The 63434-nt window shown below is 24.6% G+C and overlaps 6 protein-coding genes across 6 annotated transcripts; 3 read left to right on the top strand and 3 right to left on the bottom strand.

The window, feature by feature from the left end:
- Positions 1–16420: 16420 nt before the first annotated feature.
- Positions 16421–28294, bottom strand: LOC122512896 (non-lysosomal glucosylceramidase). Its single transcript, XM_043629030.1, has 14 exons — positions 27881–28294; positions 26641–26729; positions 24426–24606; positions 23898–24178; positions 23505–23747; positions 21177–21306; positions 20846–21091; positions 20499–20743; positions 18585–18739; positions 18390–18493; positions 18158–18300; positions 17797–17903; positions 17531–17722; positions 16421–17441 (listed from the first exon to the last, which is right to left on the bottom strand). Exons 1-14 carry the CDS (start codon positions 28036–28038, stop codon positions 17256–17258), a joined length of 2460 nt encoding a protein of 819 aa, XP_043484965.1. The 5' UTR covers positions 28039–28294; the 3' UTR covers positions 16421–17255.
- Positions 28295–28681: 387 nt separating this feature from the next.
- Positions 28682–32104, top strand: LOC122512898 (puff-specific protein Bx42). Its single transcript, XM_043629033.1, has 8 exons — positions 28682–28805; positions 29160–29313; positions 29457–29624; positions 29839–30146; positions 30286–30421; positions 30724–30982; positions 31103–31481; positions 31576–32104. Exons 1-8 carry the CDS (start codon positions 28792–28794, stop codon positions 31787–31789), a joined length of 1632 nt encoding a protein of 543 aa, XP_043484968.1. The 5' UTR covers positions 28682–28791; the 3' UTR covers positions 31790–32104.
- A 2139-nt stretch (positions 32105–34243) lies between these two features.
- LOC122512919 (protein IMPACT-like) lies at positions 34244–36146 on the top strand. Its single transcript, XM_043629064.1, has 5 exons — positions 34244–34414; positions 34644–34876; positions 34981–35250; positions 35350–35503; positions 35608–36146. Exons 1-5 carry the CDS (start codon positions 34394–34396, stop codon positions 35758–35760), a joined length of 831 nt encoding a protein of 276 aa, XP_043484999.1. The 5' UTR covers positions 34244–34393; the 3' UTR covers positions 35761–36146.
- A 62-nt stretch (positions 36147–36208) lies between these two features.
- Positions 36209–39548, bottom strand: LOC122512918 (coatomer subunit delta). Its single transcript, XM_043629063.1, has 8 exons — positions 39071–39548; positions 38949–38988; positions 38322–38545; positions 37817–38205; positions 37555–37725; positions 37152–37465; positions 36698–37014; positions 36209–36588 (listed from the first exon to the last, which is right to left on the bottom strand). Exons 1-8 carry the CDS (start codon positions 39071–39073, stop codon positions 36499–36501), a joined length of 1548 nt encoding a protein of 515 aa, XP_043484998.1. The 5' UTR covers positions 39074–39548; the 3' UTR covers positions 36209–36498.
- A 1406-nt stretch (positions 39549–40954) lies between these two features.
- On the bottom strand, positions 40955–47187 carry LOC122512917 (thioredoxin domain-containing protein 11). The gene is made up of 10 exons (XM_043629062.1): positions 46819–47187; positions 46170–46380; positions 45858–46088; positions 45580–45786; positions 45321–45518; positions 44671–45104; positions 44222–44507; positions 43902–44132; positions 42869–43062; positions 40955–42782 (listed from the first exon to the last, which is right to left on the bottom strand). The coding sequence occupies exons 1-10, from the start codon at positions 46995–46997 to the stop codon at positions 42311–42313; spliced, it is 2643 nt and encodes an 880-aa protein (XP_043484997.1). The 5' UTR covers positions 46998–47187; the 3' UTR covers positions 40955–42310.
- A 163-nt stretch (positions 47188–47350) lies between these two features.
- Positions 47351–55243, top strand: LOC122512892 (WD repeat-containing protein 44). The gene is made up of 6 exons (XM_043629026.1): positions 47351–47876; positions 48407–48581; positions 48664–49296; positions 51334–51471; positions 51753–52043; positions 52214–55243. The coding sequence occupies exons 1-6, from the start codon at positions 47809–47811 to the stop codon at positions 53945–53947; spliced, it is 3039 nt and encodes a 1012-aa protein (XP_043484961.1). The 5' UTR covers positions 47351–47808; the 3' UTR covers positions 53948–55243.
- Positions 55244–63434: the final 8191 nt, after the last annotated feature.

Here is a 63434-nt window from a genome sequence, read left to right on the forward strand (position 1 = left end):
CCTTTTCGAAATTCATGAAAAAATCTTTTTTATTTAATTTCAAAATGTATAAAATTTTTTTTTAACCCAAAAACAATTCAACATTAGGTTAGAAAACAATCTTAGGTTATAAGTCAAATGGAAAACACTTTAATACCTTTTTTTACACTAAAATTAACTCCGAATAAATTTTTCTTTTGAGAAAACGTCAATGAATATGTGATAAAGAAAAAAATTCAAAAAAAATAAAATTTCGAAATTCACGATTCAATTAAAAAAAAGTACCACCCACACAGCAACGAAACTTTCCTAAAAATTTATTAAAGATTTAGTTGCAAACTTCGAAAAATTTACTTGCAAAGTTTAGTGAAAATTGTGTAAAGATTTAAAAGTTTCAAATTCAAACCTTTTTTTAAATTAAACAACTTATAATAATTAAAGATGAGCAAAGTAATAAAATCATTATTTTATATTATAAGAATATTGCTACTGTAACTTCATGAAAATTATTTTCATCATTTTAATTCAATTATTATTTTCTATAATTTTAAATTATTTTTTATAAAAATAATTGAATTCCTTCAAAAAATTTTATTATTTATGAAAATAATTGAATTCCTGTAAAATTTTTATTATTTATGAAAATAATTAAATGTTTGCATACAATTTTATTAATATTTTTTTTTAAATAATTGAATTCTTTTTGGGAAATTTTATTAAAAATAGTAGATATTGAAAATCATTGAAATTAGAAAAATTTTTGAAAATAATTGAAATTAGGACAAGAATTTTTTTGACATTTATTGAAAATAATTGAACTTTGGAGAAGAATTTTGTTATTTATAAAGATAATTGGGATTTTTACGAGAATTTTTTTCAAACTTTGAACATAGATAAATTTTATAAGAATTTTTTTTTTAAATAATTTAATTTCTGCAATTATTTGTAATTTCTCAAAAATTGAATTTTTTTAGTGTTTTAACCAAGAATTTAAATTAGAAAATTTTTAAATTCTATTATTTTTAAAATTGTTAATTTTATTTAAAAAAGACAGCAAGAAGTTAAAATTGTTTTTAAATAATTGAATTCTTTTGGGAATTTCTATTAAAATAATTGATATACAAACTATTGAACTAAGAAAAATTTTTGAAAATATTTGAAATTTTGCTATGAATTTTAACTGATTTAGATTTAGGAAGCGTATAAATTTGAAATCTGAAAATCTGAAAAATCAGTAAATTTTTACTGATTTAAAAGTCAGTTACTGATTCAAATAGTGAATATTTATTAAATTATTTCAAACTCTTTAAATTTGAATTAGCAAAAATGTTTGCTAATTTGAATTGGACTTATTGCTTTAGAATTAGTAAATTTCACAAATAAATTAGTAAAAATTACTATTTATTAGTAAAATTTATTAATCAAAAGCAAAACGTCAATCACTAATTCAAATTTGAAAACATTTTTAATAATTCAAATTTAGAGATAACAGGTCAGATTTCAAACTGATTAAACCAGTCAAAATTTGAACCGATATAAATCAGTGACAGGACTTTTTGCTTTCAAAAGAGTTAAAATTTATTAAATAATAAATAAAAATAAGAAATCATTATTTAATAGTAAATTAATAATTAAAATAGCATTTTTAATGACAATGTTTTTTTAAATGAATATATATAATAATAATAATTAAACCACTATTAAACAGCAAAGTAATTTTTAAAAAAATAAAAAAAAATAAATGCTTTCAGTAAAGTGTAATAAATTACAAAATATACCCAAATTTTCATTAACCAAAATGAATGAGATTTCGAATAATAAATATATTATTCGCGCAAATGTGCATTGCATCACAATTGTACATGAATTTACCAATTCTGAAATGGTCTCTGACAACTGTAGTGAGATTACACTCACGAGGACGTCCTATGCACATAATCACCTGAATTTCGCTAGAGGAATATTGAACGACGTGGCAAATCGAGCATTTACGAAATTGCTCTAATAAAATCATCTCATTTCCATTTTTGTCAAAGAAAACTGCTATTTTATTCCATATATTATGTAAAATTTTTATTATCATTGCCCAAGAAATGTTATATACGATTCTAAAATATTATCTTCATTTAAACAAATTTATTCAAGAAGAACAAAAAAAAAAAGAACTTTCATCACTATCATAAATACCGTTAACCGGAACCAAAGATTTCATTTCAAGAAAAGTTATAAAAATTTATGCATATTTTTTTTTAGAATAATATTTATAGAAAAATGAATGAAATAAATCTATAGAAAATAATAATGATCCACTAGTTTCAATGTTTAAATAAAATTTTTTGTTTATATCGAGTCTTGGGCCGAATTTAGAAACAAACAATAATATCAAGTGAAAATTAAATGTTCGTAAAAGTTGCAAATAGTCGCACAATATTTATATACAAATATTTAATATTTTTTATATTATTAATATTATTTATTATTTAATATCCACTTAAGAATACCTAAATCTAAGAGAATGGAAAAATATAAGACTAAAGAATTAAGAACAAAAAATATGCATAAAAAATTGAAAATGGATTTAAAAAAAAAATTGTAGGGATGAAGTTGAGAAATTGAAAGCTAGGGGTGCGGGGAAAATACAGAAGTAAAAAAAACTGTTGAGCTTTGTTGAGAAAAATGGCAAATCAATCATTGAAGGGCAAACGGTAGAAGAATCACCCCTTTAAGAAAATCCCCCGAGAGATCAATAGATTTAATGGAGCGTGTTACGATTTCCGCTAAAGCAATGGAAGAAGACCAAAGTCTGTGGTTTCCGATTTCCGCAGACGAGATGAAAATCGGACAAGGAACAAGGAAGTTCGAATCGATTGTGAAAATAGATATTTTCTTAAAGATTTCTTCTGCAGGGCTCGAACCAGTGAAAGTATTTAAAAATACGGACTTTACGGACCAAAAATGAAAAATTACGGACCATTTACGGACCAACTACTGGCAAAAATATATAAGAGAACATTTTACTTAAAACTATAAATTAGATTTTTTCATAACTAATAAACATGAAGATATCGATAACTCCGAGTCTTCGACTCGGAGCGATCGATTACTTCATGTTTTATAATAAATTAAAGATAGAGTGATAAAATCATTATCATTTCAATTATTATTTTCAAGAATTTTTAACTAAAATTCTTCTTAAAATCGATTATTTTTAATAATTTTCGAAAATGTTTTTTGACAATTTTCAAATCCATTTCTTTACAATATTCAATTTTACGAATTTTCAATTATTTGTAAATTCTTCAATTAAATATGTATTAGAAAATAAAAACTTCAAATAATATAAAAAAAAATTCGCAATTAAAATTTCTCAAAAAAATTAATTCCACAGAATTGTTACTCAGTTAAAAATATGAAAAATTCAAATTTTCAAAGATTTGAATCTGAAACCTTTTCAAAATTTAATTATTTCTAAAACTTTACGCTCTAATACTTTTAATATTCAATTATAATCTAAAATTTTAACGGAAATCCATTTTTAAATCAATTTTTATGAGAAAATTCTACGAGAATTTCATTATTTAAAAACAAAAAAAAACAATTTATTGAATAATTACATATGAATTATTACATTGAATTCTTTTAAAAAATTGTATCAATCAATTTTAAAATAATTTGAATTCTTTTGCAAAATTTTATTAAAATAGATATTAAAAATAATTAAATTAGGCAAAACTTTTGAAAATAATTGAAATTTTGCCAAGAATTTTATTAAAAGTTTTTTGAAAATAATTGAATTTTGAAGAAGAATTTTATTATTTATAAAGAAAATTGATAATTTACGCAAAGAATTGCATTAAAAATTTTGAATGCAATAATTTTATTCTTTAAAGAAATTTAATTAAAAATTTATTAAAAATAATATTTAAATTCTAATAAATAAATTGAATTAGAGGTTATTAAAATAATGAAATTTCTTTGATAAATTTTAATAAAATTTTTAAGAATAATTACATTTTTCGAGGAATTCGATTAAAATTGTATTAAAAATAATTGAAATTCTGCAATTAGCTTTATTATTTATCAAAATAATTGAATTCCTAATAAGAATTTTATTATTTGCCAAAAAAATTAAATACCTGTAAAAATTTTATTATTTATGAAAATAATTGAATATTGCGAAGAAATTTATTAAAAAATTTGTAATTAATGAATTTCCTGTAAAATTTTTATTATTTTTTGAAAATAATTAAAAGTTTGTGTAGAATTTTATTAATTTTTTTTAAATAATTGAATTCTTTTGGAAAATTTTACTAGAATAGTATAGATACCTATTAAAAATAATTGAATTGAGGAAAAATTTTGAAAATAATTGAAATTTTTCCAAGAATTTTATTAAAATTTTTGAAAATAATTGATATTTTGGAGAAGAATTTAATTACTTCTAAAGATAATTGAAATTTTGACGAGAATTTTTAAAAAATTTTAAACATAATTGAATTTTTGCGAAGAATTTTATTGCTTTTGAAAATAATTAAATTCCTTCAATCATTTGTAATTTCTCTAAAATTATCCAAATTATATCGTATAATTTACGTACTTTACGGACCTTTTTCAATCAAATTACGGACTTTACGGACCTTTTTTCAAAAAAACGGACTTTTACGGACTTCAAGCAAAGTTACGGACTTTTACGGGATTTACGGACTTAGTTCGAGCCCTGCTTCTGGAAAATGTGGTGAAGTTCGATTTCACTCTGTAAAGGAAATTTAGCCTGCGTTCACTTTATTTATAACTACTCGAAAATTCCTCTCAATTCCTTTAAATTCGTCTCAATTCCTCTGAATTTTTCTCACTTTCTCTAAACTTCTCTGAATTACCCTAAATTTCTCTAAAGTTCTCTAAAGTTCTCTAAATACCTCTAAACTTCTGTAAATTTTTTAATGTTCTCTAAATTTTCCTAAAACTTCTCTAAATTATTAATTTCTCTACACTACATTTTTCTAAACTTTTTTAAATTTTTATACAGTTCTGTAAATATTCTTCTAAACTTCTCTTAATTTTTCTAATCAACTCTACACAATTATTTTTTATATTTATACACGTAGGGGAATGTAGTCAAGGTTGGCCTACTGTCTAGGTAGGCCACTCGCGTTTTTTTGTCAAGTTCACTAGCGCCACCTACGCGCATTTTTGTCGAAGCTTGTCTTAGTGAAACCTAACTTTTTGTTCAATTACATTTTCGGAAAATCGAAAATTGTGTTTTCTGTGACGTCGGTACAAAAAAAGCTCAAAAAAAGTTTTGTGCATAATGTGAAAAACCATTAATAAAAGATAAAAAACAAATTGAATCGTCAAGGCAAGTATGCAGAAAATTTGTGGGACTCATGGTTGAAAGGAAAACAAAGTAAAAAATCGAATCCCGAAACGTATTTCTTTATGGTTACAACAATTCGGTAATGTTACTTACTGTCAAGGTCGGCCACTATGTGTTTAAAATGCGCAAAGTTGAGGACGAGCTACTTCATTTGCAAAAACTGCAATTCTGTATAACTCATAATATAATTGATCATCTTATTAATATTTTTATTTAATTTTATTAATATTTTAGTGCAAAACTTTTTTTTATTTATATTTATTTTTTTATATTGTTTATTGTTATTATTTTGTTATTTCATTAAGTTACAAACTGTAAACAATAAAGAATCAATTTTCCGTAACTCCAAACATGTTATTTTATTTTTTAACGATTAATGCCCTTTGAATTTTAAACATGGCCGACCTTGACTGTAATGGCCAACCTGGACTACAAATTTTTTTTTTTTTAAATCTTTATAACTTTTTCATTTTTAAACCTGTCAATTTACTTTGTACAGAAAAAATGTTCCTATTAAACAGGACTTTCCAACCATATACTTCAATTGTCCAAATTCATTTTTAAAAAAAAGTTATAAACAAAAGTCAAAAAGGTGGCCGACCTAGACTATGTTCCCCTATTAATTAATTATATATTTTTAAATTAATTTTATTACTAAATAAATTTTTTTTCCTGACCCTAAATATAATATTCTGATTCACTCTTAAAATTATTAGACACTCAAAAAAATGTTCTATTACATTTATTTACGAATTTCTTTAATTAGAAAATTATTCGAAAAACATCAATAACTTCATTTTTAAATAAATATTTAATCATTATTAATTTTCCATGGGAACTAAGATTTTCAAAAATTCAAATTTAAACCTTTTTGAAATTCAAAAACATACAAGAATATTTGATATAAAAATAAAAAATTTTTTAAATTATTTTCATCATTTCAATTCAATTATTATTTTCTAGAATTTTTAACTAAAATTCTTCTTTAAATTAAATATTTTTAATAATTTTCGAAAAAGTTCATTGACAATTTTCAAATCCATTTGTTTACAATATTCAATTTTACAAAATTTGAATTATTCTTCAACTATCTCAAATTTTAACTGAAATTAATTTTTAAATCAATTTTTATTAGAAAATTCTACTAGAATTCAATTATTTAAAAAGTAAATAATTTATTGAATAATTGAATGTTTCTTAAAATTAAATTCTCATAAAGAATTTTATCAAGAACTTTTTAAATAATTGAATTCTTTTAAAATTTTATTAAAAATAATAATTAAAATTCTGCAATGAGTTATTATTTATAAAGATATTTTAATTCTTAAAAAGAGTTTTATTGTTTACGAAAATAATTGAATTATTGCGAAGAAATTTATAAAAAAAAAATTGTAAATAATTGAATTCCTGCGAAATTTTTATTATTTTAAGAAAATAATTAATTATTTGCGTAGAATTTTATTAAAACTTTTTTAAATAATTAAATTCTTTTGGAAAATTTTATTAGAATATGTAGTACATATTAAAAATCATTAAATTGAGGAAAATTTTTTAAAATAATTGAAATTTTTCCAAGAAGTTTATTAAAAATTTTGGAAAATAATAGAATTTCGGAGAAGAATTTTATTATTTCTAAAGAACTTGAAATAATTTAAAAATATTTCGATTAAGCTTTTTGAAAAAAATTAGTTCTATATAATTTTTAATGAAATGTATAAAAAATTAAGATTTTCAAAGATTTTAATTTGAAACCTTTACAGAATTCAATTATTTCTAAAAATTGCAAATAATTAGAAATTTCTCCAAAATTTAATTATTGTCTGCAACTATAACTGAAATTAATTTTTAAATCAATTTTTATTAGAAAATTCTACGAGAATTCAATTATTTAAATACAAACAAAGATAATTTATTGAATAATTGAATGTTTCCTAAAATTGAATTTTCATACGTATAATTTTATTAACAAATTTTGAAATAATTAAATTCTTTCGACAAACTTTAATAGAATTTTAAAGAATAATTATATTTTTCGAGGAATTCGATTAAAATTTGTATTACAAATAATTGAAATTCTGCAATGAATTTTATTATTTATGAAAATAATTGAATTATTGCGAAGAATTTTTGTAAAAATGTTTCAAATAGATTTTTTTTGAAAAAATTTATGCAAAATAATTGATATAAAAATTATTGAATTAAGAAAAATTTTTGAAAATAATTGAAATTTTGCTATAAATTTTATTAAAATTTTTAAAAATAATGGAATTTTATTACTTTTGAAAATAATTGAATTACTGCGAAGAATTTAATGCCAAATTTTAAAACAATTGATTTTTTTTAGCAAAAATTTATGCAAATTCTATTCTAAATAATTGAATTCATGTAAAAAAAATTTTTTTGAAAATAATTGAATGTTTGTGTAGAATTTTATAAAAACTTTTGTTTAATAATGCAATTCTTTTGGGAAATTTTATTAAAATAGTAGAATATTGAAAACCATTGAAGTAAGAAAAATTTTTGGAAATAATTGAAATTTTGCCATGACTTTTATTAAAATTTTTGAAAATATTTAAATTCTTGTAATGAATACTACTATTTATGAAAATAATTGAATTTTTCTATTTATTTTTAAAGATAATTGAAATTTTGACCACAATTTTTTTTAGATTTTTCTTAAACCTAATTGAATTTCCGCAAAGAATTTTAATTATTACGAATTGAAAAATGAAACCAGTCTTTTGAAAATGAATTAGCATCAATAATGTCACCGTTAAACACTATTAACGTCCTTTTTATAACGTAATTTACTTTAGTGGATAAAGTGCCATATCACTCTCTATTGGTTAGAAGAAAAACAACTAACCACGTCCTATAAATGATCGATAGCTTTAATTCATTACTTGTATGAGGCAACGTGATAGCAAATAATCGATCATAAAGTACACATCAAGGATAAAAAGAAAATCTATCAAAAAAAAATGAAAAAGAAGCAAACTTTTTCCAGCTCTATATTCCAATAAAGAAATAAAGTCATTGATATCTTTGATGAATCAAAATAATACTCTTTTTTAATCATTAAAAATTTGATAATAGGAAAATAGCAGGTTCCTAAAATTCTGAATGTTCACGAACGATATTTATTTCTCCGTCAAATTCAAATTTTATTATAATAATTTTGGGTCAAACAAATTAATTATAGTTTCTAAATATTAAATTCGAGTTTTTAGTTTTTACTGCAATTTTTATTTTTTGAATGTTTAATGAAAAATATATCGTAAGTTTGAATGTTTAAAACTTGTGAAATTTACTACACGGAAATAGTGAAAAACGCCAAAAAGCAAAAATGCGCTGAAAAAGCAGTAAAATTTTGGTTTTACTTTGCATATAAAAAGTTACTCTCTCTACATTTTTGTAAATATTTTAGCAGCTCCTTATTTCCAAAGAAAAATAAAGAAGTTGTAAAATATTTATGCGCAATAAAATAAGAAAACATTTTCCAAACGACAAAAAAAGAATTACTTTTCTTTTAAAGTAAATTTTTGAAAAAAAACAAACATACTTTCCCTAGAACAAAAAGAAAGAGTCTTTTATTCAATAGAGACATAGTAAAATTTTACACATGCCAGGGTATAGAAAAAGAGGCTGAAAATTGTATGAACTTGCATTGTTGATTTAAAAACGTTGAGGGTACGTTTTTGCTGACCTAAAGAGAGAGAAGAATTTTTTTTTTGCTCGCTCTCTCTCTTTCTCTCTCCTCTCTTTTTATTGGGCAATGTTTTGAAATTCACGAGTCCACTTTTGCAACCATATAGTGGAGATTAGAGAATTCTTTGTTAGACTTTCAATGGTTTGGAACAGCACACGTTTTTATAGTGCTCGATATTTCATCTCTCAATGGGACGAATTTTTGCTCCACTTTCAACCTACTCTACAATATCGGATGAGAAAACACAAAAAAAAAAAAAAAAATAGAAAAAAGTGCGAATGAACCTGGACCTTTCACAAATTTGAACGTGATATTGACCTATGAAAGATTCTCTCGACAAGATACTTCTCTTCTTTAATCAAGGACCTCAGTTCAAAATTTTGTATCAAAATGAAAAAAAAAATAATGAGTAACATGAGAAAATATATATAATATAGAGGAAAATTTTGAAACAAGTTTTTTGGGATAAATTTCAAAAAAGGATTTTTTTTTAATAAAGTCGTGCAAATTCTTGTTTTAGAAATTAGAAGTGATGATTGAAAATTAAAAAACAATTTGAAAAATTGGAAAACAGTTTTTTACAATTGAGAAATCATTTTTCAAAATTGGGAAGCCTTTTTTGACTTTTTAAAAATTATTTTCTAATTCCGCAGGAGATTTCCCGATTGATTTCTATTTTTATAAAATGATTTTTGAATTTTTAATAATCAAATTAATATTTGCTAAAAATGTGTCGCTTCCAATTGATTTTCCAATTTTAAAATTTGTTTTGATTTTTATAAAGAGATTCCCGATTTTCAACAATAATTATTCAATTATTCAAAATTTTTTCTTTGTAAAAAATTTTGAATAATTGAAAATCATTGTTGAAAATCGGGAATCCCTTTATAAAAATCAAAACAAATTTTAAAATTGGAAAATCCATTGGAAGCGACACATTTTTAGGAAATACAAAATTGATTTTAAAAATTCAAAAATTAGTTTATAAAAATAGAAATCAATTTGATAAATAGAAAAATCATTCCTAAAATTTAGAAATCATTTTTAAAAATAAGACAAACATTTTAAAAATTTGAAAACAATTTTTAATAATTGGAAAATTATTTTTAGAAATTAGATTTTAGATTTTAGATAATTAGAAAATAATATTAAAAATTTATGTGGTCCATAATGTAGTTAATAATTTTTAAGCATCAAAAATCTGGTTTATAAGTTATTAAATCATAAAAATTAGAAATTCATTTTTAAACATTCAAATATCATTTTTGATAAATAGAAATTCAATTTTTAAAGTTTGAAAATCATTTTAAATTACTAAAAATTATTTTTAAAAATTAGAAAACAATTTTTAAAATTGAAAAGCAACTTTTAATAATTCTTATTAAAATTATTAATTAGAATCCTAATTAAAATTATTAATTAGAATTCTAATTAAAATTATTACCCAATTTTTTAAAATTCTCATTCCAATTCATTTTTATAAATTCTAATTCTAAATTTTTTCGAAAATAACAATAACTTCTTTTTTAAATAAATATTAAATCATTATTATTTTTTAGGATTATTACCTAAAATTTTTCTTTAAATAAATTATTTTTAATAATTTTCAAATCCATTTGTTTACAATTCAATTTTACACAAGATTTCGTTTATTCGAAAATTCTTCAATGAATTATATATTACATTAGAAAAAAAAAGCACAAAATAATTTTTTTTTAAATTCAGTTAAACTTTTTAAAAAAAATTAATTCTGCAGAATTGTTACTTAAAAGTATGAAAAATTTAAATTTTCAAAGATTTTTATTTAAAACCTTTTTAAAATTAAATTATTTATAAAAATTTACGCTGTAATGCTTTTAATGTTGAATTATTATCAAAAATTTTAGCTGAAATCCATTTTTTAATCAATATTTATTAGAAAATTTTACGAGAATTCAATTATTTCTTTATTTTTCAATCAATTAAATACAAAAAAAAATAATTTATTGAATAATTGAATGTTTCTCAAAATTGAATTCTTATAAAGAATTTTACCAATAAATTTTTAAATCATTCAATTCTTTTGACGAATTTTAATAATATTTTTAAGAATAATTACATTTTTTCGAGGAATCCGATTAAAATTGAATTAAAAATAATTAAAATTCAGCTATGAGTTTTATTATTTATGATTTATTTATTGAAAATCATGAAATTGAGGAAAATTTTTGGAAAATAATTGAAATTTTGCCAAGAAATTTATTATGTTTTTTGAAAATAATTGAATTTCGGAGAACAATTTTATTATTTATAAAGATAATTGAAATTTTGCCGAGAACTTTTTCCAACTTTTGAACGTAATTGAATTTTTACAAATATTTGTAACTTCTCCAAAATTCAGTTTTTTTAAAAATTTTTTTAACTAAAATTCTTCTATAAATCCATTATTTTTAAAAATTAATTAAATGTATATTAAAAAATTTAACTAATTTCAGAAGAATTTGAATTATTTACATTTTTGCAAAAGACGAAGTTCTTTAAAATTTCTAATTAAATTAATTCAAAATTGAAGTTTTATAAAATTTCAAATTAATACCTTTTGAAGTTCATCTATTTACGAATAAAGTTATTTAATTAGAAATTATTGTCAAAAATTGAAAAAATTGAAGGTTTCTTGTCAATTTTATAGTTTATCGAGGCAAACAAAAATAACACAAAAATTCCGAATTTTCTTATGAATTCTAAAAATTTAATTTTTTCCAGTACAAATTTCAAATTTTAATTCATTTTAATTTGCGATATTTTTGTGTTTTACTTTATTTCAATTTTTATTTTCTGAAAAAATTATTTCCGAATTCAAGACCAATTTTTACCTTCGCATATAGTAAAATTTACCGGTAATTTTCTAAAAATGTTAAAAATTGTCAGAAGGTAAAAAAGCAGAGAAATTATTTACATTATACTCCGCGTAAATAGTAAAAGTAACTTTATTCATTTCTTCCTCGCTGGGAAATTAAAAAAAAAACCTGTTTGATTTTAATTTAGAGAAAAATTAACATCGTGAATCGTTGCCATAAATTTTTTTTTTCCTTTCAAACTATTTAATTACTTTTCTCTCGTAATGGTCTAACTTGATTGGGTATAAAACTCAATAAAATTTTCTCTCCCCTTATAAAAGCATCCTCTCTCCCCGAGATCTTTTTCCAATAAACGCAACGCGGCATAATACTTTAGGTTTTTGCGATCAAACCATCTCTCTATATACAGACTCTTTCTTTTCCAACGACGACGATGACGACGGGGGTCGCTCATAAAATCCGAGATCGCTCATCCTAAACCCAAAAGCATAAAAAAGAAAAAAGAAGAGAATAAGTCTTTCCACACATGATCTTGGATCGTTTTTGCCTAACATTCAATGTTACTTTCTCTGTATACCCGACAGTCCCCAACAAAAAAAAAAAAAATTTTTTTTTTACCCTCATCTCTCCATAGATGTCCGCGCGCGTTTATATTTCCCAATATACCAATTTGTCGATCGATACACTTTATTTTCTGTCTCTCGTTCCATTTCACTATTTAAGGGGGGGATGAGGGGGGAGTCGCTTAAAACCTCCATACGAATTTTTTTTTTTACCCCTAAAACTATTTTATTTATATCGACTGGAAAAGTCGTCCAATTTCCAATCCTATATAATTTGCAACTAAAGAAAAACGTGCATTTAACGTGAACTGTTTTTTAGCTGCACGGAGGGAGGGGACATTAATTTTGTCCCCCGGTGTCCGGCGTGATTCTAAAATCAAGACTATATATGTATATATACTAAGCTTACAGTTATTGGAAATCGTGCACCGACTGTAAAGACGTTAGGAATGACATTTTCAACTCTCTAAAAACATTTCCGGAATCCCTTTACCAAACAGGTATATATATATATCGAAATAGCGAACGGAAGTATAAATAGAGAACTTTTTAAATCTCTTCTAAAATCGTTTAAATTGTTAAGAGAGAAACCACGATGCGAATCAAAACTTGATCGTGACATTTATTACCCCGTGAGATTGGGGCAACAAAATCCCTGCTCATTATGAAAAAAAAAAAAAAAAGAAAAAGTAGTAGAAGAAGAAGAAAAAGATTGGTTATATTGAAAAAGTTTTCATGCAACTCTATAATACTAACTTCATAATTGCGAGTCTAGATAAAAACTTATTGTTTTCTTCTATAAAATGAAAAATGAACGAAATCTATAATATTGAAATAAAAGTGTGTTAGAAATAATTTCTTTACGAAAATTGCATTTTTATTTTACTTTTATGTATTCGTAAAAATTTTAACAAAAAAAAAAACATAAAGTTCGCTCAAAAAATAATTTTTCATCTTCTGCTGATGCAGTAACAAATTGTAATCAGAATTTAGCAAGTTCGAAAAAGTTTGTCCTCTAAGAAGAAGTTTAAAAAGTATGTAAAAATTGAAGTTGAATTAACTTGAAAAGAAATTCTTTCTAATTTTTCGTTTTTGTACCGACTATTTTTACAGCTTCGTTGTGTTTAATCTAGGATGAGAATTGAATGTTATTGGAAAAGAAATTTTGAAAGTAGAATTTTTATGTGTTGTAATAATTTTTTTCTCGTTCGGAATTCAAAATCCCTTTTTTTTTTTTTTTATTGAAAATGCCCTATACGCGTTGGTTGTTTTTTCAACTATACTGTAAAAACAATAAATTATGAATGAACTAGAGAGAAAGATGAAAATTGTATTATGGATTTTGCATTTTACGAACTGTATAGTGGATATAATGTTTGTTTTAGCGAGGCTATTTTATTCACTATATCTATAGTACAGTATATCCTACTATGCATTATTCATCGGCAACCGTATTATCATTACATATTTCATTCATTCCACTAATATATAATGCACAGGAAATTCTGCAAAAATTAAGGATAAAATATCGACAGATGGATATGATCGTTTATATGCATCGTATTCCTCAAATGTTTTTGAATTATAGGCAAAGTATTAAATCAAAAGTTGAAAAAAATTGCGACTGTCGTTTATACGGAAACAGCTTGCAAGTTTAGAGCGCGCAGTTTCAGCATTTCAGAATACCTATTATTTTAAGTTGAGAATTTTGTTTCATTACAGAGCGAGGAATGTATATGTATTATTTTCTTTTTCTCTTTCTCTTCTTGTCAAAAGAAAGAGTTGTCATTTTATAAAATTCTCCCTCAATTTAAATTATTATTACGTTTAATATCCAAAAATATATTTTATAATTAAATCATAAAAAAAGAAGAAATATTTCCTTATTTTTAATAATGAATTTTTAAAAAGTCCAAAAAGTTATACTATCCGAGATCTTTAACTATTTCAAATTATTTATAATTAAATGTTGAATATAATTATAAAAAAAGTTGAAGTTCAGAATGTTGCAAAAAAAAAACATTGACAATAAGTATATTACTCGAAGAAATCGCAACAACATTGTCACAAAAATAAATTAAAAAACAAGATTTTTATTTATATTTCAACAAAAACTGTTGTATATTTTTTAAAAGTAATATTTAAATTCCTTTAAAAAAATTTTTCGTTAATCAACATTATGGACTTTAAACTTTGTAATTATATAAACATTATGTGTGTATAAAAAAATAATTTGAACATATATCACAATTAGGTAATAAAACATTTTAACGAGTTGTACACGTCACTAGAAATTGCTCTTTTGAAATCGTCATTCATTCGGAATATTTGCATCCTACCTCTGATTTGTGCACCCCACAAGTGATTGGCGGAAAATGACAATAGATTACCAGCGAGTATGCATTGTAAAATTGTCGAATGAATTCAACGCGATCAATTGCGTGAACAGAAGCAGAAACAACGATAATATCGGACCATAAAATCTCCTCTGATGTCACATGTTCCACATTTTTCTGACTAACGAAATGTTTATTCTAAAAAAAAACACAACAAAATATAAAAAATAAAAACCTTCCTTCTATACACTATTTTTGCGCGAAATTAATGAAATGAATCGGCCTTTCATCTTTTTTCTCTCCAAAGGCAATCAAGTCAGTACTGTCCATCAGTATCAAAATTCTAGAAATAAAAATTAGGCAAAAAAAGATTACCCACTCAAATTGAACAATTTCGAATATAAATTACACTTCTCAATTTCCTCCTCACTTGTCTCTGAATTTTTCAAAGAATTAAAGTAAAAAAAAAACAATTTTTCTAATATAAGGACAATGCGCATGAAATAAAAAAAAAACGTTTGAATAAGTCAAGAATATCTGAATTCAATTGATCAATTGTTACGTAAAATTGTAACCGCAATGAAAATTGCCATCAATTTAAATCGTTTTTTAAACGTGCAACTAAAAAGTTCCACAATGGAAAATAATTAAAGGGTTGAAAGTCGGATGGATTTAAATACACTGTCATTATTTGAGAGAAAAAAAATTAATTTTCTTGTTAAATTATTTCCTTGCAATTTAGCAGAATATCAATTTGAAAATTTTCTCCCAACAGTATTTTATTGTCACCAGAGAAGAATTTTATACACAAGTGTCATTAAAATTGTAACACAAAAATAAAAAATTAAGGTTAAAAATCTAAAAATTTAATTTAGAAATGAATATAAAATCGATTTATTAAGAAATTGAAATTAAAAATTAAATTTTAAATATTATTACTTATGCGCGCTTAAATTTTTTTTAAAAATATAGCGAATGAAGATAAAGGTTATTGTTGAAAAAAGCTGAGCTTTATCTTTCAACTTTTTCATTATTTTTTTATTACATTATCACAATTCAAACTAAATAGATATACAAATTCTACGAATATAGACATTATAAAAAGTTAGATTAAAATATCATTAAAAATAAGAACATTTATATTATTTCTTTGATAGGCTTTCTTGATATTTGTAAGATTGTCATAGAAAATCGTATTTTTTAAACAAAATGGTAAGTCGTTATTAATATTCATATATATAATTATGTATAAGAATTATATTGTTACTGTTTTGTTGTTATTATTATTCCTGAATATTGTAATTATTACTGTTATTAATATTATTATTATTACTATTATTATTATATATTACTTTTATTATCATTAAAACTAATATTAATATATTAATATTATTTAATAATATATTAAGAATTTATAAATAATATTTACGATACAACGTCCTTAAAGTTCACATCATTTATAATCAACAATTGAAAGAAAAAAAATGATTCAAAAGTTCAGATGATTGGAAGTTTTTGTTAAATTAAATATTTTTAAACATTACTAACTATAAAAGAGGCAAAAAACAAATAAAATAAAAAATAATTTAAATTTAAAAAAAAGTTTATAAACTTTTCTTTTTTAAGTGATTTTTCTAAAAAGTATACAAAACAGTTTAAAATAAAATTTATGAAAATTTTATGTACCAGGAAAAAATATTTTTTCTTCTAAATCATTGATTATAAACTTGAACATTAGCAACGTTACTATACAATAAGAAACAGACAGTAAAAATGTAAAAATTACAAAAGAAGGTGAAATATATAGTAAAAAATCTAACAACTTATAAAATTGTAAAAATTATAGTTTCAATTGTTAAAAACAGTAACAACATTTCGATGCCTTTAGTCCAATTTTATTGTCTATTTCTTGAGAATTAAGTTTCTTTCCTGACTGCCTATCAGTGGTAGAAAAAAATTCAAACCACTTTATTTTTAATTAGAAAAAAAATAATAGGATACATTAATGCTTACCGATTATTTTCTTTTGTTCGTTAGAGAAAGAACAATGAGATAGAATTAAATCTCACGAATTTTCATAAAATCAGTATTTATTAAGTAGCAAGAAAATTAAAACCTAATTTTTAAAAGATTTTAAAAATATTTTTAAAAAATTTTTTAAAAAATGTTTTAAAAATATTTTTAAAAGATTCCATATAAAACATTTTTTTTAAATGGCATATCGGATTAATGTATCCTACTATTTATTGAGAAAAGTTGATTAAAAAATCACAGTTGTAAATATATTGTATAAAAATGGAACATATTTGAAGAAATTCAACTTGAACACTGAAATTGAAACTAAAATTGTTAACGAACAGACATTAATATTGTACAACATTTACGCAAGTGTTAAAAAACGTTACCTGTCCATCTACTCTTATTATGTATACTTTTTTAGACAAAGGCAACAAATTATCACTTTCTTTTCCTCGAAGTCCAGGCAAGATGAATTGCCCAAATTGACAAAGGTCTCATATAACCTATTGCTCTATAAAATTTATTCTCGTAAAGTGCCTCCGGTGTTTCGAAACCCATTCCAATTTTCTCATAAACAGTTCGATAAACACCTTCCGCTGTTTTAAATCCCTCCCTAATCATTCCCTGAAACGAATTTTTATCATTTTTATTAACTAGTTTGTAGAAAAACCAAAAATTGGAAATCAAAATTTTTTCAAAGAATAGAAACGAACTTCGTGAATCATTAAAGCTGCTAGACCGTAAGTAACACCTGTCCACATTTCCTCACTCTGCGGCGTCACCATATCAATTCCTAACGAAGGAACATATCCATTTACTGCTCCTTGCTCTCCATTTTTATACTTCATAACATTATTATTAAAAATCGTTTCCAATGAAGATTTCACCTTATCCTCAGGAAAAACCTAGAGCATAAATTATATCCAGTTCAACTTATCGAAAATTGATCGAAAAAAAACTATGTATTCAAAAAACGAACCTCATGCTTAAAACCAGATGCTCGCAAAAACCATTGTCCACAAAGTTGATCACTCATTATACACATTTTGTGTTCTGATTTACCACTATCAAAATTGTAATATTCACCTAAGGGAGAAAAAAAACAAAAATTCAAATAATGAAAAAAAATACTAGCAAATAGAGAACAAAAATAATTTTCCAATTCACGAAAGAGAAAACCACTTTAAAATGTGCAAAATAAGCAGTGCAAAATAAAACTTGTCTTATATGCAACAAACACCAAAAAAAAAGAAAGAAAGAAAGAAAGAAAGAAATTGTGAGAAAAGTGGAATAAGTAAGAAAAGTGTGGCAAAGATATCTTGAGAAAGTTTGAGACTTGCCATTCCAGAGTTTCTCGTGAAAAGATGCTTTTCCCTTCTCTAATATTTCCTGATACCTTTTCGCATCATCATCTTCCCCCAAAAGAATGGCCATTTTCGAGGCGCAATAAAGCGAAGCGAGCCATAAACTTCCGCAATAAGCACTATATAAAGAATCAACTATACAATTAATCAAATGAATCCATAATTTAATTAGTTTTTCAGAGAAAAAAAAATATATATACCACCATACCTAGGACCTTTCATCACCCAAGTGTCAAAAGTTTGATCAGGAAAACCACCGTTTTCAATTAATCCATCATTATCCGTATCCCATAATAAACAATGATTAACAACCTGCCAAAGCCGTTAAATTATTAGCAAACTATCAATACTATCTACTATACCACAATTTTCGAAAAATAATTTTTTAAACACAAAATCTCACATTTCTAATTGTCGGCCAAAAGTCCACAAGTTGTTGGAAATTTTTACTCAAACTGTAATCTCGAAAGCAGGTTAAAACAAATTTTGGATTCAAATCTTTCCAATCTGACACATCGTGAATATTGTAAGCATTAAGTAATTTAAACGGTTCCTCATCTATTTATAAAGAAAAAATATTTTATATTTTCAGCCCTCGGAATGACTTTAAGGCGCAATAAAAGTCGAAAAAGTCGTTTATTTATGTCACAAAAATTATATTTTTTTCTAACCCTTCACTGATTCAAAGCATCAATAATTTTGTTAATTGTTAAATAAATATTTAAATACTTTCTATTTGTTTAACTAAAATTAGTTTAAATTATTTTAAATTAATTTAAAAAATTTCAATTCAAAACCTTTTGAAATTTAAAGATTTCTAAAAACTACAACTTCCAAACTTCAATTATTTTCTGAAATTATTAACTAAAGTTTATCTCTAAACCAATTATTTTTAATAATTTTGCTAAAATTCTTCGAGAATTCAATTATTTAATTACAAAAATTCAATTTTTTATAATAATTATAACTGCAACTATAAGGCATTTTTTTAATTTAAAGTTATTAAGGTGTATTTTCAAAAAATTATAATAAATAAATTCTTAAAATTGATTTTTAAATAATTTTTGAAAGATAATAGTTTTTCAATTATATACAATCGGAAAATTTCCAAACAATTAAAATATGGTAAAATATTTTATAAATAATTGAAATTTGGTAGAATCTTTCAGAATTAATTGAATTTTCGAAAAATATAAAAGAAATAATCAAATTTCTGAAAAATTTTAATTATAAATAAGAACATTTCTCCAAAATTTTAATAGGAGTAAAAAATTAAATTTCAACCAATTTTAATTTACTTTATTCGAAGGTAAATTTAAATTTTTAAAAATTAGGATAAAACAATTCTGAAAATTAGTTTATTAAAAATATAATGTATTTTTTCGAAAATAATTTAATTTCCTTAAAGAATTTTTTGTATAATTTAAAAAAACTAATTAATTTCTTGAAGAATTTTAATTAAAAATTTTTAACATGATTGTTTTTTCCATAATTAAAAATAATTAAAAATAATTCTCCATATTAAAAATAATTATAAAAAATTGTAATATTATTATTTTATGTATTTGAATTTTTGGAAACATTGAATTGAAAATATTGTAAATAATTGAATTTTAATAAAAATAAGAATGAAAAAATTCTAAGAATTATTTTTCCCAAAAAATATTTTAATATAATTTTTATAAACTAATTTAATATTAGTTATTTAATTTCAATATTAGTATTTGAATTTTTGGAAACATTTAATTGAAAATATTAAAAATAATTGAATTTCAATAAAAATTAGAATGAAAAAATTCTGAGAATTATTTTATGCAAAAATATTTTAATATAATTTTTAGAAACTAATTTTCATTAATAATTTTAATTTTTAAATTTACACTTGAAGATTTTTTATTAAAATTTTTGAGAATTCAATTACTTTCAAAATTTGCCATTGAAATTCTTCAAAAGTTGATTTTTAAATATTGTAATAAAATACTTGCAAGAAATCAATTATTTTCAATTACATTTTACAAAATTTATATCATTCAAAAAATTCTTAATAATAGGTATATTTTAAAAATTTAATTATCTTTCAAAAATTATTCAAAAATAATATTTGAAAGATTTGTCTAAATTTATTGTTCACGCTATAAAAATCGAAATAGGTTTCATTTTATACTAAAAATATGGTATTTTATTGCAATATTTTGAAGAAAAATCGAAAAAGTCGCAATTTTTAAAAATACGTCGAAAAAATTGGAAAAATTCGAGGCCTGTATTTTGTTTAAAAAGAAAAAACCAGTTTAAATCTTTAAATTGGAAATTTCCTTACCAGGATCGCCCATATCATGAGGAACCGTATCTTTTCTTTTTCTCGGTTGTCTTATTCCATCGTATAATGTATTCCAAACTGTAGGATCCTCCATATGAACATTATCCCTACATTCATATTGAATACACGCTTGTAGATTAGGCCACAGTTGAGCCAAAGCAAATGCAGCATAAAAATGCACATCATAAGTATTGTACATTCTATATTCGTGACCCTCAAGATAAGCGAATCGACCATATTCAATTCTGAACAGAGAAAAAGAAAAAAAAAGATAATATTCTCCCTACCAGCATTGAAAAATTGAATTTTCAAATAATATCAAAAGAAAATATGGAAAAAAATCTAACCGTGGATCTGTTGGCTCAAAATTATCGCTCTCATCAGTTCTCAACCAAATTGTCCCTCCATCCGAAATATAGTATAATTCATTAAATAAAGCTGATTTATACCAATCGGGTAAATTAACATCTTCTAAAATACTTTGTTGCCAACGATAAATATCCCTTTCCCATAATTTATAATGCGATAGTGCATAGCGAGCAATTTCCGGTGCTGACGATCTATCCGGCTCGTAAAAGAACTTCGTGTAATATCTACATCAGTGGAAAAAATTTATTATTTAATCAATACGAATTCAAATATTAGAATGAGTCGTAAATTTTTCACTTCATCTCCCACCTTAAATATTCTCGCATTTTACAATGGAAATTAATTTTTGGCATGTCCCAAACAAGACTGAATTCAATTTCACTTTTATCGTTGGATTTCACGAAAATACGACTACAAACTGCAGCGCCAATTGCCTGCTCTAAAAGAGAAGAAATATTTTTTAAAAATGTACACATAAAAATCAGTGAAAATAAAAGAAGTATTTCAAATATCCAAATTGCAAATAATTACGAATTTCAAATTTCTATTTCCATTTTCAATAGATCGCAAAAGAAGTTTAAATGTTTTTTTTCTCGTCCTACAATCAGACCTCAGATCGAGTTTAAAATACAAAAAACCATTTTAATTGATTCAAAATACAAAAAAAATTGAAAAATTCGTTTCTTTATTGTCACAAAATTGATTTTCTATTTTTCTGACTTTTCCCTAATTTCCAGAAAAATTTTAACTTTTTCCTTTATCTCAATAAGAACTTTAATTTTAATTGTTTGTAATATTCGATTATTTTTAAATAATCCTAATATTTTAAAGATTTTTCTTCAAAAAACACGATTACTTCTAAAAAATGTAATAAAATTTTTTTTAAATTTTTTCTACAAATTCCAACTGTAATTCTTCTGAAATTCAATTATTTTCTAGAAAATTTAACTAAATTAATTCAAAAGTTTAATAATTTTTGTAAAATATGTTCCTAAAGTTCAAAACGTTCAAATGAATGAAATTTATTTATTTCTTCTTCGAACTAAAATATCTTTACAATAGTTTTTCGTCACGTATCAAAAAAATTAATTTTACAAAGTTCACTTAAAATTTGTCTAAATATCAATTGTTTTCAATTCAATATAACGAAATTTGGATGATTCGAGAGTTTTTTAATTAAATAATAATACATATTAAAAACACAAATAATTTTTTAAAAATTTGCACTAAAATTTCTTTTCAAATATTTTCAATTTTAAAATTAATGTTTTGAAAATCATCGAATTGTTGCAAAGAATTTTATCAAAAAACTTGATAATAATAGAATTCCTTCAAAGAATTTTATTATTTAAGAAAATAACTGAATTCTCGCAAAGAATTTTATTGCAATTTTTAAAAATCCTAATTAAATTCTTTTGAAAAATTTCTTTGCATTTTTTTTTAAACTAATCGGGTTTTTTGTTAATAATTTTAATTGAAAATTTTGAAAGCAATTGAATTTTATTAAAATTGAATTGAAAATAATTGAATTCTTGCGAAGAATTTTACAATTTATAAAAATAGTTGAATTGTTTCGAATAATTTATTAAAATTTTAGGAAATAATTGAAATTTATGGAAAGATTTAAAAATATTTGAATTCATCCGAGGAATTCAATTAAAATTGTTTTGAAAATAATTGAATTTCTGCAATGAATTTTACTATTTATAAAATTAATTGAATTCTTGCGAAGAATTTTACTATTTATAAAAATAATTGAATTTTTTCGAAGGATTTATTAAAATTTTAGAAAAAAATTGAATTTGTTCGAAATGTGTTAAATTTTTTTTTTAAAATTGAACTCTTCCTTGGAATTCAATTAAAATTGTTTTTATAATCATTGAATCTTTGTAAAGATTTTACTATTTAAAAAAATAATTGAATTGTTTAGAAGGATTTATTAAAATTTTAGAAAATAATTGAATTTTCTTATGAAATTTTATTAAATTTTTTAAAAATATGAACAGTAATAATTAATTTTGTACTTAATAAGTGAATTTTTCAAATTTTAATTGTGAAATTATTTTAAAAATTTATATTTGAAAATAAAAAATTTTGTAATTTGCATAACAATAATAAATTGAATATCCACAGGATGTAATACTCTCAAAGTTTTCAACGTTCAAATGAATGAAATAATTGTTATTAAAAATATTTTCAAAAATTACTGATTGCAATGAAGATCAAAAATTTAAATTTTACATTTAAAAACTTTATAATTAATTGTTTTTGACAGTAACGCACAATTATTGTAAAAAATATTTAATTTGAACAAAAAATAAATAAATATTGTTCATGTGAACGTTTAAAACTTTAGGATCATTCTTATTATTTATGGATGGTTATCTTCTTATCATTATTTTATGTTAAGATTTGAAAAAAAAATTATAAATACATAATACAAATAGTTAAATTTACATTTTCAATTTTTATTGCAGTTAGTAATTTGTGAAAAAAAATATTTTATTCATTTGAACGTTCAGTATTTTTGGAGCATAATATGTGAAAAAAAATTCGAAAAAGTCTCATTATGCGATTAGTTTGAAATTCATAATTATTTGGAGTTTCAAAAAAGGAATTCTAAAAAGAATGCACTACTTGTCTTTGGTGAAGTCGACGTCGCATCTTCTTTTAGAGAACCTTCCTCCTCAAGATCATCCCATACACTTGCGCCATTACCTTGAGGATCGAAAGCTAATTTTCTAGTTACATTTACACCTTTTTTTGACCTCGAACCGATTCCATATGTACACGGCATTCCTCGAATTTGTTGATGGATCATCACACCATAAATATCATCATCAATATCAGCAATCTCAAAACGCTCGCTCCATTTGTCTCCTAAAAAATTTAATTAACCACTAACACCTATTCCTATTGACGAATATGTCCAAAAAGAAAATAATTATAACAGAGATCACAGTATAATTTCTCTTTGAAGAAGGTGAAATTATTTTCTAAATATAAGACAGATTTCTATAATTAAATTACCTCGATTATCCTTCACGTCACCTGTTCCACTTTGAAAAGTAAATGTTATACTGACATTCAAATCTTGCGAAGAATTATTCTCAACGCTCCATATAAAAACAGCACAAGGCAAAGAACTATCATAATAATTATGAGGAATCACTGGCGAAATTTGACGACAAACTAATTTTACTGCTGGATCCTCAATATTGTACTCGGTCCATGAACGAGGATATAACGCCGTATATGTTGCATTTTCACCTTTAAATTCCCATTTCCACTGCTTTAAATGCTTACAAGGCCTGTCATATTAAAAAGAAAATTAAAATCCAAAAGAATAATTCCTATTCTTCAATAACGAGATATTCGACAATGAAAAAGAGAGAATAGAAAATACTAATTAATATCAATCAATTAAAAGATTAAGTTTTCAAAAGCATTTACCTACAGCTCGCTTTCAATACTCGAATGAAAATGACAAATTACGGAATTTATCCATTAATTAGAGAAACTAGTTAATAAATTGCAACAATGATACATTTCTCTTACTTGTGTGTAGATAGAACCTGATTATAAACAACATTTCCATCGGTATCACTAATGGTGACAATAAATTGATTAGCAAGAATCGTGTTATATTTATACATTCCTGGCTGGAGTGCATATCGACAAAATTCGCCTTTGAAACCGCGACCAATTGTACCACCTCCAATTCCACCGATTGGTGCACCTAGCGCATACACTAATATTTAATAAAGCGTATACGTGAAGTCAATTTTACTAAGGGGCAATCCACTTTGGGTTTCTGAATTCGTTTATATACATTATGGATTTAAAAAAAAAGAAAAGAAATAAACTATAAACGAGAGTTGAAATTATCTCCCAATTTATGTACTCAGGGCTCGAACCAGTGCAAGTAAAAATACGGACTTTACGGACCAAACATAGAAAATTACGGACCAATTATTGACAAAAATATAACCAGTTTGAGTCAAATAAAAGAAGATTTTACTTTAAACTAAAATTAAATTTTTTCATAACTATAAAACATGAAGATAGCCCAGTGATAAAATCATTATTTTATATTCTAAGAATATTGTTACTGTAACTTCTTCAAAATTATTTAGAATTTTATTAAAACTTTTTCAAATAATTGAATCCCTGCGAAAAAGTTTATTATTTCTACAAATAATTGAATTTTTGCAAAATCTTTAAAAAATAAGTGAATTTTTTAAGAAAATTTTATTCAAATTGTATTTAAAATAATTGAATTCCTGTGAAAAATGTAATATTTATTGATATAATTGAATTATTTTGAAGAATTTTAAAAAAATGTTTAAAAATAATTTAATTTTCTCTGGAATTCATTAAAAATTTTATTGAAAATAAGTGAAATTCTGATAAGAATTTTATTATTTATATAAAAATAATCGAATTTTTTACGAAGATTTTTATTATTTATAAATTGACCTTTTTGCAAAGAATTTTATTACAATTATTGAAAATAATTGAATTCTAAAGAAAATTAAAAAAAAAATGTATAAAAGCAATTTAATTTTCCTTGGAATTCAATTAAAATTGTATTTAAAATAATTGAATTCCAGCAAAAAATTTTATTATTTATAAAAATAATGAAATTCTTGACTTAAAAACAATTCAATTATTTTAAAGAATTTTAATAAATAACTAGCCAAAAATAAAATTATTTTCAATACCATTTTAATTACATTTTCTCGAAAGAATTCAATTATTAAAAAAAAGTGTTGATAAAATTCTTGAAATTAATTCAATTATTTTCAAATTCTTCTATAAATACTTTACAAGAATTAAATTATTTTTAGTACATTAATTTTAAAATTTTAAATATATTTAAAAAGAAAAATGATTTAAAAAGTTAGAAAACAAAAGGCAAATAGCAACTAACTTTAAACTGCGAACAGATTACCGGAATACAACGATTATTAATATAGATTTTTAACTAAAATTCTTCTTTAAATCAATTATTTTTAATAATTTTCGAAAAATTTCTTTGACAATTTACAAATTTATTAATTACAATATTTAATTTTACGAATTTTCAATTATTCGTAAATTCTTCAATTAGATATATATTAGAAAATAAAAACTTCAAACAATATTTAAAAAATTCAATTAAACTTTTCAAAATTAAATTATTTCTAAAAATTCATTTTTAATATTTAATTATTATCTCAAATTTTAACTAAAATTAATTTTTAAATCAATTTTTATTAGAAAATTCTACTAGAATTCAATTATTTAAATACATAAGTAAATAATTTATTGAGTAATTGAATGTTTCTTAAAATTGAATTCTCATAAAGAATTTCATCAACAAATTTTTAAATAAATGAATTCTTTTGATTGAATTGAGGTAAATTTTTGAAAATAATTGAAATTTTGCAAAGAATTTTATTAAAATTTTTGAAAATAATAAAATTTTGGAGAAGAATTTAATTACTTTTGAATATAATTGAATTTTGGCAATCATTTGTAATTTCCCTAAAATTCTCTAAATTATATCGTAGAATTTACGAACTTTTCGTCCTTTTTCAGTCAAATTACGGATTTTACGAACCTCTTTTTTTTTAAAAAAAACTGACTATTACGGACTTCAAGCAAATTTATGGATCTAGTTCGAGTCCTGATGTACTTTTCGGTTGATAATTATTTGGAAAAATCTATTATTAATTTAAGATATTTTGAAAGATAATAGTACCACTTTTATATAGATAACTTATCTTACCATACATTTGTAAACCTGTTTTTGTATTAATATAATCCATCATAGGTACACGACCTTTCCTCTTTATTTGACGATAATACATCATATATCTGTAATTCATCAGGATAACAATATTAATCTCTCATTCGCCTACAAAAGCTAAGAAATATTTATTTGAAAAAGAATTTTTTCCAATTTTCCCTTTCATTTGGCTTTTTATTTATAAACAAAAAATTTACCCATTATAAAGTAAATTTAGATTTACAGAAATCAATCTCCTGAAAATTCTTAATGTTCAAGTCAACGAAATTTATTATGTTCCTAAAGTTTTGAAAGTTCAAAAAAATTATAATAAAATATGATCCTAAAGTTCTGAACGTATTAATGAACGAGATTTATTTTTTTTCTTTTTCAAATTAAATTTTTATTACAATATTTTCACTATGATTAAAATTAATTATAAAGTTTTTCAATTATAAAATTAAAGTTTTTAATTTTTATTGCAATCAGCAATTTATAAAAATATTTGAAAAATATTTACAGTTTAATGTTAAAAAAAATATAAAATTTCTTTATAATTAAAATTTTTGCTTTTAATTGCAGTTAGAAATTTTTGAAAATATTTTATTGGCAAAAAATTCAGAACTTATATGGAACAAAATAATAAAAAAAATTACAAAACTTTTATTTATTATCAAACTAAACCTAAATAAATAAGTAAATATTTAAAAAAAAAAATTATTAATTTAAATAAATAAATTATATTTTCTGGTCTAATTTGAAAAAATATGTACTCACAATAATTAAAAAACTCTTTTTATATAAAAAAAGAATACCTTCATTTGAATTTGAAAATAAAATTTTAAAAATTTGTTTAATTTTAAATTTGAAAGAAATAAATATTAAAATATTACTTTATTATCAGACATAAATAAATAAAAATGAATCACATGAAAAGAAAACAAAAAAAAGAAACATTTCAAAACATAACCTTTAAAATCTCCGGTCAATCAAAAGCGAAAGGAAATACAAATAATGAAGTTAGATATTATATAAATAATAAACAAATTGAGAAAAAAAATCTTGATTAAAGTCCATTTTCTTTCAAGGAAAAATTGGAAAAATTTACATTTTTATGTTTACAAAAACATAACCTCTCGTCTTGTATCTGTCAAAACACCTTGAGATTAAAATCATTTACAATTTTATAATAATTTTAAAAAAAAAGTTATCATGAAAAACTATAATTAAATAATCATACCTCCATCCTAATGATATAAATTGTGGAATTTGTTTAATTCTTGGTTTTACAGCTTGAGACCATTTCTCAGGAAATTTATGATTTAATTTCACTTTAAATCCATATTTTGGAATTTCTGTCATATTATTTTTTGTATTCTTCTGATCTGATTTCTCCATTTTTTAATATTTTTATATGAGCAATATTAACAATTAATTAGAATTAATATGGCCATTGTGAAACTATAGTAAACACAATGAAACGTCGTTTCCTTTTGATGATAAATTAATTCAAACAACTTTATAAATATGCAATCACACTATTACATTAGTCATAATATAATTCTAATGATAATAAACAATAACAAACACCGATAAAAATTCGATATTAAAAATAATAGTAATAAAATAATACTAACAGTAATAAAACAATAACAATAGTAATAATTATAACAACAATACTAATAAAACAATATTAATAAATTAATAATAACTACAGTTTTACTATATAAATCCACTTCAAATGTAAACAATGATATAAATTCCGACTTGTCGTCTGCTCTTTTTATATATCTGTCTGTCATCAGATAAAATGATTCTTGAAATGTAATTACATTTCAAAAAACGTATACTTAGTCATTAAGAGATGGAAATTTTATATTTATGTAATAAAATTTTATTTAGACAAATTTTCAAAACATAGTTTGTTGTCTCTAAACGCAAAAATTAAAAAAAAAATATTCCAAAACATTTATGTTTTCAAATTTTTCCGCTCAAGTTTACATCTTTCTACGCATGATCGATCAATATTTCACGCCCTCTAGTGTGATTTCGTGTAAACTTTCAGCAACGTCAATGACGTCAATGTCCAATGTCGTCGTGTTTAGAGAAATAAAGTGTAAAAATTTTGGTTAATATTTTTATTTGACCAAAATGTCCTTAGCCAGGTAAACATTATTAAAACGTTAATAATCTGGATCTTATCTCTTACTTTCTTTCTCTTTACTCATTTTTACTTTATTCCCTGAACTAACAGTTGATTGTATATTTAGGTTAGAAATCTATGTCCCTTATTTTTATTGATATTTTAATAATTTAACAAACATTAAAACTCGAAAATGAGAATAACTTTAGATGTTTTAAATAATAAATAAGTTTTGCAAGTATTTCGAATTTTTCTTTTTAATTTTTTGTCTATACAATTAACCTCAAATATTTTTTTGCGTGAAAAGACTAATTATTTAAATTCATAAATATTCGTGTTTGTTTATTCACTAAGTAAGTTTTGATTTTTTTTACAGTTTACTGCCTACTCCTAGTCAAGTTGTTTGGGATCGAGAAGATGAAGCTCGAGAACAAAAACTTCGACAACGACCTGTATCAGCTTTGGTGAAAGCTGTTGTCACTGCTCCTCCTTATGGCCAACGAAAAGGATGGATTCCCCGATGCGAAGAAGTAAGTGACAAGTTTCTGTATTGTTTATAGTATTTAGTATTTAGAAATTTATTTCTAAATTATATTTAGAAACTTTTATAGTATTTAGAAAAAACGGGACTTTTTTGTAAATAAATGTCTGATAGGAGAAATTTACTTTTTAGGATTATGGAGATGGTGGAGCTTTTCCGGAAATCCAAGTGGCCCAATATCCACTTGGAATGGGAATGAAGGGTAAAGAATCAACGAGCAATGCTCTTGCTGTTCAACTAGATGCTCAAGGAAAAGTTAAATACGACCTTATAGCCAGACAAGGACACTCGAAGGACAAAGTAAGTCTTTTGTTAAAGAGCAATTTTTTTATTTTTTTAAACCCCTATTGATCCAACTTTTAGTTAACTTTAACTTAAGAAAGTTAACTTCGACTTTAATAAGAAATAATTTGCAATAAACTTATTAGACACTTATCGGGAACTTAATAAAGATTGATTGAATAAGAAGATTAAAATTCATTTTCTAATTACTGCAAATTCACTTCTCTTCTAGATTGTCTACAGCAAACTCAGTGATCTTCTACCATCAGAAATAACAAATGAAAATGACATTTCCATGCAATTGCCTACCGATGAGACTTCAGATGAACTTAGTCAAAAGACTGCAAAGGCTTTGCAAAATATTATAAGTTCTAAGGTAGCAGCGGCTATGCCTGTGAGATGTGCAGAAAAACAAGCACCTGCTCAATATATTCGCTACACACCCTCTCAACAAGGACAATCTTTTAATTCCGGCGCAAAGCAAAGAGTTATTCGTATGGTCGAAGCTCAAGTTGATCCTCTCGAACCTCCTAAATTCAAGTTAGTTGACTTATTAACTTGAAATTTAAATTTAAATCAATTTGTTTGTCGAGTCAAAACTGTATATTCGAATATATTCAATACTCATAATTGTATTTCAAGTCTAAAGTGAAATTTGAAATGAACTAATTTTTTTCAGAATCAATAAGAAAATTCCAAGAGGACCACCATCTCCACCAGCTCCGGTACTTCATTCGCCAACTAGAAAAGTTACTGTCAAAGAACAAAAGGAATGGAAAATTCCGCCCTGCATTAGTAACTGGAAAAACGCTAAGGTTAGAAAAAAATGGAAAAACTTTTTTAGGAGTTTTCCCTGATTTCTAGACAAATTTTTAACTTTTTGAAAATAATTAAATTTCTGCAATCATTTGTAACGAAATTTATTTTTTTCATCTTCAAATTAAATTTTTATTACAATATTTTGTGTCACTGAATAAAATTATTTATAAATGTTCTGAATATAAAATTTAAGTTTTTAATTTTTTATTGTAATCAGTAACTTATGAAAATATTTTTAATAAATCCTGTTTTTATTACAGTATTGTGAATTAAAATTATTACAAATGGTTCTTTACAGGGATACACAATTCCGCTTGACAAGCGTTTGGCAGCCGATGGACGAGGATTACAACAGAACCATTTGAATGAAAATTTTGCGAAATTATCCGACGCATTGTACATTGCAGATAGAAAAGCTCGAGAAGCTGTAGAAATGCGTGCTCAACTCGAGAAGAAATTGGCGCAAAAGGAGAAGGAGAAGAAGGAAGATCATCTTCGACAACTCGCTCAAAAAGCACGTGATGAACGTGCAGGAATAAAAACAGCAGCTGTTTTAGGTAGAGCGATAAATCTTTCACTTTTTTTCCTTATTAATCTTTTTCCACGTTCTGGAAAAAGTTTTTCTAATTTTAATGCAATCGGAGTATTTGTTTTTTAATATTTGTAAATATTTTCAGATAAATCGGAGGATATTCGCGAGAGAGATCAACTTAGACAAGAACGTCACAAGGATCGTGCACGTGAAAGAAATTTAGCACGCGCCGCACCTGATAAACGATCACGTCTTCAACGTGAACGTGAACGTGATATCAGTGAACAAATTGCCCTTGGAATGCCAGCGAAAAATATCAATTCCGGTGAATCGCAATTGTTTGATCAAAGATTATTTAACACCACCAAAGGAATGGACAGTGGTTTTGGACACGACGATGAGTACAATGTCTATGATAAACCATGGAGGGATAATTCAATCAGCACGCAAATTTATCGTCCTGGCAAAAATATCGATAAGGATAATTATGGCGACGATATGGACAAAATAATAAATACAAACAGGTTCGAGAATTATCAAATTATTATTTTAATCTTCTTTAATTTAGAACAGATCTACTCTTCTAGAGGGAATCTAATCGTCACATTTTTTTTACAGGTTCGTTCCTGACAAGGAATTCAGCGGAACAGATCGAGCAAATCCTCGTCAAGGTCCCGTACAATTTGAGAAAGAAGAAGAGGAGGATCCATTTGGTTTGGATCAATTCTTGACACAAGCTAAAAGAGCCAGTGGATCTACTAATCCACCTACTAAACGTAAAGATGATCGCGATCAGCGAAGAGACGATCGTGATAAACGTAGAAAGCATTAAACTTTTTTTAAATTCAACCATTTTCCGATTTAATTTCAAAATATTTTTATACCGTTAAGACACAATTATTGTAACATCTAAATTATAATTTTAATAGTTGTAATTATTATCAATTTTAGATAATTAGAAAATAACAAAAAAAAGCAACTCAAATTATTAAAATACTTAATTTTTTTCTATAATTAAAATCATTAAAATACATACAAAAATATGTACTCTAATTTGTAGTTTAGTTTTTCCAGTGTAAGTTCATTTTTCATATCAGCAAATAAAATGTATGTACAAGAAAAAAGAAAATAAAGGTAGTTTTAATTATCAATTTTTAATGTTAATTCAGGAAAAATTATTCGAAAACATCAATAACTTCATAAATAAATCATTATTTCTTTTTATAGAAATTAAGATATTTTTCAAAAATTATTTTCATCAATACGATTATTCATTTCTGGAATTATCAACTAAAATTCTTCTTCAAATCAATTTTTTAAAATAACTTTTGAAAAAGTTCTTTGTGAATTTTCAAATTCTTTTGTTTACAATTTATTTAACGAAATTTCAATTATTCTTACATTCTTCAATTAAATATATATTAGAAATTAAAAACTTCAAAAAATTTTAAAAAAATCCATTTAAGTTATTGGGAAAAATTAATTCTATAGAATTCTTAATTTAAAGTATGAAAAGTTCAAATATTCAAAGATTTTAATTTGAAATTCATTTTTAAATAAATATTTATTAGAAAGTTCTACGAGAATTCAATTATTTAACTATAAAAATAAATATTTTATTAAACTTTTATTAAACAATTGAATTTTCATAAAGAATTTTATCAAGAAATTTTTAAATAATTGAATTCTCTTGACAAACTTTAATAAAATTTTCAAGAATAATTACATTTTTCGAGAAATTTAATGAAAATTGAATTAAAAATAAATGAAATTCTGCCGAGAATTTTATTAAATGTTTTGAAAATAATTCAATTTCGGAGAAAAATTTTATTATTTATAAAGATAATTGCAATTTTGACAAGAATTTAAAAAGATTTTTAAACATTATTATTTTGAAACAAAACAATAAATTATTTTGAAAAAAATTGAATTGTTACGCAAAGAGTTTCATTAGAATTATTGAAAACAATTTTATTCTTTAAAGATATTTAATTAAAAATGCGTAGCAACCCTGTGTTAATTTGTGCATTTGTTAATGTAAAAATTATTCTGCACAATACGCTCCGAGTGGGAATTTTTCGTAAACAATCATCCATAACCTCAAATTTGAGATATGAATTTCATATTATATTACCAAAGAACTCACATTTGTTGATCACTCCGTAAATGTTGTTGTTGGTTGTTAATATCCTGTAAATGTAGACTGTTTCTTCTGTTTCCTGAAAAAAAGAATAATAATAAATATTAGATACATATATACAACATTAAATACAGCAATAATATTCGCCCCGTTAAGAGCGAATTTTTACCTTTATGCACACAAATATCTTCCGGTTGAAAAGTAAAAAACAACACTCGCGACGAAAAATATATTTATTCACCCCGACACTATCGAAAAATGCAAAAACTTAATCCAAGTTTCAGAGTTTATAAAATAATCACGTTCCGAATTTCCAACACGAACGACAACGACACGAAAAAGACGACGAACAATGGGCAAAAGCTAATCCACGCATTAAGACTGAATTTCACGACACATAATTCATACGATTAACACAAAACTACTCGAAAGTAAAAAATAAGCACGAGAATTCAACAATTTTACGATTTTAAGCAGCTAAAACTTTAAATCAAACGTCGGAAAAGATGAAAAAAGTTGTTATCTCAACCATCTCAACAAAAGCAATATGGCGGACGAGAATACCGCGAACACCGACAACTATTATTCACGAATCCTGATAAACTACATTTATTTCACCCGAAATTTATATATATTTCCAATCTTAAACAACTGTCGAACAATATTTTATCTTAATTTACACTGATCACTAGAAAAAACTATAATTTTGCAACGAAAAACACAGAGCTACTTGAGCACGATCTACACTGGGGAATCTCTAACCGGAAATGACGGCCGTTAAAATGGCGCGAAACCAAGTTAGGTTAGTCAAGTTCAAAACTATTTTCTAACATAAGAAAATAGTTTCTATTTTGACTAACTTTATTTTAAAAATAAAATTCTTTGTATTTATCACGTATTTAGAAGTTAATAAATAATAATTTTAAGAGTCTATTCTACTTTCGCCTAAAATTTATTTTCGCATAAAAATACGTTTCAATTTTCTTAATTTTCCTGATAAAAAAAAAAATTTTTTATATTAATTTATTATTAATTAATTCATATATTATTTGAAAAGCCCGCTTAAAAAATGATTTTTGTCTGATTTATGTTAGGTTAGGTTATATTTATAAAAACAAATATAACCTTTGATCGTTAAATTATATTTTAATTATTTTATAAATATAAAAATAATTCTTAACAAATTTATCCTTATAGAATATTATGATATTAACACCTGGAATATATTTTAATAAATTAAAGTTTATATGGATAAAAAATATTTTAACGCTATTTGAAAAATTATATTGTTTATAAATGGATAATTTAACAAAACAAGTAAGTTTTTTATATTTTATTCTGAATTCTGAATTTTTTATAATTTCGAGAAGTGAAGAAAAAAATAATTAACAAACATTAATTCATTGAATTAATAGATTTTTCTCGTTTTTTTATTTTTTAACTATAAAGTTATTATTTGCAAATAAATAACGAATTCGAATGAATAAAAATAAAAAAATGTATTAAATCGTAATGATTATTTACAAACATATGTTTCGTTTTACAGATAGAAGAAATTGAAGCTCTCTCTGCAATTTATGATAAAGATTGGCAATCAGAGGATGAGGAAAATAGAGTATTTAGTATTAAAATTAAGGATAATGAGAATTATGTAAATTTGTATTTTAAATTGCCTAATGATTATCCTTTATCATCGCCACCCTCTTATGAAATATCTGCACCACATCTAAATAATTCTGAGAAACTTAATTTAAAACATCTCTTAGATGAAACATATCTGTAAGCTCTTCTTATTAATATTAATTTTCATTCCTCTTAATTATTATTCTCTATTTATAAATTTACATTTAAATAAATAATAATTTAGATGCTTTCAATTCTAGTTCCAATATTGGTCAAAGTATAATATTCCAGTGGATAGAAGTTGTGCGAGAAGAAATTCAGTCAAACAGTGAAAATAAAAATAAAGAAGACGATTCGTCATCAGATAATGAAAATTCAATTGTTGAAAATTCTATAATAGAGAACCAGGAGTTATCAAAAACTAATTTAATTGATAACGAATGTCAAATTACACATGGAGAAGTGATTTTCGATAGAAAAAGTTCATTTCAAGGTCATGCTGCGACAATTTTAACAATTGATCAAGTTCAGTAAGTTTAGAAAATTTGACTGAAAAATAATTTTAAAAAACGTGAAAGAATCGAAAGTAATAAGAAGTGGAATTAAATATTTTTTTTTTTGCTTTACAGTCAAGTTCTGGATAAACTCAAAGAAAATCGTAAAATCGCTAATGCAGCGCACAATATTTACGCCTATAGAATTTGCAAAGAAAATACATTTATTCAGGATTGTGAAGATGATGGTGAAGCTCAGGCTGGTGGGAGACTACTTCATCTTCTCCAGGTAAAAATTTTACATTTCTTTTATGTATAAAAAAAATTACTTTTCTATTTATATGTTAAGTAAAAAAAAGTAAGAAAATAACGAGAAAATAAACTTATCAATAGATACTTGATGTGAAAAACGTTATTGTTGTCGTGACACGTTGGTATGGAGGTGTACATTTAGGTCCCGATCGTTTTCGACACATCAATAATGCTGCACGTCAAGTTCTAGAAGTTTCAACTCTTATTCCAGACAATAAATTACATAAAAAGTAAATATAAGTAATTCGCTTGCAAAAGGAGTGTAAAACTTCACAATAATGAGAAGATACTTAATTTCACTTTTCTGTCTATATTTCCAAACTGTCTATAATTCATATAATAATGTTCACAAAAAAAAAAGATTTCTATATACCTATTTTTTAAAATTTACCATTTTTCTGCTATCTACATGAATAATTTGTACAAATGTATAAAAATTTTTAATTGATGTACATAGTTGAAATATTTTTCATTGGAATTGTTGTTATAAAATGTAATTAATTAAAAATGAAATAAAATTATATTCATACATAAACAAAATATTTACTATTCTTGATTTCTTTTTTAAATTCTACTAGTTAATTATCTTAATTATCTTAATGATTATAAATGATTAAAAATTGTTTAATGAAAATAAATCTGAAAAAGCAAACTTAATTAATTAATAAAACTAAAATATGGATAAAATGAACAAAATTTTTAATTAAAGTAAAATAACAATATTATAGGAATGTTAAAATATTTTTGTTTTGTTTTTTCTTATAAAACGAAGATAAATACTTCGCTTTTACTGTGTTAGTGTTTTACAATTTATATTATTACCTAGGTTACAAAGAAATAAGCCGCAGCTTAAGCTCAACATTTGAATTAAATGTATTTATCCTCATGCACTAATACTTCTTATGTCCAATTAACTATAATTCAAACGAGTGAGATGTTATAATACAGTGGCAATGTCAATTTTTTTCGTTTTTATACCACTTCATAATTGTCTGTGAAGAAAACTGTTTCCACTGAGTGTTTAACAGGTGTCTCGTCTTCAACCAGGAAAACATTAAGGACCTTGAGAAATTTAAAAAAATGAGTAAAAGCTATTTATTAAGTAAGAGTTATTTATTTAATAAATTAATTAAATAACTATTAGTAGATTGGAAAAATATTTCATTTTTACCTTAATTTTGGCATAAGATGTCTTTGATGTAAAAGTGACATGAAGAGGGAAGAAATCAGAAGGCGTTGATGAAGGGGCGGAAAATTCCATAGATCCAGATTTTGTTGATGCGTCTATAATTGGCAAGGACCATGTTAGCATATTTCTCCTCGAATCGTGATTGTACTGACCGTCACATTCATTCACAACTGGATTACATCCCAGAGGAAGAGGAATGACAATTTGAACATTGTTTAATTCTAAATCAGTCTGTTCCAATTCGTATTCAATATTCACGTCACATCCACCGTCTCCATTCTCAGATGGCCAGCAATTTACTAAAATTAACATTAAATTGATTAATTAAAATTAAATTTAAATCAAAGGAAAAAGGTAGAATGTAGAAAAGAGGAAAAACAGGAAATCGAAAGAAAAAAAGTACGATAAGTTCTACAAAAATAGAAATAAATCTCACTTGAAAGAGGCAGTGCAGTTTCATCTTGAGTTTGTAACCTCCATTTCAAAACACCGACATCGGTGTTAATTGGAAAGGGTTTAGAGGGGATTTTTAATCCAATTTGACACTGCATCCTAAACAATTCCTTATCAACATTCGGATGAGTCTGTAGCTGAACTCCTTTCGTGTCCTTATTTTCCAGATGAACACGAATACGACCCCATTTCTCGTCAGAAATATTTAGCGTCACCAATCCATGAAGTTCAAATGATTGAACGCCACCATCTCTGCTCACGCGTAAACTAAGTCTCTCTTCTTGCCTCAAATGAACCCTGGACAAAAAAAACAAAGTTAATTTAAGCCATAACAGGAAAAGAATGTAGAAAATAAAAAAAATCAATTACTATTGAAAAATACATACGGCTCTGTGTTAACAATTTGCTGTGGCAGATTTGTTACTTTCTTTCCAGCAGCACTGGAATTATTCATCGATACAGTTTCGCCTTCTTCTTTAAGTTGATCAACGAATGAATCAACATCACGAGCTTTACCACCCAATTTCATTGCACCAGGTCCAGCGGTTGTCGTTTTTCTAAAAAAAATAATAAATACAAAAATTTCATTTTGGAGAAAATTCAAAATTAAATTCTTTTTCTTTTCTTTTAAATTCTTTTTTAACTTACGGAACTGACGAGTACTGTATTGGCTTCACCGGCTCAGGCATGAAATTCGCCGAATCGCCAATAGTTGGATTCGATGGAAATGAACTGTTTCCAAATCCACCGCCAAAATTTGGACTTTTAATGCCACCTTTTTTGTTCGCTTCCATACGTTGCCTCTGCAATTCTTTTGCTTTTTCGCGCATTTTATTTTTCGCTTCACGTTCTTGCGTAAATCGAACTGCTTGATAAACACGCTCCTCATGTGAATCCATTTCGACAAATGTTCTTATTTGCGCCAAATTTACACTCTCCCTGTAACCAAGTGCCACTATTTCATCGAATGCAAAAATTAAATTAAATGCATTCTCCGCTATCTCTAGTTCGTCCATTGATTTACAATATTCTGGAAGCTAAAAAGAAAATAGTTTTTTTAATTTTAATCTAATAATAGAAAAATTTTCCCTGAATTTTTCTCTCAACTATTTTTTAAAATTAATTTTAGATTGTAGATTTTATTATAACGTACCACACGGGCAAAAAGCCGTAATGTTTCCAAATCTTCGAGAATATTGCTGGCTTTTGTTGTTATTAGTAACATATACAATTTTTCCAATGGCTGATAAACATAGCGAACAGAATCTGTTTCAACAAAAGTGTGTTGTTTACCGGAACTCATTAACTTTGGAAATGCAGCTAATAATCCCTCTATTCGGGCTTTCGTCATTTCCACAAACTGACGAGAAATAATAGCTGAAAATAAAATTCATTTATTATAACAAAGAAATAAGTTAACAATCAAGTATATTATTGATAAAATTATTTAAAAAAAATAAATCAGTTTAAAAATTATTACAAAAATGTTTAATAAACCAAATACCAAAGATACTAGACACGAATCATCTAATCATATAATACACTATTAAAATAACAAAATAACACGTAATTGATAAAAAATTCCTTTTTACATCAAATGTCATGATGAAATACCAAAGTGACATTTGCCTTCAAAAGCCGGAGTGACTAATCTTGGATAATTACTGATCAAATCGAAAAACTATTGAAACTAACTAACTATCGAAATATTAATAAATATTAAAAGATAGTTAATATTTTGTAAATATTCACATGCTAAGGAATAAAAAACGTGACTTACTTTTCCCTGCTTTCGTACATACTGCAGCAGCAATGAGCACCTAAAAAAAGATGTCAAGTTTATCAATTAATTATTTAAAAATAGAGACGACAATTTCTGTCATTTATTATATAAACACTAACCATTTTTTGGCAGGATACTCAAAAAATATTTAAATCCTATGGTAAAACCTGATGGAATGTCTGCATATGCAATTCACATCAACTAATACATATATATGTATACAAAATGTGTGCCTAGCTGACGTGTGTTCTTCTAAAAGTCGATTTACAATGAAATTCACCTTCTGTCAGATTTACAATTCTCGTCAATAGTGATGAAAAAAATAATTTAATTAAAAACAATAATTGGAGAATTTTGTAAACAATTAAATTGGTCGACAATTTAATTTATTGGTTATGAACACTTTTGGAGCAATATTTAAACTCACAAAACGATGACAAATAGAATAAAAATTATTGTAAAATAGATCTTTAATTATTTAGACACTGGGAAATTATTATTTTCACTGTTTTTAATATATTTTTTAATTGTTTTAAAGGGTTTTTACACCCATTAACAAATAGCAAATACTTCTTTTGGTGATGTGTCACAAATATACGTCAACCTCGTACCTCCACGAATACAAAGACGCATGCGTAGCGTACGTAAATTCTTTTTCGTGATTGGTTGAATAATTACGATTGAAAGAAGAGGGAAATTTCAAATATAATTCGAGGATCAATTAAATCGAGGATCAAATAAAAGGAGACGCCTGTTTATCCCCGTTTATGCAAATGCTCTAATAGTCATTTGATCTAATTTAAAGGTTATAAATATTCAAATGATCTAAAGAACATTGAATATAATGTGATTTTATATAAAAGTCTAATTAATAAAATGAGTTTATTCTATAATTTATTTTTAAGCCAATAATCAAAATATCCAATTCGCATTTTCTATAATCATAAGCAATTATAAAATTTTTTCACGCAAACTTTCAACTGATAAAATAGTTGTATAAGCCAAAGTTTATTTTTTATAATTTTATAATAACCTAATTTTAAAGTGTTATAATTTTTAATTTGTATAAATTGTAATTTAACAAATGTCTGTCAAATCTAAATGTAGTAAAATATAATTTATTTAAATAAAATATCTTTTTTAAAAAATGCTAACAACCTCGAATCGTCAATTGATCAAATATTCAAAACATCTAATCGTCATTTCGTCCAATGCTAAAAACATCGAATCGTCAAATGGTCGAATGCTTAAAACATCGAATCGTCAATTGATCAAATATTCAAAACATCTAATCGTCATTTCGTCCAATGCTCGAAACGTCGAATCGAGAAAAAGTTGAAAAATTTGCTTGATGTAAGTTAACATTTATTTAAACCAAGCAAATTTTTCCAATTTTTGTCGATTCGACGTTTCGAGCATTGGACGAAATGACGATTAGATGTTTTGAATATTTGATCAATTGACGATTCGATGTTTTAAGCATTCGACCATTTGACGATTCGATGTTTTAAGCATTGGACGAAATGACGATTAGATGTTTTGAATATTTGATCAATTGACGATTCGAGGTTGTTAGCATTTTTTAAAAAATATATTTTATTTAAATAAATTATATTTTACTACATTTAGATTTGACAGACATTTGTTAAATTACTATTTATACAAATTAAAAATTATAACACTTTAAAATTAGGTTATTATAAAATTATAAAAAATAAACTTTGGCTTATACAACTATTTTATCAGTTGAAAGTTTGCGTGAAAAAATTTTATAATTGCTTATGATTATAGAAAATGCGAATTGGATATTTTGATTATTGGCTTAAAAATAAATTATAGAATAAACTCATTTTATTAATTAGACTTTTATATAAAATCACATTATATTCAATGTTCTTTAGATCATTTGAATATTTATAACCTTTAAATTAGATCAAATGACTATTAGAGCATTTGCATAAACGGGGATAAACAGGCGTCTCAATAAAAGGGAATCCAAAAAGTTTATTAACATAAAATCTTTATATTTTATTACGTAATAACAATATTTACATATTTTCACAATAGGCACACTCATTCAGTTTTTTCATACTTATCTAAATTGCATTTTTATAAATTATTCAATTTCAAGTACAAGTTAAGTAACAAATCTCCAACTTTGTTGCACTTTGTTGATCTTAATAGCAACATTCAGTTCAATCTCATAAAATCTTTTTTACACACAAAATCATCAAAATCTGACATATTTTTATAAATAAATTTACAAAAACAAATTATCTTAACAGCTAAGCTTACAAATCATTTAATGCTTACTTAATTATTTAAGCACAATAATGATCGTGTACAAAGAAAAAAATGTCTTGAAAAACATTCACAATAAAAATACAACAGCGAATCAAAAATATTTTCACAATACAAACATTATTAAATTAACTTAAAGTTAAAATTATTTAAAAAGCATTCAAGAAATGCTGTGTATTTTTGATGAAAATCTCATTTAAATGCTTGAGCAGATTTAGAGGTTACTAGCAGTTAATTAATTAAAATATCACCGAGTGATGAATTCAAAATAATACTATTAATTATATTTACATTATAATAATATATTTTATAAGGTAAATAATAATTAATTACTATTTTGTATTAATTATTACTCTTTTGTATTAATTAATTATTTTGCATTAATTATTTATTATTTTGTATTAATTAATTACTATTTCGTATTAATTTTTAATAACATTCTTATCAAAAATTAATTTAAATATTTCTCTCATTTGCCTCGGAAACTTATCAATTAATCAACTTAGAAAGTAATTTTTTCCTTTATTAATAAGTTAAATTAATTTTTCTTTGATATGTGAGTTATTGCTAAAAGGAAGTTTTGCAATCCTTTGAAGAAAAATCGTATTTACAATAATGATTTACAGGCACGTTCCTTAAGACATTCAGCTCTTTAATTTTCTATTGAAAAAAGACTTGATTTCGCAATCAACTTTAGAATAATATTTCTTGGCTTGAATTTTTAGAGGAACTTTAGTTTGGCCTCAATTTAAATACTCCTTTTCAGTAACTTTTTTCATTTTAATTAATAAACCTACAGTATATATGTAATATTTTAAACAATATATTTGTCTTACGGAAGAGACAAATTCTCTAATTTACATCTCACTTTTATAATACAATTCATTCGTTACATTTCAGCACCTTATGAGATTATATTTCTCGCAAAATATAAATTATTTTTACTTCAGTCTCTGCAGTACTATATAAGATTATTTTTTCTGTACATTTTCTTCAAAAGTTGAAATAGTTAATGAGAAGAGGAATTAATTACATTATTATCAACTACGATAAAAATATCACAACTCATCTCTCGATAAATGTTGTTTACTTCGAATTTGAGGTTTATTCGTTTCTCTCAGATTTCCATTTAATTGAGAGAGCTTTCTATAGTAGTGTTTAAATTTATTTTGAATTACCTTCACTTTATCCTTGTCCTTAACCAAATTGTCAGTAGATTCCAAAATTAAATGAATACTTTTAATATGATTTAACTTGAGCAATATCAGTCTCTTGTTGGCAATTCTTTTTCCTGATAATGAAGCGTGTCTTCGTAATTGTCGGTATTCGTGGAGAAGGTTATCGATTATATCTAAACAAAGCCAACGTATTCGAATCACACAATCCTTGTGCGATTCACCGGATCCAATATGACAAATATTAACCAAAGCTTCCACGTGTGAATCACCGTCCAAATTGGCTAAGACGAAATTCAAGAGATTCGCTATTGTCACTGGTAAAGTGAAAGGAAATACTGTGCTATCTTCTTTTCTGTAAAAAAAGAAATTTTCAAATTAATAAAACTCTCGGGGAATTATTTATGAAAAAAATAAATAAAAATAATTTGTGAAATTAACCTCTTCGCTGGAAAGAAAAGTATTGACGGATAACGATCCATATTATATTCCCATGGTAAATCGTTATTATCACCATCAACTCTCACAAAAATAAGATGATCCATTTTTGATAAATAATTAGCTACACTTAAGTATGTGTACGCAATTGCGCTGCAAAAACCGCAATAAGGAGAATGGTAGAACACTACAACGTCCTAGAAAAAGTTTACGAGAAAAAACATTAAAAAAAATTAATTTCATTTATTTTCGTAAGTTTTTAAATTCCTTTTTGTTTATTTACTTTTTATAATTTTTTTCCCTTTAAATGTCTTCAATTTTAAAATTAATGTATTGAAAATCATTGAATTCTTGCAAAGAATTTTATTACAAAATTTGAAAATAATTGAATTCTTTCGAAGAATTTTATTTATGCAAATTGGATTCTTGACAATGATTTTATTAAAAATTTTAAAAATCATAATAAAATTCTTTTGTAGAACTTCTTTGAATTTTTATAAAATAATGGAGTTTCTTAGATAATTTTAATTTAAAATTATGAAAGTAATTGAATTTTATGAAGAATTTCTTTCAAGTTTTGAAAATAATCGCGTTTGTTAATAATTGAAATTGAACATTTGTTTCAAAATTATATTAACATTTTTAGGAAATAATTAAATTCTTCTCAGGATTTTATTACAATTTTTTTAAATAATTTAATTCATTCAAGGAATTTTATTAAATTATTAAAAATAATTGATTTCTTTCGATTAAAGGTTTTGACAATAATTCAATTCTTTCAAAAAATTTCTTTTAATACCTATATTCGATTTTTTAAAGAAAAATAATAAAAAAAAAAAATAATAAACAATAATAATTAATTATGTACTTTAATAAGTGGATTTTTTAAATTTTGAATCTGAGATTATTTAAAAATTTAATTTGAAATTTGAAAATAAATAATTTTGTAATTTGCATAATAATAATGAATTGAATATTACGTTTCGCGCGTAACATCTGCGAGTAATTAGAAATAGTTATTAGTGACAATATTTACCTTCTTAGAATCTAAAACAGTTTCTAAAAAATTCTCCGTTGTCAATTCAGGTATATGTACCGTTGATTTCTCAATAGTTTTAAACTCCATGCTCTTCTTGTAGGAATGAGCAAAACGTCTACTTTTATCAGAACGTAATGTTCGTTGTAAAAATCCATCAGTGTAATTGTTAATAAATTCTGTTAATGAATACATTGAAAGTTCCTCTTTCAAAACATAATGACTCTCTTCCTGTTGATATAGAATTTACCATGAAATTATTTTAAATATTTTATTTAAAATTTAAATAAATTAAAATGTAAATAAATGTTCTATTTTACCGTGGGATCTAAAATGACAACTGCGGTTTTATCTTTCTGAGTTGAAATATCGATTCCAAGTGCTTCTGCAAAATGGAAATAGTAAAGACTATCGACGGCAACAAATGAGAGAGTTTTATTAATTTCACAAATTGATGGTGTCAAATTAAGATTTTGTTTCTCTTTGTTTTTCGGAAATATTGGACGATGGTATTTATTTCCAATCAGCAATAATCGACATTGTTCCTTGTAGAAAAATTTTTGTATCTCCACTGCTGAGTATGGATCATTTTCACCAGAATTAACACTGAAAGGAAAAAGAATATATATAGAAAATTTTCATCAAAAAATGTTTTTAATAATTTAATTCATACTATTTTAATAACTGAATTCCACGTTCACTTAATAATTTTTTTCTTAATGAATTATTGAAATAACTTTTCAATGAATGCGGATAAATAATTATGTACCTTGAATTGATTACATCTTGAGGATTATTTTCTTCCTTGTGTTTATTGCAACATAATTCGTATTCATTATTGTTTGTGAGTTTAGAAGGAACAGTGAATACATCCCTCTCGAGACACACTTCATTCATTTCTTTCAAAGGAATACTGCACATGGATTCATCAATTTGTTCAATAAAGTCTCTTTTTCTGCACAGTAGACACTTGTTCATTACTATTTGTGAGCAGCAAGTGTCATTAATCCACTGTTGAATCGAAACACTAACTGTAGGAATGGTATTTTGATTATTTAACTCTTTTAAAAGTTTAGAACACTGTTTACTTTTACTCTGATGTCTCACACTGGCTTCAAGTCGTTTTTCCCTTAAACCATCGACTAATTTGTTAGCTACAATATTATCAATACAATTATAATATCGTAGTGCCATCTCCTTCAACTGGAAGCATAAGTAATTAAATTCACTTACTATTTCATTACAAGTAAGCACAATTATAAATTCTTTTCTATTTTTCTTCTTCTATTCTTTTTCTATTTTCTATTCTATTCTCGGAATAGAAATAAAATTTATTTTATTAATTGGTTAAAGGACCAATGTTTTAAATTAATAAAATAAATTTTACTTATAGTTTACTATAAATGGAAAACTTCTTACGAGATTGTAATTGTAATTTTCCTTATGCAGAGGATTTCTGGGTGTGAAGAGAAAAAGTACTGGACCATCCCAAAGATAAGGAGCAAATGTTGAAGATTTACTCCCCGGTGGTTGGAGCCAAAGATTGACTCGATGCGTTTCCTTGCCGGTCCAAATCAATAAATTATCTGTCGTCCACTTATCAGTTTCAGCATAACTCTAAAGAAAATAATCTTTAACATCAGATTCTAAACGAAAAATTAATTTTCATCCAACTTACTATAGATTCATTCCACATGAATAGCCTTGCGTGAGGAAATTTAACAACACTGTAATTTAATTCGGCTATTTTTGGATTAGTAATGGCAGCGTAAATAATTTCCTGATTTGGATCCCTTTCGAGCGATCGCAATGAGGCTAAATAAAATTCCTTATAACCTGGACTATTGGCCACTCCGGTAAAATTAAAAAAGCCCAAAACTACAGCCTGTAAGATAATTGTTCTTTTAGTTTAAAATAATTGTAATTATTGCATTTAATATAATTTAAATTCATTACATCTTTCTCGACAAGAAGACTATCCAATTGTGTTTTGTCGGTTATTCTAATAATAGACTTCATAACTGCATCGAGAAATTTTATCATATAAGGAGCTGTTTGTATGCCTTTATAAGGAATTCCTGAATGCCTCGATGGATAGAGCATTAGAATTGGATAACTTTGGATTTTATTGACTTGAGCTCTACATTCTGATCCAGGATGCCAGCAATTAATTGCAGCAAAGAATATCTAGAAATAAGTATATTTTACCAAAATATTTTATAATAAAGAAATTTATTACATTTTTATTATTAGATTTATGCCACCTACCTGAGAATGGTAATATTTAGATACAGTTTCAAATTCTGCCCTTAAATTCTGACTTTCAGCATCCCAGGGTGCATAGTACATTATAAAACTAAAATCCGAATCCATTATCCTCTCTATCATTGCATTTAAATGTCCTTTGTAAAAATCGGTTATTATCGAACTTTGATTGAAAAAAGGTCGTGCATTTGGTGGTTTTGATATTTTTGGAGGTCTGAAATCAGTAAAGAGAAAAAAATGTGACGATAGAAAAAAAGTGTAAAACTTCAATTTTTTCCTAGAATATTAAAAAAAAGTTGGGTATCTAAAAACATTTTTAAGACTCATAATACTTATATGCTTTTTTGTAATATTACATAAAGAACACCTTATCGTGTCTATTTATAAATATCGATTTTTTAATATTCTAAAACCAGAAATGTACACGTAATAAATTATATGATAATTTTCTATATACATTATGAAAATTGGACATACTAAAGAGAATACAAGCAAATGAAAATTCGAAATAAAATTCCTATTTAGGAATTTTAAAGAAATATTTTTTTAAAATTAATAGAGAAGATAGAAATATCGCACTATTCGATAAAAAATAGAAAAACATTTTGTTTTGTATTGATAACATAACCTTATAAGAACTATTGAAACTTACGAACTTTGCAGGGCAACTAGAATAGTAAATATGATGCCGGCGAAGAAAAAAGAATTAACGCACGAAAACATCTTGCTAGCTAACCCTTGATTCGACTTTTTGGCCACGTTGTTACTTCTTGAATCTTGAATTGTTGAATCTGGATCATCAACATTATCCCACTCTTCGCCGGACATCATCTACTAAACCAAAACGAAATGAAAAACCAATTTTTTTATCATTAATACCACATTGCTTCAAATTTTATTCAAATTTCTATCACAGGAATAAATTCAATTTAAAATCATATTAGGCCAAGTTCCTTTAATTTAACACTACAATCATAAAATATTTAATGACAAAACCATCAAACATTTTTTCCACACAAGAAAAACATTATACCAACAAAAGAATAATAAAAATAAGAAGAAATCCAATTGGTCAGGTGTTTCATAAATTTGAAATTACCGCTCACCTTTCGATATTATTATTGGTTCACACAAATTGCGTTCAATCTCACATGAAAAGAGGCTTAAATTTATGAAGGCTGAGTCACATGTTCACTGATCGAACTGTCAAACTCGGATAATGTCACTTGACTAATCGTTGAAATTTAACCTCGAAGTCCTTAAATTTCTTGTAAAATTTCATAGTTAATTAATTAGTTTCACATTTTTAAAGTAAAAATCTTGAAAACGATATATTATTTATTCATTATTGCGTGAGATATTTATGAAATTGACATTTTTATCTAATGTGAAAAGAGCAAAAAAAACGGAATGGAGCATAGAACCTTGTTGATCAGTCGAATGAAAAAGTTGAATATTTTTTAAGAATAAAAAAAAACTCGTTATATTTTCTACTACCGGTTTGTTAATGTAATTTTTTTATTAAAATTTGTGAGAAGACGTTTTTTTAAAAAAAAGTAATATCGCGATTGTGCGACATAAAAAAATTTTTGACAGTTTCGATGCTGTCTCGTGTACTCACTCCAAATTCTTTATACAGACAATGTCTGAAAGCAGTGAATCTGAAGAATTTTTCGACGCAGAAGATGACACCCATCATAGAGCGTCAAGGTAATATTTTTAATTTCTTTTATTGACATTTAGGATAATAAATTTTAATCTCACATGGAAGATTTTAGATAAATTACGATCTATTCTTCTTGTGTCTTAGATTTTTTTTCGTTATGTGACAAAAATTTTAATTATAGTAATATATCAAACGTGACACAATCGCGTGCTGTAAAAACTAATAATTTGGATTGTAATTAATTTTTTTTATTGTGAATCAAATTTTATGTAATAGGATTTTTTCGTAATTACTTTGAAGGGGAAATTACTGTTTCTATTTAGTGAATTTTCCATGTTTCGTTGTTTATTATTTTAACTGTTTTTGTTTCGAAAAAAAGTCTCCTGACTTATTTTGAATAATTTAAAATTTCTAAGACAGTTTTTTTAAAAGTATTTTATCACTAAGATCATTATTCTCTAGAGTGGAAAATATTTTTCACTTTAAGTGAGTTTTAATTACAAATCAGTAATAACATTTAAAAAACAATTTAGTAAATTTTCATTCTTGACTGTAACGAGTATTTGATTTCTAGGAAAAGTAAAACTCATCAACCGGCTCCCGCTGAGCAGCAAGAGCAGCAGGATGAGAAGTCAGTGGAAAATAAACAAATTGATGATCATGTATTCGTGAAACCTGTTGACCCAAAGCCCCTTCCAGAATCAAGAAGTCAAGTGGGCTTAGAAATAAAACAAAATGCCGAGAAAGTTGTAAGATTTCTTTTTCAAATCTATTTCTAATTAGTTGATTGCGGAAAAAAATTATTAATATGCAAAATCATTTTCTAAATAGGATGAAAATGATAAAGGAACGGGAACCGACAAAAGTGTTGAGAGACGAAGATTTCGTGAATTACGTCAACGAATGCAAACGGAGGACGACGATATTCCAATTAATAATTCTCCGCCTGATAGTCAGACATCTTCCATTGAGGGTGTTTATCCAACTCCCTCAAAGACATCTCATCCATTTAAAATAATTGAGCACGATACATTTAGTTTACAAAGTATGACTTCCTTAGGTCGTGTTGGTCGACTATTAGCTGGAACATCGGACAGTGCATCTGGTATTGTTGCGCCAGGTTATCAATATCCATCCAATGTTTTATCGCGTAGTAGTCAAATGTCATCGATAGCGAGTATTTCAAGTAAAGATGAGGATGTTGCCTCGGGCAAGGTTTCACAATCTTCCAGTAGTTTAACACTTTCTGGCGAGATGCTGCAGGATTCATTGAATGGCAAATCAAATTGTTCCGCTTCTTCGCATGGCGATAAGCCCGCATTGCTTCAGGAGCCAGACGTTATTGCGAGCACAAAAAATAATGGAAAGCCCGCTGATCCGCAAAATGGCTCCATTCCAAAAGTGCCCGTCGCACCTCCACGACGAAAAAAGAAAACGAAAACACAAACACCGACTGAACTTGCCGTAAGTTTCAATACTTGCGAAATATGTATTACAGATATTTACTTTGTTTTTGTTTATTTTCTACTTTGTTTTTCATTTTATTTATTTTATTTTCATTTTATTTTTATGCTTTTTTATTCCTCATTTATTTTTCACGTTACGTAGTATTTCATTTCTTATTTTTATGCAAATTTTTATTTAAATATCAATTTTAATTTTTGACTGACTTTACATTTAAAATTTTTAAAAATTAACTTATTAACTGATTAATTATTATTTATTACTTTCTAAAATATTAATAAAATTCTTTGAAACAATTTAATTATATTCAAAAATTTTCATAAATTCTTCTCAAGAATTCATAATTTTATAACAATAATTCGTAATTTTTATAAAATTCTTCAGAGGAATTTAATTATCTTCTATATATAATTATTAATTTTTTATTAATTATCTTCTATATTAATAATCGTTGCATTTCGGTGGTAATCTGTTCGCAGTTTGAAGTTAGTTGTTGTTTTCTTTATTATTTCCTAACTTTTTTAATAATTTTCCTTTTTAAATATTTTCAATTTTAAAATTAATGTCTTGAAAATCATTGAATTCTTGCGAAGAATTTTACAATTTATAAAAATAATTGAATTGTTTTAAATAATTTTATTGGAATTTTTTGAAAATAATTGAATGTTTTGAAAGAATTTTATTAAAAATATTGAAAATAATTTGATTCAATCGAAAATTTTTATTAAAACGTTTAAAAAGATTAATTTTCCTTAAAAATTTTATCAAAACTGTTGAAAATAATTGAATTTTTGAATTTATAATTAAATTAAATAATTGAATTTAAAAATATTTGCATTCTTTTGAGAATATGCATAATTACATTTTTATAAACAAATTGTATCATTTTCTAATATTTATAGAATATAATTTAATATTTTACAAGAAATTTCTTAAAATTTTTTTAAATAAATTTTACAAACAATTTTAGAAATAATTGAATCTTGGAATTATAATTGAAATTTCTTAAGTTTTGAAAAAGACATTTGAATAATTTTCAAAAAATTTATTAAACGTTTTGAAAATTAAGAAATTTTACAGAAAAAAAGATTTTAAATAACCAAAAAGAAACAAAAGGGAAAAATTAAAATAATTGAAAATAATTGAATGTTTGCAAAGACTTTACTGTTTAAAAAAATAATTGAATTCTCCCAAAGAATGTCAAGAATTTAATTCTTTTCATAAATCATAAAATTCTTTAGAGGAATTTAATTATTTTCAATAAAGTTTAAATTAAATTCCTTCAAATAATTACATTACTTAAAAATTTTTATTATAAAATTCTTATGTTAAGAATCTAATTCTTTTCATAAATAATAAAATTCTTCTAAAATTTCTCTAAAGGAATCCATTATTTAAATTTTTTTTTTAAATTCCTCGAAAGAATTTCAATTGTTTTCAAAAATTTTGATAACATTTTTTAGAAAAATTTAATTATTTTCAGTACGATTGTAATTGAATTCTTTAAAAAAATTTAAATTTTCTTCGAAAACATTGAATTTGAATGTTTACAAATTTTATTAAATTAGTATTTTCATAAGTTATGAAATTCTTCGGGGGAATTCAATTAAGTACTTTCAATACAATTTAATACAATTTTTTGATAAAATTAAATTATTTTTAAAAATTTTAATAAAATTCTTTAAAAGAATTCAATTATTTTCAAAAATGTTCATAAAATTTTAGTAAAATTACAAAAGAACTCAATTATTTTCAAAAATGTTGATAAAATTTCTCGGAAGAATTCAATTAGTTTCAGTACAATTTTAATCAAATTTCTTTGAAAGAATGAAATATTTTAAAATTCAAAACATTAAAAAGAAAAATTATAAAAAAAATAGTAAACAGAAAACCAAACACTAAAAAAGTAACTTCAAATTACGAACAGATTACCGAAGTACAACGATTATTAATATAGATAGATCGGATTTATTTGAAAGTATATTATTATTCTGATTTTGAATTATTAATAATATCTTTGATAATTATGTTTTATAGCCAGCACCAAAGGAGACCGTGGTATCGACATCGCCATTACCAAGTCCTGCGAGTACAATAGAATCAATCACTAGGGACCTTGAACATTGCCTTGATATTCGATCGGCTACGAAAGGGCAATATGTAGTGAAACCCCAGGTAAATTTATCAACGAAAAATTTTTAATACAATCGGAAATTACAAAAATTAAACAGAATTTTGCCGTAGGGCAGGGGAATGTCAGAGAATTTTATCATAAATACTTTTTTAGTAATTCTGACAAAAAAAATATGAATAAATCCGAAAATTCAAGTCAGGTTTAAAAACAAGTTTTAAATTTTCTAAAATCTAGTTCTTTTTTTGTATTCCTACTTGTATCTAAGGGGTGAATATGTTTTCGAAATTGGAATTAAAAATGACTTTCTTGTTTATTCTTCCAGGATGAGGATAAATCAAGAGCACAGGGACCTTCGTCCGAGGAATTGGAAAGAATAGAAAGAATGAAAATTGAATTGCTAAGTATTCCCTTGAGTGACAAATCAAATAGTCCACTAGGATCGATTTCGAGTAATAGCGTTGGTCGTTATTCCTTGGGACCTCACAAATTTACCGGCTTCAGTCCTCAAGGTTCTAAAGAAAGGCGCAAATCTGCCGGTGATCAAGATATGGTCAAGCAACTCAATATGCTCGTCAGAACGCGAACCGATTCTGGAAAACGTCTCACTGATATGGTAATTAACAATAACACAATTATAACTTTAGAAATTTAGAATTGAGAAATTTATAACAAGTATATTTTTATTCATTTTTATTCACTTTTATTAATTTTTATTTAAACGATTCTAGCGAATAAAAATCGTTCTGTTTTTTTTATTGATTTCCTTTTTGTGAAATATTTCAGGAAATTCTGGAACAGGTAACAGTATTGAATTTGGACACCGGTGAAAGAGTGCCATTAAGTATTGCCGAAGATAAATTGCCGCAGTGTGTGAATCCCCTGTCACTTCATATAATGAGATTAACGTCCGAGTATATAAGTAATACGAGTTTGGAAAAGGAGAAGGAAAGTGACGAGGAGAGTGTCGACAGTAAAATGTCAAGTTTACCACCTGATGAAGAATTATCAGTTGGTCGTGTTCGTAAGAGAACACAAAAGTTAAGACGCCTCTTGGGCTCAACAGTGAAGAAAACAATGGATAAGGCAAAATCAATTGCACAAGAAGTATCGCACGCGCGACATAAAGAGGACGTAATGGATATTGTCGATGAAGTTAATCCCGGCGAGCAACAATGGATAAAATTAAAAGCATCAAACAGTCACAAGGGTCCCTATGAATTTGGCAATTTACAACACGTTCAAGATTTAAGCGGTGAACATGTCGGTCCAGTTTGGTGTATGAAATTCTCCGCATGCGGTCGTTTATTAGCCACCGCAGGACAGGACAAGGTATTGAGAATTTGGGTATTGAGGGATGCCTTCACATATTTTCAGGATATGCGAACGAAATATAATGCTGAAAAAGTGAGTCCAACGCCATCGCAAGAATCATTGGTGTCACAGCAATCGATGGAGGATCCAAATGTGATAGCGAGCGCCTTCAGTGAAATTGAAGGCACCAAGTGTCCTTTTATGCCAAAACCATTTTGCACATACGCTGGACATACATCCGATCTATTGGATGTGTCATGGTCGAAAAATTATTTTATCCTCTCGTCATCAATGGACAAAACAGTACGTCTCTGGCACATATCGAGAAAGGAATGTCTCTGTTGTTTTCAGCATATTGATTTTGTCACTGCTATTGTATTTCATCCGAGGGACGATCGTTTCTTTCTCTCCGGTTCATTGGACGGTAAATTGAGATTGTGGAATATTCCCGATAAGAAAGTTGCCGTTTGGAATGAAGTCGATGGACATACAAAATTAATAACGGCGGCAAATTTCTGTCAGGATGGACAATTTGCCGTTGTTGGCTCGTACGATGGTCGATGTATTTTTTACATCACTGATCAATTGAAATATCACACGACAATTCATGTGCGTTCAACGAGGGGAAAAAATTCCACGGGACGTAAAATAAGTGGCATTGAACCAATGCCGGGTGAGGATAAAATTCTTGTAACATCGAATGATAGTCGTATTCGATTATACGATTTACGTGATTTAAATCTCTCTTGTAAATACAAGGGCTATGTGAATGTAAGTAGTCAAATAAAAGCGAGTTTCAGTCCCGATGGACAGTATATTGTCAGTGGATCGGAGAATCAGTGTATTTACATTTGGAAAACGCATCATGATTATTCAAAATTCTCGAGTGTCAGACGAGATAGAAATGATTTTTGGGAGGGCATTAAGGCACACAATGCTGTTGTGACTTGTGCTGTTTTTGCACCAAATCCAGATACAATTATTAAACAAATTGAGGCACGCGAGCAAATTGATAATAAAGGAGAGCAAAAAAATATTGATAGTATCATTGCGCATGATACGCCTGTTGATCCAGTTGTTGAACAACGTACAAAAGGTTGTGGTGGACATGTTCTTGTCAGTGCTGACTTTAACGGTTGCATTAAAGTGTTCCTGAATAAAACAAAACCAAAGCATAGTTCTTTACCAGCTTCTGCTCTCGCGTAATCGACATTTTATTTGTAAGTAACAAATTGGCACATTTCATTTGGGGGGAAAATTTTTTTTTTCTATTTCTATTATTTTTCTATTTTATTTTCTTACAGAAATTAAATTATACATAATTTACAAATTTTTGTTCAATTAAATGAAAAATTAAATTCTTCCAGAAAATGAAAAATGGAAAAAAATTTGAAAAATTTATTTTTCTTTTATGTCACAAAAATTAGGAATGTTAATTAACACTTTTTTCTCCTAATTGAAAGGCCAAACATTGATCATCCTAGGATGTTAAAATAATTCAGAATGAAAAGAAAATGTTCTAGGAGCAATTTTGCAATTACTGGAACAATAAAAAAAATGTTGTAAATATATATTACGAGAAGAGAATATTTTAACACAGGCTTTGAATAATTTTTCCGTTCGCATATTTTTAAGTAATCGGAAATATTTTTTTTTGTTCTTGTTATGAAAGTTAAAGTTGATCAATATTTAACATTCACATTGGAATTTTTAATTCTACTGGAAATTTAATTTATCTAAATTTTATTGAATTGAAATCTAATTCAATTTAAATTCAATTTAATTTCATATTTAATTTAATTCAATTTAATTTAATATTTAATTTAATTCAATGTTTAATTTAATTTAACGATTAATTTAATTTAATGTCTAATTATCAAATTTCTTTCTTAAATATCAATGTGAGATTTTTAAAAATTGATTGACTTTTTCTGCTTGTGCCATTCGTTTTTTTCTATCACCAAATATTTAAAATGAAAGTTCCATTTTTATCAAACAATTGACGATAAATAGTTAGCACAATTATTGCAAACAGTGGTATTAAGGAATTATTATATAGGCTCTGCTGAAATGACGCATACATCGAATATTATTAAAAGAAAAGATCGTAGAATTAAAAGAGAGGAATTTTCAATTTTCATAATTCGAAAAAATGGTAAAATTCAATTTGAATTTTCTATTTTTTTTATTTCTATTTTTAACTTTGTAATTGAAGCGTTGGGTGCAAGAAGGGCGTATAACAAAAAACGACGAACGGAGATATTTCATGTTTAAGTTTTTAAACTTTAAAAGCCCGAAAACTGTGCATGCAAATTAAATAAACTATTTTTTATTTAATTAGTCCACTATTGAGCTATCAAATTAAAGTGTAAAATTAAGGGAAAGTTGCAATTAACTATTAAATAATAATGTTTTTCAAAACTAATTTATACGCCCTTTTTGCACCCAACCACTTGCTTAACCACACAATGTTTTAGGCGTTAGTAAAATTTAAAGTTTAAACTTGAGATAACTTTAACTTTTGAATATTTTGAGATATATTTTGTGATTTTCGTTATTTTTAACATATAATTAATCCTTAAATCATTTCTAATTATATTAAAAAATGAACATTTCAAATAGAAATTTTTTTTAACCAAATTTCTGTAAAGGACTGTCGATTTTCTCTTGTTTTTACATTCAAATTGTATTGGAAAACGTTTAAAGTTACAAAATTATGTTACATTCGCGCAGATTTTTATTCCTAGCATCGTCAAGAAGTCTCATATCAAAATAAATTTTTGGTAATAAAAACCAGATGATATTGTAATCGTTCTCATTCAATAATTTGAAAACGGGCGTTATCCGCCTAACGCCCTTCTTGCACCCAACGCTTCAATTACCAGCAAGATATTTTAGTATTAAAATTAAGGAAACTGTTCGAAATCAAAACTTATTAATTATAATTATAATTTCATTTCTGATAATGTTTATTTAAATATTATAAAATCTATTGATGATTGAAAGTAATTTTATTGTATTTATTGCAATGAATCGTAATGAGAGGAAGTAAAATCCTTTTTCTTAATCTACGGTCTTTTCGAGCTTTTTTGAATAATCAAGCAAAGCTTCACACTATTTTCAGTAATTTTTGGGAATTAGATAGTAATAAATTTACACAAATTAAGTATAATAGGAATAATATATAAATATATAATATAAATTAACGGAGTCAAGAAAGATGGTTGATGGTTTTTACAAATTCATTGCTTTTCTTTTTTTTTGGAAAAAATTTGTTTCGTTTTCTTAAATTCTACACCGATTGCGTGAAATTAAATAATAATTTTATTATTTTTTCTGATTTATTTATAAATAGAACTATTTTAAAGTTTTAAACTATAAGTGTACTATGTATTTTCTACAAAAAATCGTTAATAATTTAATTTTCAGCAAAGTGTGATTTTTTGTAATCAATTTTTTTTTATAACAAATTTTAAAGTTATACATGAAGATTTGAAGAAATGTTCATTTTTTGCTTTTTAATTTATTTTTTAATGTGAAAAATATAATTTCACTTTTAATTATTTGTGCAGTAGAAAAATTAATTTTTTTGTGCACTATTTATTTTTTTCCTTTATATTTAGCACTGTTTTGATAATTCAAAAAAATTTATTATCAATCCACTGATCTGTTTAATAATTATCGAATAAAAATTTTTTTAACTTTTTGAATAAATACGTTTTAAATAAACTAAAAATTTTAATTAATTAAAATTACATTAATTAATTAATTTATTTTTTTAGCACATTTTATGAAATTAGAAATTATCAAGTAGGAATTCTTATTGATTAATAAACCAATTTTTAATATTTATTAATATAAAAAAAATTTTTGTAAATGTTTTTTCTTGGAATTTTTGGAAATCTTTTCGTTGGATAAGATTTAAAGACGAGTGCGTAATTTGAATCATGTCAATTATATAAATTTCAAATAAAAAAAGAGGAATGTATTTATAAAATCAAAATTAATGTTTTAAACATGTTGAGAAACGTTTAATGCGGACTGAAAATTTGTAAAAAAATTTTTTTGAAAAAGATTATATTAATTTATAATCTTTCATTTTCGAACAAAAATATATTCATGAAATTTCTCGTTTCGTTTTTTTTTTTTGCTAATTTGCATTTGAAATCAGTCCAATTTTTGCTTTTACATAGCAAACAAAACAAAACTAAAAAAGAAAAACATTTTGTAATCTCGATTTTTTCCGAGATAACAAAAGAAAAATAAATCGTAATCACATATATGCTAATCAAACTGATTAATTAATAAATACTGATATGTATTTAAAATGAAAATTAAAATTAGAAGGAAAAGAAAAATAATTCACGGCGTATGAAAAATTTTTTGTCATCATTGATTTATGCGCTGTAAATATTATTTAATAACAAAAAAACAATTAATGTAAATATGAAAAGAAGAAATTAGGTTTATTGTAAAAAAAAATGAATGAAATAAAATTGTAATTGTAAATATTTTTATTGGCGTAGTAAGAAAAAAAAAACTTTGGAGCGTGATTATTATGCCATTTTATTTCGTGGCGTGCACAAAAATAATAATTTGTTATCTTGCAGTTCCATACGTTATATAATTACAATAAACATTGTATTGTCACATTAAATGTGTCTATGTTTTTGGGTTGCTGACAATAAGCTAATAAACCTGAAATACTATAAATTTTTTATCTCTCTATTCACTATAAATCCCCTCAAAAAAAAAATAATTTAAAAAAAAAATAAAACAAATAAAAACCCTTCTAATTAGTAAGATGAAAATACATAAAAAAAATTAAACGACAAAATTTTATGGATAAATATATATTATAGAGAAAAAAACCTTTATTTCTACATACTTTTTAAAAATAACAATTTTTCTAAAAATTAATTTATTAATAAAATAATTTTTCTCAAAATGAATAATTAATAAAATAATAAATTTTATAGAAATTAATCCATTGTGTGAAGGAATTTAAATTTTTTTCCTTTTTTGAATTTTTACAAATGGCCGGAGGGAAGAAGAAGAAGTGATAACTATTTTGCATGAAAAGATTAAAAAGAAAACATTCTTCTTCATCGTCATTAGCTTTTAAATTTATGAACATGGTAATTGCTCATAACGGCCGAGACATTAGTCATTTAATTAACCTGTTTGAAAAGTATTTTAGGTACATTATCATTCTGAAGTCAAAATAGAATCCGTAAAAGACAAATACGAAGAAAATTTCTTTTTATTAAGTATTAAAAAAAATATTTTTTTTAATTTAAATTAAGTACAAATTTATTTTTCAATTTTAAAATATTTATTAAATATAAAAAATAAAACTAAAATAAAAAAACTAAAAAAAGTTAAAAAAAAGAGTATTATTGAAATTATAATATTATTATAACTATATTATTAATTATTATTAAATTAATAAATTTAATAATAAAAAAAAATAAAATAAAATCTTTGCAAGATTTGAATTATTTTCATAAATAATAAAATTTTTCAAAGGATTTCAATTATGTTCAAAAATTTTAATAAAATTTTTCCTAAAAATTCAATTCTCTTCATGAAAAGTAAAATTCTTTCAAAGATTTCAATTATTTTCTTGAATAATAAAGTTCTTCGGAGGATTTCAATTATTTAAAAAAATTTTAATAAAATTCTTGTCAAGAATTCAATTAACTTAATTCAATCAATTTTTTCATAAAAAATAACATTCTTGGAAAATTTCAATTATTTTCTTTAATAATAATTGAATTCTTTGCAGGATTTCAATTATATTAAAAAATTTGAAACAATTTTTTGTCAAGAATTCATTTTTTTCATTAATAATTGAATTCTTTGCAGGATTTCAATTATATTCAAAAATTTGAAACAAATTCTTGTCAAGAATTCATTTTTTTTCATAAATAATTGAATTCTTTACAGAATTTCAATTATTTTCAAAAATTTGAAACAAATTATTGTCAAGAAATCTTTTCGAAGTAAAATTCATCGCAAAAATTATTGTGAAAATTATTTTAAAAGGTTGACAAAAATTGTTCATAAAATTAAATTTTTTTCACAATTTTCAATTAAAATTATTAAATAAACTCCATTATTTAAAAAAAAGTTCAAAGAAATTTTTCAAAAGACTTTAATTAGGATTTTTAAAAATTTCAATTAAATTATTCTCGAGAAATCGATTGTTTTCATAAATAATAAAATTCTGGGAAGGAATTCAATTATTCTCAAATTTTTTGACAAAATTCTTTGCAAGAATTCAATGATTTTTAATACATTAATTTTAAAATTGAAAATATTTGAAAAGAAAACTTATTAAAAAAGTTAGGAAACAAAAGAGCAATTTATTTATTTGTGCTACAATGTACTGAACTCATTTTATTTTCAGATTCAACGTAAGTTCTGGGAAATTTCATTTTATAGAAATTTAATGAGCTTTTCGAGAGATTTGAAAATTTTGTAATTATAAATTAAAAATTCTTTTCTTATTCATAGCTCAAGGAGCAAAGTAAAGAATAGAAATGAAAGTATAATGTAGAAGTTTTCACTTGAAAGGCATGACAATCGAAAAATATTAAATGTACTTTATTGATTAATTTATATCTTATATTAAGGTATGTAACAATATTATTTATGCTTTTAATGAAGAGAGTTAGAAATAAAATTTGTAATTAAATTAGAATTTAATTGTTTTGTATTATTGAAATAGATATTAACTTTTTTTTAGATTTTTTCAAACAGATTTCTTTTCAAAAAACGATACAAAAGGTATTTCTATTACATTTTATTAAAATTAGTTTCTTATTATTCGGAGCAAAATTATATAACTTGAGTAAATTAAAAAAAACACCAATATCTTCTCCGTTTTGGAGTAAAATTCTACTAATAAAAATATTTACTAACATAATTTTTAATTAAGAAATTCGTTCTGATACAACTTCAAAATAAATTAATTCATAAAATAACAATATTCATCGCAGGAATTCATTTATTTTCAAAAGTAATAGGATTATTCGAAGAAATTCAATAATTTAAAAAAATTTTAACAAATATCTCGTCAAGAATTCAATTATCTTTACAAATAGCAAAATTTTTCTTCAAAAGTTTTTCGCAATTCAATAATTTTTAATATTTAAGTACTATTTTCATAAAATTTATCAAAAGATTTAATTATTGAAAAAAATTTTTGATACAATACTTTGAAAACATTCAATTATATTTTCATAAATAATAAAATTTCATTTAGGAATTCAATTATTTTCATCTCAGAATTTCAAATAAATTCCTCGAAAATTTGTCGCAGGAATTCAATTATTTTCAAAATTTTTTAAGTAATTCTGCAAAGAAATTCAATTATCTTGATAAACAACAAAATTCTTCCCATAAAATCAATTATTTTAAGGAATTTTAATAAAATTCTTTTCTAAGATTAAATTATTTTGATAAATATCAAAATTCATCAAAAGAATTAAATTCTTTTAAAAAGTAATAAAATTCTTTTCAGAAATTAAATTATTTTCTAAGTTTTTTAAAAATTCTCGTCAAGAATTAAATTGTCTTTACAAATAGATAGCGAAATTCCTATCAAGAATTAAATCATTGTCAAAATTTAATAAAATTTTTAGCATGAATTCAATTGTTTTCAAAAATTATTATTTAAATTCTTCTTAGGAATTCAATATTACTTTTGAAAATTTTAATAAAATTCTTCAAAAAGTTTTCAATTATTTTCAAAAATTATTATAAAATTCTTTAATATAATAAATTTCATTAAAATTTTAATTAAATTCCTTAAAAAAAAATTAAATATTTTCAAAAGTTGTTAATACAATTTTTCGGAAAAATATTAAATTTTAAGAAACATTCAATTATTGAATAAATTATTTATTTTTGTATTTAAATAATTGAATTCTCGTAGAATTTAATTATTATTTTTTGTACTTTTAACTAAAAATTCTGTAGAATTAATTTTTTTTGAAAAAGGTTAATTAATTTTTTTTTTTAAATTATTTGAAATTGATTTAAAGATCAAAAAATTCAAGGACAAAACAAAGTTAAATTTTTGTGGCAACCTTGATTAAAAAATTTCTTTTGATTCAAATTAAAATTATTTGTTGAGTAAAAATATTCAGAGAGTAAAATTCACTCCACCTGAGTAACGAAAAAAAAGTATTCCATTGCGATTTGTCTCACTCCATTTTCAGAGTCAATATTAATTTTTTCGAAAGTGTTATTATAATACCAAACAATTCTATTTTAAATGATTCTTCTATATTCTAAAATAAAAAAAATTTCTCCACATTATTATTCAAAATAAGATTTTGAGTTTCACTATACAAAAAAAAAAAAATTTGGGCAGTTGTGAAAATTTAATTTTTGGACCACACATATTTTACGCGCAGTGACAAATAATATGAATATTACAATTCACGCATGTGGTTAGAAAAGACGGAACTAATGTGTGTACGTGCGACTTCCAGTGAAGAAAGAATAAGAATAAGAAGAAGATGAAGAAGAAGAAGAGATAGAGGATAGGTCGTGCATACTTATATGTTATATCGATTTACCGGACACAGAGATTCGTGTCAAGTTTGGCATGACTGCTGTGTTGGTTTGTATACGTGTGTGTTTCCTTAAAAGTGGGGAGAACGATTAGGTTCAATCGTGCCAAACGGGAAAGGTTGCCAGAGAGGACCAGTTGGGATATAATGAGTGTGTACTCACGTATGAAAGAGGGGACAAGTGGGACGGAAGATGGAAACAAAAGAGAAACATCTAGGGTACCCAGGAGAGAGAGACAGCATTTTTTCAGATTCTTCTTTTATCATGGTTTCAATTTCAAACTGTTTTTTTTTTCTTTCAAAAATATATTCTTTCTTTTAGAGGACAATTTGACGTTTTTTTGGAAAGAATATCCTTCTTATTTCGTACTTTCTTCTTTATAATAAAAGAATATTTTTTTGCCTTTTGGTACTTTCTTCTTTATTCCAGAAATATGCTTTTTCTTTTAAGTGTTTTCTTCTTCTTTCAAGTAATTTCTTCTTCATTCGAGTAATTTCTTCTTCATTCGAGTATTTTCTTCTTTTTTTTTGGTATTGTCTTTAATAATATTTTGAAGGCCCCAAACAAAATTTAAGAATGAATATTCTTAAATTTTGTTTCTTCTTCTTTGGTACTTTCTTCTCTATTTAAGAATTTTTTTCTGCTTTTTAGTACTTTCTTCCTTATTCCAGAAATATTTTTTTTAAAGTGTTTTCTTCTTCTTTCAAGTAATTTTCTTCTTTTTTTGTATTGCATTTATTGGTAGTTTGAAGAATATACACCTAACAAAATTTAAGAATATTCTTCTTCTTTGGTACTTTCTTCTTTATTGAAAAATATTTTTCTGCTTTTTAGTACTTTCTTCCTTATTCCAGACATAATCTTTTTCTTTTAAGAATTTTCTTCTTATTTTAAGTGTTTTCTTCTTTTAAGTAGATAATTTCTTCTTCTTTCAAGTAATTTCTTCTTCATTCGAGTATTTTCTTCCTTTTTTGGTTTGAAGGTACCTAAAAAAATTTAAGAATATTCTTCTTCTTTTTTTGGTACTTTCTTCTTTATATAAGAATACTTTTCTGCTTTTCAGCACTGTCTTCTTCTTTTAAGTGTTTTCTTCTTCTTTCAAGTATTATCTTTTTCTTTCAAGTAATTTCTTTTTCTTTCAAGTAATTTCTTCTTCTTTCAAATAATTTCTTCTTCATTCGAGTATTTTCTTCCTTTCTTAGTTTCAAGGCACCTAACAAAATTTAAGAATATTCTTCTTCTTCTTCTTCTTTGGTACTTTCTTCTTTATTTAAGAATACTTTTCTGCTTTTTAGTACTTTCTTCTTATTTTTTAAGTGTTTTCTTCTTCTTTTAAGTAATTTCTTTTTCTTTCAAGTAATTTCTTCTTCTTTCAAGTAATTTTTTTTCGGTGTCTTCATCTTTTAAGAATATTCATCTTCTTTTAAAAAACTTCATTTCAGTACTTTCTTCTTGGACTTAAAAAAAAATGTATTTGATTCAAATAACCGATTAATTGACTATTATCAATTAAACATTTAATTGAATCAAATAATATTTATTGGAGTCAATTAAATGGTATTTGCTTCAAATACTGAAATAATTGGTTTTAAGTGTTTTTATGTCCTTTTAAGAAATTATTTCTTTCAAGAATTTTCTTCTTCTTACAGGTATTCTTCTTTAAAGTATTCTTTTCTTCTTTAAGATAGATTCTTCTTTTAACAATATTTTTCTTTATTTTATAGATTGTTTTTCTTTTTCTTCTTCTTCTTTTTAGCATTTTTTCATCTTTCAAGTATTTTATTTTTTAGATATTATCTTCTTCTTTTAAGTATTTATTTCTTTTTTTAAGTGCTTCTTTTTTTTAATAAATTTTTTCTTCTTTTAAAGAATATTCTTTTCTTTTATATTATTCCCTTATTCTTTTTTCAGGTATATGTTTCCTCTAACAATATTTTTCTTGTTTTCAGAATATCCTTCTTTTTTATAAGATTATTCTTCTTTAAAAATTATTAAATAAGTATTTCATGTCTGTTCAAAGAATTCTTTTAAGAACCTTATTCTTGTAAAAATATCCATTTTTAAGAATTTTCTTCTTCGTTTTAAAAATATCCTTTTTTTAAAGAAT

Source organism: Leptopilina heterotoma, unplaced genomic scaffold (genome assembly GCF_015476425.1).
Source record: "Leptopilina heterotoma isolate Lh14 unplaced genomic scaffold, ASM1547642v1 Lhet_13, whole genome shotgun sequence".
NCBI lineage: Eukaryota > Metazoa > Arthropoda > Insecta > Hymenoptera > Figitidae > Leptopilina > Leptopilina heterotoma.

Excerpts from the sequence above, each read along its gene's own strand:
- LOC122512896 (XM_043629030.1), bottom strand. The coding sequence starts at position 28,038 with ATGGAGAAATCAGATCAGAAGAATACAAAAAATAATATGACAGAAATT. Across the intron at positions 21,092-21,176 it reads AAAATGCGAGAATATTTAAG|ATATTACACGAAGTTCTTTT; the intron begins GTGGGAGATGAA and ends CCACTGATGTAG. Across the intron at positions 18,301-18,389 it reads TGGGTGATGAAAGGTCCTAG|TGCTTATTGCGGAAGTTTAT; the intron begins GTATGGTGGTAT and ends TTCTTTATATAG.
- LOC122512898 (XM_043629033.1), top strand. Across the intron at positions 29,314-29,456 it reads GGATTCCCCGATGCGAAGAA|GATTATGGAGATGGTGGAGC; the intron begins GTAAGTGACAAG and ends TTTACTTTTTAG. Across the intron at positions 29,625-29,838 it reads AAGGACACTCGAAGGACAAA|ATTGTCTACAGCAAACTCAG; the intron begins GTAAGTCTTTTG and ends CTTCTCTTCTAG.
- LOC122512919 (XM_043629064.1), top strand. The coding sequence starts at position 34,394 with ATGGATAATTTAACAAAACAA. Across the intron at positions 34,877-34,980 it reads CTCTTAGATGAAACATATCT|TTCCAATATTGGTCAAAGTA; the intron begins GTAAGCTCTTCT and ends TTTCAATTCTAG. Across the intron at positions 35,504-35,607 it reads GACTACTTCATCTTCTCCAG|ATACTTGATGTGAAAAACGT; the intron begins GTAAAAATTTTA and ends ACTTATCAATAG.
- LOC122512918 (XM_043629063.1), bottom strand. Across the intron at positions 37,726-37,816 it reads ATACAGTACTCGTCAGTTCC|AAAAACGACAACCGCTGGAC; the intron begins GTAAGTTAAAAA and ends TATTTTTTTTAG. Across the intron at positions 37,466-37,554 it reads CAAATTGTTAACACAGAGCC|GGTTCATTTGAGGCAAGAAG; the intron begins GTATGTATTTTT and ends TTTTTTGTCCAG.
- LOC122512917 (XM_043629062.1), bottom strand. The coding sequence starts at position 46,997 with ATGATGTCCGGCGAAGAGTGGGATAATGTTGATGATCCAGATTCAACA. Across the intron at positions 44,508-44,670 it reads CAAGATGTAATCAATTCAAG|TGTTAATTCTGGTGAAAATG; the intron begins GTACATAATTAT and ends TTTTCCTTTCAG. Across the intron at positions 42,783-42,868 it reads CTTTTCTTTCCAGCGAAGAG|AAAAGAAGATAGCACAGTAT; the intron begins GTTAATTTCACA and ends CTTTTTTTACAG.
- LOC122512892 (XM_043629026.1), top strand. The coding sequence starts at position 47,809 with ATGTCTGAAAGCAGTGAATCTGAAGAATTTTTCGACGCAGAAGATGAC. Across the intron at positions 47,877-48,406 it reads ACCCATCATAGAGCGTCAAG|GAAAAGTAAAACTCATCAAC; the intron begins GTAATATTTTTA and ends TTTGATTTCTAG. Across the intron at positions 48,582-48,663 it reads AACAAAATGCCGAGAAAGTT|GATGAAAATGATAAAGGAAC; the intron begins GTAAGATTTCTT and ends TTTTCTAAATAG.